The sequence below is a fragment of the Rattus norvegicus genome, chromosome 2 (genome assembly GCF_036323735.1).
Source record: "Rattus norvegicus strain BN/NHsdMcwi chromosome 2, GRCr8, whole genome shotgun sequence".
Classification (NCBI taxonomy): domain Eukaryota; kingdom Metazoa; phylum Chordata; class Mammalia; order Rodentia; family Muridae; genus Rattus; species Rattus norvegicus.
Genome location: NC_086020.1, coordinates 86734279 through 86806367, shown reverse-complemented (window position 1 = coordinate 86806367; position 72089 = coordinate 86734279). Strand labels below are relative to the sequence as shown.

Here is a 72089-nt window from a genome sequence, read left to right as displayed (position 1 = left end):
TCAGGATGATATTTTCCAGTTCCAACCATTTGCCTACGAATTTCATAAACTCGTTGTTTTTGATAGCTGAGTAATATTCCATTGTGTAGATGTACCACATTTTCTGTATCCATTCCTCTGTTGAAGGGCATCTGGGTTCTTTCCAGTTTCTGGCTATTATAAATAAGGCTGCGATGAACATAGTGGAGCACGTGTCTCATTTGTATGTTGAGGAATCTTTTGGGTATATGCCCATGAGAGGTATAGCTGGATCCTCAGGCAGTTCAATGTCCAATTTTCTGAGGAACCTACAGACTGATTTCCAGAATTGTTTTACCAGTCTGCAATCCCACCAACAATGGAGGAGTGTTCCTCTTTCTGCACATCCTCGCCAGCATCTGCTGTCACCTGAGTCTTTGATCTTAGCCATTCTCATTGGTGTGAGGTGAAATCTCAGGGTTGTTTTGATTTGCATTTCCCTTATGACTAAAGATGTTGAACATTTCTTTAGGTGTTTCTCAGCCATTCGGCATTCCTCAGCTGTGAATTCTTTGTTTAGCTCTGAACCCCATTTTTTAATAGGGTTATTTGTTTCCCTGCAGTCTAACTTTTTGAGTTCTTTGTATATTTTGGATATAAGGCCTCTATCTGTTGTAGGATTGGTAAAGATCTTTTCCCAATCTGTTGGTTGCCGTTTTGTCCTAACCACAGTGTGCTTTGCCTTACAGAAGCTTTGCAGTTTTATGAGATCCCATTTGTCGATTCTTGATCTTAGAGCATAAGCCATTGATGTTTTGTTCAGGAAATTTTTTCCAGTGCCCATGTGTTCCAGATGCTTCCCTAGTTTTTCTTCTATTAGTTTGAGTGTGTCTGCTTTGATGTGGAGGTCCTTGATCCACTTGGACTTAAGCTTTGTACAGGGTGATAAGCATGGATCGATCTGCATTCTTCTACATGGTGACCTCCAGTTGAACCAGCACCATTTGCTGAAAATGCTATCTTTTTTCCATTGGATGGTTTTGGCTCCTTTGTCAAAAATCAAGTGACCATAGGTGTGTGGGTTCATTTCTGGGTCTTCAATTCTATTCCATTGGTCTATCTGTCCGTCTCTGTACCAATACCATGCAGTTTTTATCACTATTGCTCTGTAATACTGCTTGAGTTCAGGGATAGTGATTCCCCCTGAAGTCCTTTTATTGTTGAGGATAGCTTTAGCTATCCTGGGTTTTTTGTTATTCCAGATGAATTTGCAAATTGTTCTGTCTAACTCTTTGAAGAATTGGATTGGTATTTTGATGGGGATTGCATTGAATCTGTAGATTGCTTTTGGTAAAATGGCCATTTTTACTATATTAATCCTGCCAATCCATGAGCATGGGAGATCTTTCCATCTTCTGGGGTCTTCTTCAATTTCTTTCCTCAGTGTCTTGAAGTTCTTATTGTACAGATCTTTTACTTGCTTGGTTAAAGTCACTCCGAGGTACTTTATATTATTTGGGTCTATTATGAAGGGTGTCGTTTCCCTAATTTCTTTCTCGGCTTGTTTCTCTTTTGTATAGAGGAAGGCAACTGATTTATTTGAGTTAATTTTATACCCAGCCACTTTGCTGAAGTTGTTAATCAGCTTTAGTAGTTCTCTGGTGGAACTTTTGGGATCACTTAAATATACTATCATGTCATCTGCAAATAGTGATATTTTGACTTCTTCTTTTCCGATCTATATCCCCTTGATCTCCTTTTGTTGTCTGATTGCTCTGGCTAGAACTTCAAGAACTATATTGAATAAGTAGGGAGAGAGTGGGCAGCCTTGTCTAGTCCCTGATTTTAGTGGGATTGCATCAAGTTTCTCTCCATTTAGTTTAATGTTAGCAACTGGTTTGCTGTATATGGCTTTTAGTATGTTTAGGTATGGGCCTTGAATTCCTATTCTTTCCAGGACTTTTATCATGAAGGGGTGTTGAATTTTGTCAAATGCTTTCTCAGCATCTAATGAAATGATCATGTGGTTCTGTTCTTTCAGTTTGTTTATATAATGGATCACGTTGATGGTTTTCCGTATATTAAACCATCCCTGCATGCCTGGGATGAAGCCTACTTAATCATGGTGGATGACTGTTTTGATGTGCTCTTGGATTCGGTTTGCCAGAATTTTATTGAGTATTTTTGCGTCGATATTCATAAGGGAAATTGGTCTGAAGTTCTCTTTCTTTGTTGTGTCTTTGTGTGGTTTAGGTATAAGAGTAATTGTGGCTTCGTAGAAGGAATTCGGTAGTGCTCCATCTGTTTCAATTTTGTGGAATAGTTTGGATAATATTGGTATGAGGTCTTCTATGAAGGTTTGATAGAATTCTGCACTAAACCCGTCTGGACCTGGGCTCTTTTTGGTTGGGAGACCTTTAATGACTGCTTCTATTTCCTTAGGAGTTATGGGATTGTTTAACTGGTTTATCTGTTCCTGATTTAACTTCGATACCTGGTATCTGTCTAGGAAATTGTCCATTTCCTGAAGATTTTCAAGTTTTGTTGAATATAGGTTTTTATAGTAAGATCTGATGATTTTTTGAATTTCCTCTGAATCTGTAGTTATGTCACCCTTTTCATTTCTGATTTTGTTAATTTGGACGCACTCTCTGTGTCCTCTCGTTAGTCTGGCTAAGGGTTTATCTATCTTGTTGATTTTCTCAAAGAACCAACTTTTGGTTCTGTTGATTCTTTCTATAGTCCTTTTTGTTTCTACTTGGTTGATTTCAGCTCTGAGTTTGATTATTTCCTGCCTTCTACTCCTCCTGGGTGTATTTGCTTTTTTTTGTTCTAGAGCTTTTAGGTGTGCTGTCAAGCTGCTGACATATGCTCTTTCCTGTTTCTTTCTGCAGGCACTCAGCGCTATGAGTTTTCCTCTTAGCACAGCTTTCATTGTGTCCCATAAGTTTGGGTATGTTGTACCTTCATTTTAATTAAATTCTAAATGTTTTTAATTTCTTTCTTTATTTCTTCCTTGACCAGGTTATCATTGAGTAGAGCATTGTTCAATTTCCACGTATATGTGGGCATTCTTCCCTTATTGTTATTGAAGACCAGTTTTAGGCCGTGGTGGTCCGATAGCACGCATGGGATTATTTCTATCTTTCTGTACCTGTTGAGGCCCGTTTTCTGACCAATTATATGGTCAATTTTGGAGAAAGTACCATGAGGAGCTGAGAAGAAGGTATATCCTTTTGCTTTAGGATAGAATGTTCTATAAATATCCGTTAAGTCCATTTGGCTCATGACTTCTCTTAGTCTGTCGACATCACTGTTTAATTTCTGTTTCCATGATCTGTCCATTGATGAGAGTGGGGTGTTGAAATCTCCCACTATTATTGTGTGAGGTGCCATGTGTGTTTTGAGCTTTACTAAGGTTTCTTTTACGTATGTAGGTGCCCTTGTATTTGGGGCATAGATATTTAGGATTGAGAGTTCATCTTGGTGGATTTTTCCTTTGATGAATATGAAGTGTCCTTCCTTATCTTTTTTGATGACTTTTAGTTGGAAATTGATTTTATTTGATATTAGAATGGCTACTCCAGCTTGCTTCTTCTGACCATTTGCTTGGACAGTTGTTTTCCAGCCTTTCACTCTGAGGTAGTGTCTGTCTTTGTCTCTGAGGTGTGTTTCCTGTAGGCAGCAGAATGCAGGGTCCTCGTTGCGTATCCAGTTTGTTAATCTATGTCTTTTTATTGGGGAGTTGAGGCCATTGATATTGAGAGATATTAAGGAATAGTGATTATTGCTTCCCGTTATATTCATATTTGGATGTGAGGTTATGTTTGTGTGCTTTCATTCTCTTTGTTTTGTTGCCAAGACGATTAGTTTCTTGCTTCTTCTAGGGTATAGCTTGCCTCCTTATGTTGGGCTTTACCATTTTTATCCTTTGTAGTGCTGGATTTGTAGAAAGATATTGTGCAAATTTGGTTTTGTCATGGAATATCTTGGTTTCTCCATCAATGTTAATTGAGAGTTTTGCTGGATACAGTAACCTGGGCTGGCATTTGTGTTCTCTTAGGGTCTGTATGACATCAGTCCAGGATTTTCTGGCCTTCATAGTTTCTGGCGAGAAGTCTGGTGTGATTCTGATAGGTCTGCCTTTATATGTTACTTGACCTTTTTCCCTTACTGCTTTTAATATTCTTTCTTTATTTTGTGCGTTTGGTGTTTTGACAATTATGTGACGGGAGGTGTTTCTTTTCTGGTCCAATCTATTTGGAGTTCTGTAGGCTTGTTGTATGTCTATGGGTATCTCTTTTTTTAGGTTAGGGAAGTTTTCTTCTATGATTTTGTTGAAGATATTTACTGGTCCTTTGAGCTGGGAGTCTTCACTCTCTTCTATACCTATTATCCTTAGGTTTGATCTTCTCATTGAGTCCTGGATTTCCTGTATGTTTTGGACCAGTAGCTTTTTGCGCTTTACATTATCTTTGACAGTTGAGTCAATGATTTCTATGGAATCTTCTGCTCCTGAGATTCTCTCTTCCATCTCTTGTATTCTGTTGGTGAAGCTTGTATCTACAGCTCCTTGTCTCTTCTTTTGGTTTTCTATATCCAGGGTTGTTTCCATGTGTTCTTTCTTGATTGCTTCTATTTCCATTTTTGATTCCTTCAACTGTTTGATTGTGTTTTCCTGGAATTCTTTCAGGGATTTTTGTGTCTCCTCTCTATGGGCTTCTACTTGTTTATTTATGTTTTCCTGGAATTCTTTCAGGCATTTTTGCGATTCCTCTCTGTAGGCTTCTACTTGTTCTCTAAGGGAGTTCTTCACGTCTTTCTTGAAGTCCTCCAGCATCATGATCAAAAATGATTTCAAAACTAGATCTTGCTTTTCTGGTGTGTTTGGATATTCCATGTTTGTTTTGATGGGAGAATTGGGCTCTGATCGTGCCATGTAGTCTTGGTTTCTGTTGCTTGGGTTCCTGCGCTTGCCTCTCGCCATCAGATTATCTCTAGTGTTACTTTGTTCTGCTATTTCTGACAGTGGCTAGACTGTCCTATAAGCCTGTGTGTCAGGAGTGCTGTAGACCTGTTTTCCTCTCTTTCAGTCAGTTATGGGGACAGAGTGTTCTGCTTTCGGGCATGTAGTTTTTCCTCTCTACAGGTCTTCATCTGTTCCTGTGGGCCTGTGTCTTGAATTCACCAGGCAGCTTTCTTGCAGCAGAAAATTTGGTCTTACCTGTGGTCCCGAGGCTCAAGTTCGCTTGTGGGGTGCTGCCCACGGGCTCTCTGCAGCGGCAGCAACCAGGAAGACCTGTGCCGCCCCTTCCGGTAGCTTCAGTGCACCAGGGTTCCAGATGGTCTTTGGCTTTTTCCTCTGGCGTCCGAGATGTGTGTGCAGGGAGCAGTCTCCTCTGGTTTCCCAGGCTTGTCTGCCTCTCTGAAGGTTCAGCTCTCCCTCCCATGGGATTTGGGTGCAGAGAACTGTTTACCTGGTCTGTTTCCTTCAGGTTCCGGCGGTGTCTCAGGCAGGGGTCCTGCCGCTCCTGGGCCCTCCCCCACGGGAGCCCAGAGGCCTTATACAGTTTCCTCTTGGGCCAGGGATGTGGGCAGGGGTGAGCAGTGTTGGTGGTCTCTCCTGCTCTGCAGCCTCAGGAGTGCCCACCTGACCAGGCGGTTGGGTCTCTCTCTCACGGGGTCTCGGAGCAGAGAGCTGCTGCGGGCCGGGATCCGCGGGTGTGGGATGTCTTTGTTTTTAATAGCCGAATGGCTTTCCATTGTTGGACCACATTTTTATTATTCACTCTTTAGTTTAGGGACATCTAGGTTGTTTTCAGTTTCTGGCTATGATGACTAAAGCTTCTATGAACATAGGTGAGCAAGTACCTTTGTGAGATGTTGGAGCATCTTTTGAATATATGCCCAGAAGTGGTATAGCTTGATCATGTGGTAGAAGCATCCTCATATTTTTTGTTGTTTGTTTTAATATCCAAAGCACTTTTATTTATCATTATTATTCTATTATTATTTTTTTTAAATCCTGTCTTTATCCTCCTCCCAGTCTGCCTTCTGACTGTTCCTCATCCTACATCTCCCCCCCATCTTCAAGAGGATATCTCTGTCTCTCTTATCCCCAAGCCACTACATCTTCCCACATCCTGGGACCTCAAGTCTCTTGAGATAAAGTGAATCTACTCTCACTGAAGACAGAATAGGCAGTCTTCGGCTCTATATGTGTTGGGGGCCTCATGTCATACTGATTGGTTGGTGGCTTGTTGTCTGAGAGATCTTGAAGATTCCAGGTTAATTGAAACTGCTGGTTTTCCTGTGGAGTCACCCTCCTCAGATTCTTCCAGCTTTTTCCTAATTCAACCACAATGGTCCCAGGTTTCTGTCCACTGGTTGGGTGTAAATACCTGAATCTGATTCTTTAAGCTGCTTGTTGGGCCTCTCAGAGGGCAGTCATGTTAGCCACATGTCTGTAAGCACACCATAGTATCAGTAATAGAGTCAGATCTTTGAACCTCCCCTTGAACTGGATCCCAATTTGGGCTGGTCACTGGACTTACTTTCCCTCAGTCTCTTCTCCATTTATTGTCCCTGCAGTTCTTTTAGACAGGAACAATTCTGAGTCACTGTTTTTGACTGTGGAATGGCAACCCCATCCCTCCACTTTATGCCCATCTTACTACTGAAGGTGTCCTCTAAAAGTTCCCTCTCCCAACTGTAGAGCATTTCATCTGAGGTCCCTCCCTTTGAGTCCTTTGGATATCTTACCTCCCAGCTCTATCCTCAGATTTTTGAGAAACTGCCGAATTGATTTTCAAAGCAGTTGTACAAATTTGCACTCCTAGCAGCAATGAAAAGAAGTCTTCCTTTTGCTGAACAGCCTTGCCTTCATGTGCTATCATTTGAGATTTTGAACTTAATTATTCTGACTAGTATAAGATGGAACCTCAGAGTTGCTTTGATTTGCATTTCCTTGATGACTAAGGGCTCTAAACATTTTTAAAGTGCTTTTAAAACATTCGTGATTTCACTGTTGAGAATTCTCTGTTTAGCTCTATGCCAAATTTGTAAGTAGATTCTCTGGGTTGTTGGTGTTTGCCTTCATGAGTTTTTATAAATTTTGAATATTATCTGTGGTGATTTGAAAATGATTGACCCAGGGAGTGGCACTGTTAGGATATGTGACCTTATTGAAGTAAGTGTGACTTTGCTCAAGGAAGTATTTCTCTATGGGCACAGGCCTAGTGACCCTTGTCCTAGTTGCCTGGAAGTCAGTCTTCTCATAACTGCCTTTGTAACAAAAGGTCAAACTCCTTCACTCTCACCTCTGTCTGGATGTTGCCATGTTCCTGCCTTGAAGGATAGACTCTTGATTATAGACCGAACTTCTGAACCTGTAAGTCAACCCCAATTTACTGTTTCCTTTATAAGAGTTGCCTAATCCATAGGTCCTATTGACAATGTCCTTTCAGCTAATGAAGCTTGCAATTTTATTATTTCCTATTTACCACCTGCTGGTCTTAGAGCCTAACCCATTAGTGCACTATTCAGGAAATTTTCTCCTGCACCAATGCATCCAAGGGTATCTACCATTTTCTCTTATAGGAGACTTAGTGTATCTTGTTTTACATTGAGGTACTTGATCAAGTTTGACTTGTGTTTTGCAAAGAATGATAAATATAGATCCATTTTCATTCTTCTACAAGTAGAGCTCCTTTTAGACCAGTAGCATTTTTGAAGATTTTTTTTATTTCCTATTGTATGGCTTTGGCTTCATTATCAAAAATTTAGTGTCAATAGGTACATGGATTTATTTAAAGGTCTTCAATTTGATTACATTTGTCAATGTGTCTGTTTCCTTAACATTGAGTTTTTATAACTATTATCATATAATACTGCTTTAACTTAGGGATGGTGATACTTTTATTGTTTAGGATTCTTTTGGCTATGCTGTATTTTTATTTTTGAATATGAGGTTGAAAATTGCTTCTTCAGGTCTATAAAAGTTGTGTTGGAATTTTGGTGAACATTACATTGAATTTGTAGATTTCTCTTGATCAGATGTCCATTTTCACTATCCTGCCTATCCATGAGCATGGGAGATCTTTCCATTTTCTTAGTTTATTTTGTTTTTGTTTTTGGTTTTGTTTTATTTTGTTTTTTGTTTTTTGGGGGTTTTTTTGTTTTTTTGTTTTTTGTTTAGGGACTGGAAGTTCTTGTCATACATATCTTTCACTTGTTTTGTGAAAGTAATACTAAATTATTTTATATTATTAAGGGCTATTTTAAAGAGTATTGTCTCCCTAATTTCTTTCTCATCTCATATATCATTTGGATGAAGGAGGGCAATGTTTTACTTTGAGTTAATTTCGTATCCAGCCACATTGGTGAAGCTGTTTATCAGCTGTAGAATTTCTTTGGTAGAATTTCTAAGTTTTCTCATGTATAGTATCATGTCATCTGCAAATAGCAATACCTTGGCTCCCTCCCCCCATTTTCATTCACTTGATCTACTTCAATTTTTTGTTGCTCTGGCTATAACCTTAAGTACTATATTGCATAAATATATTGTCCCTGATTTTAGTTGGAAATGCTTTAAGTTTCTCTCAATTTAGCTTGATATTGTCTTGCTGTATATTCTTTTGTTTTTTGAATTATTTTTCTTTGATATTTTATGTATTTACATTTTAAATGTTATCCCCTTCCTTCCCTCTCCCCTATCCTTCCCTCTGCTTCTGTGAGGGTGCTCTCACTCCCATGCACTCACTTCAACCTAAACACCCTAGCATTGCTGTACATTGGGAATCAAACCTTCACAGGACCAAGCACTTTTCCTCCTATTGATCCTAGACAATGCCATCCTCTGCTACATATGTGGCTGGAGTCATGGGTCCCTATTGCTTTCATTATGTTTAGGTATGTGCCTTGTATCTCTGATCTCTCAAATACTTTAAAACATGTGTTTTTGGATTTTGTCAAAGGCTTTTTCAGCTTATAATGAGGTGGTCATATGATTTTTTTCTTTCAGTTTTTATATATGGTGTATTTTGATGTTTTAAAGCATCTCTGCATCTCTGGGATGAGACCTACTTGATCATGATGTGTTCCTGGATCTGGTTTGTGAGTGTTTTATTCAGTACTTTTTAACATCAATGTTCACACATCATCTCAGTCTGATGATCTCTTTCATTGTTGTGTCTTAAGAGTGACTGTGACTTCATAGAATGAGTTTAGCAGGGATCCATCTGTTTCTATTTTGTGGAATAATTTGAGTAGTACTGGTATTATATCCTCTTTGAAAGTCTAGTAGGATTCTGGACAAAAGACCTAATGTTGCCTTGAATTTCTTCAGTGTCTGTTGTTATATCTCACTTTTCCCCCAATCTTTTCTTATTTGGATACTTCTCTCTATCTTGTTGATTAATGTGTGGGGCTCCATGTGCAATTTAAGCTAAACAATGTTTCTTTTAAAAATATGCATTCCCTTATGTTTAGAACAAACTTGTTCAGAATTGAAACATTATCTTGGTAGATATTTGCTTTCTTGGTTGTGAACTATCCTTCCCTGTGTCTTTTGGTTAATTTTTGTTGAAACTTTTTTATCAGATATAGAATTTCTACACGAGCTTGTTTCTTGAATTCATTTACTCAGTAAACTTTTTCCCACCCCTTTATTCTGAGTTATTGTCTATCTCTTTGCTTCTTTTTATTGGGGGATTGAGTCTATTGACTTAATCTGTCACTTTGGTGTTGGTGATTGTGTGTGTGTGTGTGTGTGTGTGTGTGTGTGTCTGTGTGTGTGTGATCTGTGTGTGATTTCCTTGTTTTTGCTGGTATGGCAGTGCATATTTTCTGTGTTTTCTTTAATGTATTTATTGTCCTTTAGTTTGGATTTTCCTTCTAGTATTTTTTGGAGGGCTGGATTTGTAGATAGATACTGTTTGAATTTTTATTCCTCTTGAAATATCTTATTTTCTTAATCTATGGTGATAGGGAGGTTTTCTGGGTATAGTGGTCTATGTTGGCACCTGTGATTTTCCTTTTTGCCGTTGCAAGATACCCAGACAAGCCCTTGTAGCTTTCAGAGTATCTGTTGAGAAGTTAGTGCAATTTTTATAGTTCTGTCTTTGTATGTTTTCAGGACTTTTTTTTCTACCCTTAGTATTGATTTTGTTGTGTATATTCTATGTTTGATAATATAGTGGGAGAATTTTCTTTTTTGGCTCAATCTAATTGGTGTTACATTAGCTTCTTTTATGTTTACAGGCATCTCTTCAAGTTGTGAAAGTTTTCTTGCATGATTTTGTTGAAAATATTTTCTGGTCTTTGTAGATCAGACTCTACATATTCTTCTATTTCCATTATTTTTAGGTTAATTCTTTTCATGGTGTCCCAGATTTCCTGGATGTTTTGTGTCAGGAATTTTTTAGATTTAACCTCTTTGGCTGATGTCTTGATTTCTTCTATCTTATCTGTGCCTGAGATTCTCTCTTTCATAACTTGTATTCTGATGCTTATATCAGTTTTTCCTGTTCTCTTCCCTAGGTTTTCCATATCCAGAATTTTTCAGTTTGTGTTTTCTTTATTGTTTTCATTTCTATTTTCACTCCTCCTTCCCACTTTCATCAGACCTGCTGAGCCTGAACCATATAGGTAAAGCCTGACACTATTATTGATGCTAAGGTGAACTTACAGACAGGAGCCTAGCATGGCTGCCCTCCCAAGAGGCCCAGTGAGCAGCTGAAAGAGTCAGCCCTTGGACCCACCACTTCAGCTGGATTCTAGTTTGTGCCAGTCATTGGACCTCCTTTCCCTCAGACTCTTCTCCATTTTTATCCCTGCAGTTCTTTTAGACAGGGCCAATTCTTGATTGGAGATTTCAACTATGGGATGGTAACCCCATCCTTCCACTTATGCTCTCATTTTCTACTTTCAGGGTTTGCATAGTTTTATTTATTTTTTCACATGTTTATTTATATTTTCCTGTGTATCTTTAAGGTATTTATTTGTTTCCTATTTATAAATCTCTATCTGATTGTATCTTCCTGTATCTCTTTAAGAGTTTTATTCATCTCCTCATTAAAGGCTCCCATTATCTTTATAAGATTGAATTTAGGTCGTTTTCTTGTGCTTCACTTTTTAAAATATCCAGGCCTTTCTGTAAAAGGATAGCTGTGCTGTGAAGATGTCATATTTCCCTAACCTTTGCTGATTATGTTCTTTCTTTCATGGACATTTAGCTATCTAGATGGCTTTCATTTCTAAATATTTCTGTTGTAGTAGGTATTGGGAGGAATTTAACCTTGATGGTCTGTTGGATATCCTTTTTGATGGTTTCAGATCTGCATGTCTGCATTATTCAGGAGGGGCAGATATGAACACAAGCAGAAAGGTTAACGTACGTATACCGGAGGCCCACTTTGGTTAGCAGGCTGTCCTTGGCAGCTTGGCATATCAAGAAGGAAACCTGAGTGGGAGAAAGGAAGTTAATCTGCGTAATTCAGAATCTAGAAGTCTGATGAATGTTGAGGGTGAAGAAGGTTGCAGGAGAATGAAGGTCATCACTAGATAGCAAGTTGTTCAAAGTAGTTAGGCTTGGTATAAAGGACACTAATTCCAACTGAATTAACACAGTCACATAAACACAATGATACCATCATAAAAGAAATGCCACAGAAGATGAAAAACAAGCAGATACTGGATGAACAATCACAATTCCCAACATAAAAGGAATCAATCAGAATCATGTCAAGTTCCCAGTGTCTACATCATTCATTTTTCCCATATATGCTACATCCCTCTGTTAAGTGGCTCAAATGAACAAAACTGTGATCAGATATATGTTGAGCTTGAGAAAGTAACAATATTTAATCACAAACTTGAGAAACCTGAGGGTATTTATCAGGATGAAGACGAACTGATGTATCCTGTAGGAGCACCTATGAAGGAGATGAAGCTAATTCAACATGAGAAATCAGTTTCTATCTCTGCAGGAAAGTCAGCCACTATGATCTCGCTCTTCCTGCTCCCTGTGGCAGCAGTGGTTTGAGGTTACAGAATTTTGTCAACACATAATATATAGTTTTCCTGTCAGCATATAATATATAGAATTACAAATATTTGAGAATGCAAAATAGAGACAACCTAGACTTTTCCATACTCATTAGTAAAGTCACACCTGGTGATTCTGGAAGTTACTACTGGGTGAAGTTCCAAAGAGACAAAGCAGACACTGACAAGAAATTCAGTCTGTGGTAGGCAACAAGTTTAATGTACATGGTAAGTACTTCATTGTCCTTCTTATCTTTTATATCTCCTTCAGTTCAAAACAGTTTATAAGATTCTGTATGCATCCCGGCCCGCAGCAGCTCTCTGCTCCCAAACCCTGTAAGAGAGAGACCCAACCGCCTGGTCAGGTGGGCACTCCTGAGGCTGCAGAGCGGAAGAGACCACCAACACTGCTCACCCCTGCCCACATCCCTGGCCCAAGAGGAAACTGTATAAGGCCTCTGGGCTCCCGTGGGGGAGGGCCCAGGAGCGGCAGGACCCCTGCCTGAGACACCACCAGAATCTGAAGGAAACAGAGCAGGTAAACAGTTCTCTGCACCCCAATCCCGTGGGAGGGAGAGCTGAACCTTCAGAGAGGCAGACAAGCCTGGGAAACCAGAAGAGACTGCTCTCTGCACACACATCTCGGACGCCAGAGGAAAAAGCCAAAGACCATCTGGAACCCTGGTGCACTGAAGCTCCCGGAAGGGGCGGCACAGGTCTTCCTGGTTGCTGCCGCTGCAGAGAGCCCGTGGGCAGCACGCCATGAGCGAACTTGAGCCCCGGGACCACAGGTAAGACCAACTTTTCTGCTGCAAGAAAGCTGCCTGGTGAACTCAAGACACAGGCCCACAGGAACAGCTGAAGACCTGTAGAGAGGAAAAACTACACGCCGGAAAGCAGAACACTCTGTACCCATAACTGACTGAAAGAGAGGAAAACAGGTCTACAGCACTCCTGACACACAGGCTTATAGGACAGTCTAGCCACTGTCAGAAATAGCAGAACAAAGTAACACTAGAGATAATCTGATGGCGAGAGGCAAGCGCAGGAACCCAAGCAACAGAAACCAAGACTACAGGGCAACATCGGAGCCCAATTCTCCCATCAAAACAAACATGGAATATCCAAACACACCAGAAAATCAAGATCTAGTTTCAAAATCATATTTGATCATAATGCTGGAGGACTTCAAGAAAGACGTGAAGAACTCGATTAGAGAACAAGTAGAAGCCTACAGAGAGGAATCGCAAAAATGCCTGAAAGAATCGCAAAAATGCCTGAAAGAATTCCAGGAAAACATAAATAAACAAGTAGAAGCCCATAGAGAGGAGACACAAAAATCCCTGAAAGAATTCCAGGAAAACACAATCAAACAGTTGAAGGAATTAAAAATGGAAATAGAAGCAATCAAGAAAGAACACATGGAAACAACCCTGGATATAGAAAACCAAAAGAAGAGACAAGGAGCTGTAGATACAAGCTTCACCAACAGAATACAAGAGATGGAAGAGAGAATCTCAGGAGCAGAAGATTCCATAGAAATCATTGACTCAACTGTCAAAGATAATGTAAAGCGGAAAAAGCTACTGGTCCAAAACATACAGGAAATCCAGGACTCAATGAGAAGATCAAACCTAAGGACAATACGTATAGAATAGAGTGAAGACTCCCAGCTCAAAGGACCAGTAAATATCTTCAACAAAATCATAGAAGAAAACTTCCCTAACCTAAAAAAAGAGATACCCATAGGCATACAAGAAGCCTACAGAACAACAAATAGATTGGACCAGAAAAGAAACACCTACCGTCACATGATAGTCAAAACACCAAATGCACAAAATAAAGAAAGAATATTAAAAGCAGTAAGGGAAAAAGGTCAAGTAACATATAAAGGCAGACCTATCAGAATCACACCAGACTTCTCGCCAGAAACTATGAAGGCCAGAAGATCCTGGACTGATGTCATACAGAGCCTAAGAAAACACAAATGCCAGCCCAGGTTATTATATCCTGCAAAACTCTCAATTAACATAGATGGAGAAACCAAGATATTCCATGACAAAACCAAATTTACACAATATCTTTCTACAAATCCAGCACTACAAAGGATAATAAATGGTAAAGCCCAACATAAGGAGGAAAACTATACCCTAGAAGAAGCAAGAAACTAATCGTCTTGGCAACAAAACAAAGAGAAGAAAAGCACACAAACATAACCTCACATCCAAATATGAATATAACGGGAAGCAATAATCACTATTCCTTAATATCTCTCAATACCAATGGCCTCAACTCCCCAATAAAAAGAAATAGATTAACAAACTGGATACGCAATGAGGACCCTGCATTCTGCTGCCTACAGGAAACACACCTCAGAGACAAAGACAGACACTACCTCACAGTGAAAGGCTGGAAAACAACTGTCCAAGAAAATGGTCAGAAGAAGCAAGCTGGAGTAGCCATTCTAATATCAAATAAAATCAATTTCCAACTAAAAGTCATCAAAAAAGATAAGGAAGGACACTTCATATTCATCAAAGGAAAAATCCACCAAGTTGAACTCTCAATCCTAAATATCTATGCCCCAAATACAAGGGCATCTACATACGTAAAAGAAACCTTACTAAAGCTCAAAACACACATTGCACCTCACACAATAATAGTGGGAGATTTCAACACCCCACTCTCATCAATGGACAGATCATGGAAACAGAAATTAAACAGTGATGTCGACAGACTAAGAGAAGTCATGAGCCAAATGGACTTAACGGATATTTATAGAACATTCTATCCTAAAGCAAAAGGATATACCTTCTTCTCAGCTCCTCATGGTACTTTCTCCAAAATTCACCATATAATTGGTCAAAAAACGGGCCTCAACAGGTACAGAAAGATAGAAATAATCCTGGTCTTCAATAACAATAAGGGAAGAATGCCCACATATACGTGGAAATTGAACAATGCTCTACTCAATGATAACCTGGTCAAGGAATAAATAAAGAAAGAAATTAAAAACTTTTTAGAATTTAATGAAAATGAAGATACAACATACCCAAACTTATGGGACACAATGAAAGCTGTGCTAAGAGGAAAACTCATAGCGCTGAGTGCCTGCAGAAAGAAACAGGAAAGAGCATATGTAAGCAGCTTGACAGCACACCTAAAAGCTCTAGAACAAAAAGAAGCAAATACACCCAGGAGGAGTAGAAGGCAGGAAATAATCAAACTCAGAGCTGAAATCAACCAAGTAGAAACAAAAAGGACCATAGAAAGAATCAACAGAACCAAAAGTTGGTTCTTTGAGAAAATCAACAAGATAGATAAACCCTTAGCCAGACTAACAAGAGGAAACAGAGAGTGCGTCCAAATAAACAAAATCAGAAATGAAAAGGGAGACATAACTACAGATTCAGAGGAAATTCAAAAAATCATCAGATCTTACTATAAAAACCTATATTCAACAAAACTTGAAAATCTTCAGGAAATGGACAATTTCTAGACAGATACCAGGTATCGAAGTTAAATCAGGAACAGATAAACCAGTTAAACAACCCCATAACTCCTAAGGAAATAGAAGCAGTCATTAAAGGTCTCCCAACCAAAAAGAGCCCAGGTCCAGACGGGTTTAGTGCAGAATTCTATCAAACCTTCATAGAAGACCTCATACCAATATTATCCAAACTATTCCACAAAATTGAAACAGATGGAGCACTACCGAATTCCTTCTACGAAGCCACAATTACTCTTATACCTAAACCACACAAAGACACAACAAAGAAAGAGAACTTCAGACCAATTTCCCTTATGAATATCGACGCAAAAATACTCAATAAAATTCTGGCAAACCGAATCCAAGAGCACATCAAAACAATCATCCACCATGATCAAGTAGGCTTCATCCCAGGCATGCATGGATGGTTTGATATACCGAAAACCATCAACGTGATCCATCATATAAACAAACTGAAAGAACAGAACCACATGATCATTTCATTAGATGCTGAGAAAGCATTTGACAAAATTCAACAACCCTTCATGATAAAAGTCCTGGAAAGAATAGGAATTCAAGGCCCATACCTAAACATACTAAAAGCCATATACAGCAAACCAGTTGCTAACATTAAACTAAATGGAGAGAAACTTGAAGCAATCCCACTAAAATCAGGGACTAGACAAGGCTGCCCACTCTCTCCCTACTTATTCAATATAGTTCTTGAAGTTCTAGCCAGAGCAATCAGACAACAAAAGGAGATCAAGGGGATACAGATCGGAAAAGAAGAAGTCAAAATATCACTATTTGCAGATGACATGATAGTATATTTAAGTGATCCCAAAAGTTCCACCAGAGAACTACTAAAGCTGATAAACAACTTCAGCAAAGTGGCTGGGTATAAAATTAACTCAAATAAATCAGTTGCCTTCCTCTATACAAAAGAGAAACAAGCTGAGAAAGAAATTAGGGAAACGACACCCTTCATAATAGACCCAAATAATATAAAGTACCTCGGTGTGACTTTAACCAAGCAAGTAAAAGATCTGTGCAATAAGAACTTCAAGACACTGAGGAAAGAAATTGAAGAAGACCTCAGAAGATGGAAAGATCTCCCATGCTCATGGATTGGCAGGATTAATATAGTAAAAATGGCCATTTTACCAAAAGCAATCTACAGATTCAATGCAATCCCCATCAAAATACCAATCCAGTTCTTCAAAGAATTAGACAGAACAATTTGCAAATTCATCTGGAATAACAAAAAACCCAGGATAGCTAAAGCTATCCTCAACAATAAAAGGACTTCAGGGGGAATCACTATCCCTGAACTCAAGCAGTATTACAGAGCAATAGTGATAAAAACTGCATGGTATTGGTACAGAGACAGACAGATAGACCAATGGAATAGAATTGAAGACCCAGAAATGAACCCACACACCTATGGTCACTTGATTTTTGACAAAGGAGCCAAAACCATCCAATGGAAAAAAGATAGCATTTTCAGCAAATGGTGCTGGTTCAACTGGAGGGCAACATGTAGAAGAATGCAGATCGATCCATGCTTATCACCCTGTACAAAGCTTAAGTCCAAGTGGATCAAGGACCTCCACATCAAAGCAGACACACTCAAACTAATAGAAGAAAAACTAGGGAAGCATCTGGAACACATGGGCACTGGAAAAAATTTCCTGAACAAAACATCAATGGCTTATGCTCTAAGATCAAGAATCGACAAATGGGATCTCATAAAACTGCAAAGCTTCTGTAAGGCAAAGGACACTGTGGTTAGGACAAAACGGCAACCAACAGATTGGAAAAGATCTTTACCAATCCTACAACAGATAGAGGCCTTATATCCAAAATATACAAAGAACTCAAGAAGTTAGACCGCAGGGAAACAAATAACCCTATTAAAAAATGGGGTTCAGAGCTAAACAAAGAATTCACAGCTGAGGAATGCCGAATGGCTGAGAAACACCTAAAGAAATGTTCAACATCTTTAGTCATAAGGGAAATGCAAATCAAAACAACCCTGAGATTTCACCTCACACCAGTGAGAATGGCTAAGATCAAAAACTCAGGTGACAGCAGATGCTGGCGAGGATGTGCAGAAAGAGGAACACTCCTCCATTGTTGGTGGGATTGCAGACTGGTAAAACCATTCTGGAAATCAGTCTAGCGGTTCCTCAGAAAATTGGACATTGAACTGCCTGAGGATCCAGCTATACCTCTCTTGGGCATATACCCAAAAGATGCCTCAACATATAAAAGAGACACGTGCTCCACTATGTTCATCGCAGCCTTATTTATAATAGCCAGAAGCTGGAAAGAACCCAGATGCCCTTCAAGAGAGGAATAGATACAGAAAATGTGGTACATCTACACAATGGAATATTACTCAGCTATCAAAAACAACGAGTTTATGAAATTCGTAGGCAAATGGTTGGAACTGGAAAATATCATCCTGAGTGAGCTAACCCAATCACAGAAAGACATACATGGTATGCACTCATTGATAAGTGGCTATTAGCCCAAATGCTTGAATTACCCTAGATCCCTAGAACAAACGAAACTCAAGACGGATGATCAAAACGTGAATGCTTCACTCCTTCTTTAAATGAGGAAAAAGAATACCCTTGGCAGGGAAGGGAGAGGCAAAGATTAAAACAGAGACTGAAGGAACACCCATTCAGAGCCTGCCCCACATGTGGCCCATACATATACAGCCACCCAATTAGACAAGATGGATGAAGCAAAGAAGTGCAGACCGACAGGAGCCGGATGTAGATCGCTCCTGAGAGACACAGCCAGAATACTGCAAATACAGAGGCGAATGCCAGCAGCAAACCACTGAACTGAGAATAAGTCCCCCGTTGAAGGAATCAGAGAAAGAACTGGAAGAGCTTGAAGGGGCTCGAGACCCCAAAAGTACTACAATGTCAAGCAACCAGAGCTTCCAGGGACTAAGCCACTACCTAAATACTATACATGGACTGACCCTGGACTCTGACCCCATAGGTAGCAATGAATATCCTAGTAAGAGCACCAGTGGAAGGGGAAGCCCTGGGTCCTGCTAAGTCTGAACCCCCAGTGAACTAGACTATGGGGGGAGGGCGGCAATGGGGGGAGGGTTTGGAGGGGAACACCCATAAGGAAGGGGAGGGGGGAGGGGGATGTTTGCCCGGAAACCGGGAAAGGGAATAACACTTGAAATGTATATAAGAAATACTCAAGTTAATAAAAAAAAACTACTAGAAAAACATAAAAAAAAAATTCTGTATGCAACAAGTAAGAATCAAATGTCAAAGTTACCTTCATGTTCATAGGTTAGTTTAATCCCAACTTTGAATCATGGAAGCTCAGAACAGTGGAGGAGATTCTATTTACTAGAAGTGACATATGTGATTCCAGGCTAGCTTCTTGCTGTCCTCATAAGAAACACCATATCCACTTAGGAACCTGATGCATAAAAGATGCTGACTTACAATTTCTTGAACTCAACTAGCTTTCCATTCACCATCAACTCCCCATGGTTTCAAGACATCCTCACATTCAGATGCTTATATGCAGTAGTAGTGGGAAAGCTATCCCAGTGCTAGTTATATTCTCACTTGATATTAGAAGTCAAGATCTGTTTGCATGTGGGGGAAAAGTACAATATAGTCCAGAAAGTAGAGATATATTACTTCAGATTTCAAGTCAAGAATGTTTCATTTTAGTATCACACTAAATAACCTCATAAAGCCACAGTTCTGACTTTAAGGCACATGCACTCTGGATGATGCATGCTACATTTGAGGGTGAGGTGGTTTATAAATATGTTATTATTTTCCTAATAGAAGTAAGTGTTCTTTCAATATCTGAAATAGCAACAAAGGGAATGACTTCATCTTACTCTATAGTTGTCATCAATAAATATATAGATGTTCTTAGGTAATACAGTCTATAAGCAACTCCAATCAGCAAGTGGCTCAGTTAAGATGCATTCCATAGAATCCCACTGATATGCGACAACATATGGCATATAATTTGATGTAAAAGTCTCTTGATGGCAAAATATGTGGAAGGAGGAGAGTAAAATAGCAGTGTGTTATGTGTAATATTTCTGTGTCATTTTTATCCTACAATGATGCTATAGAGGAGTGGTCATTTCTTCCCTGAAGTTCATAGTGGATACCTGACAATGGAGCAGGATAGAAAGAAGTAAGTATTGACTACAACACCCTGCCTCATAGACTGACACAGCATACATGCTATTCTTCCTTTGCATAGACCAACAACATACTCTCTACAGTTATGTGGAACAGAAATATGTCCTAAAATGCTTCACGATAGCTTCTTAGAGATGAAGAGGAAGAATGAATGGCAGGATTAGAGAAGAACTAACAGTTGTATTTTTGTGTTATATGAAAGCAAGGGCACCAGAAAAGACCTCTGAAAGAAAGTGGGGAAGAGGAGACAGAGTCTTTTTTCCACCTCAACAATTCTCATCTGTGGTTTGGGGTGATGATCATACATCCTCTATATGGAAAGCCTGGCCCCTCTCTAGATTACTTGACACATCGGCATTTCCAACAAGTGATGAATCATGGTTACAAAACTTTAGATAACCCACTGAGCCTGACCTTCAGGTTTCCCTTCTGTAGACTAAGTATTCCTGCATCTGCTTCTCTAAGGTACTATGACCACCCAGAGAATTGTTGAGAATGGAATTAGGAATCGATGGGTGAGAAAATTTGGTTATCAATTTCCATTTGTGTGATGATGACAGCCCTATTCTCTGATGATTTTATGGACACATCTAGATTGCAACGTCATGGTCATCACGTGGCATTAGTAGTTCTGTGGTCTACAGGAGAGAATGGTGAGACAAAGTGTCTGGTTATCCATCCTGGCACTGCTACTCTCTGACAGGTTCCTGGGACAGTTATACACATAGGGTCTTCACATGATACCCTTTCTCTACTACTATAGACTGGCTATACTGTAAAGATTAAATTTATTTAAACACTTAGCAAAACTTCTGACTTGTAGGAAAATTTTCATCACTATGTTACTCAGAGTCCATGTGATCTTGGACTTCTCACTTTCCTTTTCCAGGGTTTAGTTGTCAGTGAATTTCACTAGGGGACAGGTTGGTGGCTCTCCTCCTAGCTGCTTTATTTATTTATTTATTTTTTGCGTTGGCATACCCTGGGGAACTGAGTAAACTCCTGTATCATTTAATTGGTTTGATATGGATTTTAACATCTGAAATTCCTAATAACTACAGACTTTTCCAATATACAGCTTGTGTTTATCTCAGATACATTTTGTGAAGCAACAGTAAATATTTGTGATTTATCCACTGATAGAGTTATTATCTGACAACAAGTTTGCTGTGTTATACAACCCCTTGTACTTTAGAATAATGTGGCTCAGACTGCTACACACAAACCCCTAATCACTAAGTAATGTGCCAGGAACACCCTTAAGGGACGAAATCCTAGGTCCCTAAGGGTCCATGAAGACAGCCAGATAAACTTCATTTTCGGGGCTCAACTTTTTTATATTGCACATGGCTGCATTAGAAAAATTTCTAGGAACAGCGATTTATTTTTCCACTGAGAACTCTACCTCATTGATTCAATGTGACCTTCTATCTTTTCAGTTCTCCATAATTGGCCGCTATGTAGTAAGGGCATGTGGTCCTGAGTGTACTGTAAAAGCTCCTGGATAATTTAATGAGAGGATCTATAAGAAAGGGAAGGATGAGAATGTATGGGGGCTTCTATTCTATAGGTACCTTTTACATGTTAAGGGTAGGAACAATCAGGGAGACACCATACTGTTAATGTATAGCTTTACTGCATCCAATAATGGCAAAGCTATCAAGTGCATGATCTCAAATCTACTCAACTGCAGTAATAAGTGGGGTTTCTAAGCACTTGTAGTTCATGAGATTATATCATCATTTTCATCTTTCTATATTAGGGGTTTTGCTCAAGACTTATGGAAAAGGCATATTAATGTCATTAGCCAAAGATTTAAATTAATTACCTGCTGAGAGTAAGAAGAGTTTTACTCTTTAGCCTGTGCATCTTGTTCACCCACATGTAATCTGATCTCAATCCCAACAAAGGTCACTAGAACCTGTGAATTGAAAACTGCCTGGACCACTATTCCCATTACTTTCATGAGTAGGCCTGGAGGGCCCCAGGGGCATCCACCTTCAGCACATCTCTATATATCCCCTAATTTCCAGGTAAACCTGGGGTATAACCAGCAAAAATAAGCAACATTCTACTCCCTGAGATCCATTGCCCTCCACCACCAGGAGTCCTACTGACATTAGAAAAACACAGCCAACACCAGGGACAACCAGATGGTTAGAAGACAGCTTAAGAATACAATCAACAAGAGCCATGTCAATATGATATGACCAGAATAGAGCTATTCTGTCACAGCAAGTCTTGGAAATACTAACTCATCCATAGAACAAGAAAATAACCCTATTCAATCATTTGAAGATTCTAGAGAACTTCAAGAGTAAACAAATAATTCCGTTAAAGAAATAAAAGAAACACAATCAGACATATAAAGAAAATGAATGTGACTGATTAAGGCCTGGTAATGGAAATAGAAGTAATAAAGAAAACACGAACTGAGGAAATCCTAGAGATGGAGGACCTAAGAAAGTACCACAAATAAAATACAACAGGGAAGAGAGAATCTCAGGCATAGAATACATAATTGAAGAAATAAATACATCATTCTAAGAAAAATATGAAGTCTAAAAATTGATGACAAAAATGCAAGAAAACTTGGGTACTATGTAAAGGCCAAAACTAAGACTAGAAATAGACAAAGGAGGAGATTCCCAGCTACAAGGACCAGAAATTATTTTAAACAAAATCATAAAGAAAAATTTCCCAACCTAAAGGATGATATGGTTGTATACATAGAAAAAGCTTAGAACACCAAATAGATAGAAAGAAAATCCTGTCACATAATAACCAAAACAGTAAATGTAGAGAACCAACAAAAATATTAAAAGATACAAGAGGAAAATGTCAATAAAATATAAAGACACTCAGCGGCTGGTAGAGTCTCTCAGAGAACAGCCAAGCTAGGTTCCTCTCTGTAAGCACAACATAATGTCACTAATAGTGTGAGGATTTGGTGCCTGTCCATGGAGTGGATACGAGGTTGAATTGGTCCCTCCATTTTTGTTCCTGCATTTCTATTGCACAGGAACAAATTTGAGTCAGTTTTTTGAAAGTAAGTTGGTTTCTCCATCCCTCCACTGAGTTCCCTAACTCCAGGAGGTGGCTCCATCTCCCCACTCTTGGGCATTTGGCTAAGGTCATCCCCATTGAGTCCTGGGATCCTCCCACATACCAGATCTCTGGGATGTTTCTAGAGGTTCTCCCCTGCCCCTTACCTTCATAACTACATATTTCCATTCATTCTCCTGGCTCTCTGGGCTTCTCTCTTGTCTCCCACACACCTGATCCTGACTCCCCAAACACACACACACACACACACTTCACTCCTTATCTTCTCTCCTACCCCAGTCTCTCCCTCTGTTTTAGGATTGTTTTCTTTCCAGTTGTAAGTGGGACTGAAGCATCCTTTCATAGGCCTTCCTTCATGTTTAACATCTTAGCATCTATGTGGTATATCATATGTATATCCTACTTTTTGGCTAATATCCATTTATCAGTGAGTATGTACTATGCATATCTTTCTGGGTTTGGTTACCTCCCTTGGGTTATTTTCCAGTTCCATCCATTTTCTTCCAAAATACATGATTTCCTTGTTTTTAATACCTTAATAGTATTCCATTGTATAAATAAGCCATATTTTCTTTATCCATTCTTCAGTTGATGTACATCATTATTTCCTCCTTTGGGCCATTAAAAATAAGGCTCCAATGAATTAGAAGAGGATGTGTCCTTATGGAATGTATGGTGGAGCACCTTTTGGGTATATGCCCAGGAGTGGAAGAGCTATTTCTGATTTTCTGAGGAAACACTAGTTGCATTTTCAGAATAGTTGTACCAGTTTTCAATTCACAATAAGTAGAGTTTAACCCTTTCACTACATCTTAGCCAGTATACACTGCAAATTGAGTTTTTGATCTTATCCATTCTTAATTACATAGTTTGGAATCTAAGATTTGTTTTGAGCTGCATTTACTTGATGACTAAGGATATTGAATATTTCAAATGATTCTTGGCCATTCAAGATTACTTTTTTGACAGTTCTCTGTTTAGTTCTGTACCATATTTTATCAGGGCCAAGGGCTACTCCTCCCATTGATGCCAGATAAGGCCATCCTCTGCAATATATGGAGCAAGGATCACCTGATGTGTGGTCTTCGGTTGGTGGTTTAGTCCCTGGGAGCTCTGAGAGTTCTGGTTGGTTGATATTGTTGTTCTTCCTATGGGGTTGCAAACATCTTCAGTTCCTTCAGTCATTTTCTTTACCTAATTCTTCTTTTGGGGTACACGAGCCAAGTCCAATGGTTTGTTGTGAGCATCAGCCTCTGCGTTTGTCAGGCTATGGCAGAGCCTCTAAAGAGACTGTTATATCAAGCTCCTGTCAGCAAGCACTTATTGGTATAAGCAATAGTGTCTATGTTTGGTGTCTGTATATGGGATGGATGCCCAGCCTGAGCAGTCTCTAGACGGCTTTTCCTTCATTCTCTGCTCCATATTTTGTCCTTGTATGTCCTATAGACAAGAGCAATTCTGGGTTAAAAATTTGGAGATAGTGTGTGGCCCCAATCCTCAACAAGAGGCCTTGTCTAACCTCTGGATATGATCTCTAGAATTTCTATCTCCCCTTTGTGGGGTATTTCAGCTAATGTCATCCCCATTGGTTCCTGGGAGACTCTCACTTTCTTGGTGTCTATAACTTTCTGGTAACTACCCACAGGTCCCCTCACCCATTGTTCTACACCACTATTCAGTTTTCTCACCCTCTGTATATCATCTCAATTTTCTCCCAAACCTGATCCAGTTTCCTTTTTCCCTCCTGCCCCACTATTCCTTGCAAGTCCCTTGCACCCTCATTCTCCTATGAGTAATTATTTTCTCCCTTCTAAGAAGGACTGAAGCATGCATACTTTGGTCTTCTTTCTTCTTGAGCTTCATATAGTCTGTGAGTTGTAACATGGGAATTTGGAGTTTTTTGCCTAATATCTACTTATGAGTGAGTATATACCATGTGTGTTCTTTTGTGAATGGGCTATATCACTAAGGATGGTATTTTTCTAGTTCCTTACATTTGCCTAAGAATTTCATGAAGTCACTGTTTTTTTATAGCTGAGTCATAATCTATTGTGTAAATGTAACACATTTTCTGAATTAATTCCTCAGTTGAGGGACATCTGGCTTGTTTGCAGAATCTGGCTATTATAAATAAGGCTGCTATGAACATAGGGAAGCTGGTGTCCTTGTTATATGTTGGAACAACTTTTGGGTATATGCCCAGGAGTAGTATAGTTGGGTCCTCAGGTAGTACTATATCAAATATTCTGAGGAACCTCCAGACTGATTTCCAGAGTGGTTGTCCCAGCTTGCAATACCACCACAAATAGAAGAATGTTCCTATTTCTCGACATCCTTGACAACATCTGATATCACCTGAGTTTTTTTATCTTAATCAATCTGATTGGTTGGACGTTGAATCTCAAGGTCATGATAATTTGCATTTCCCTGATAACTAAGGATGTTGAACATTTCTTTAAGTGCTTCTCAGCCATGTGAGATTTCTCACTTAAGAATTCTTTGTTTAGCTCTGTACTCCATTTAAAATAGATTTGGTTCTCTGGAGTATAACTTCTTGAGTTCTTTGTACATAAGGAATATGAGTCATTGCTTGGACTTAGGGTTGATGAAGGTCTTTCCCCAATTTCTTGGTTGCCATTTTATCAGTTGACTGTGTCCTTTGCCTTACATAAGTTTTGCAGTTTTATAAGGTCCCATTTGTTGATTGTTGATCTTAGTGTAAAACCCAGTGGTATTCTATTCATGAAATTTTCCCATGTGCCTTTCTGTTCAAGGCTCTTCCCCAGTTTTACTTCTATTAGACTGATTGTAACTGGTTATATGTGGAGGGTCTTGATCCACTTGGACTGAGTTTTGTAAAAGGAGGTATGTGTGGATTGATTTGTGGTCTTCTACACACTGCCCTCCAGTTGAACCAGCAACAAATGTCAAAAATGCTATCGTTTTTCAACTGGATGGTTTTAACTTCTTTGTCAAAGATCAAGTGACCATAGGTGTGTGGGTTAATTTGTGGGTCCTAATTCTATTCCCCTGATATTTCTACCTGTCTCTGTACCAATACCATTCAGTATTTATCACTATTGCTCTGTAATTCAGACTGAGGTCAGGAATGGCACTTCCCCCAGTTCTTTTATTGTTGAGAATAGTAGTCCCATCTTGTGTTTTTGGTTTTCCAAATGAATTCACAAATTGCTCTTCCTAACTCTTTCATATGTTTTAATATATTATTTTTAATTTTATGTATATATTAGTCATGGTTTTCTAGAGTCACAATACTTATATATTAAAGGGATTTATTGTGATGAATTACAGTCTATAGTCCAACTAGACCAACAATGAGCAATCTAGTAGTTGATCAGTTCCAAGCGCCTAGTTCTTTAAGCTGGTATTTTGTAGAAATAGGTACCAATAGATGTGCTGGCAATTAAGTGCAAGCAGTCAAAGAATGAGTCTTTCTTTTTCCAATGTCCTACATACGACTACAGAAGAAGGTGTGACCTAGTTTAATGGTGTTTACCACCACTCCTAGATCTGGAACTTGCTTTGTCCCAGGTTGACCTTGATTTGAGAGATACTTTTTTCTCAATTTCCTGGAACTAAGGGCCTATGCTACCATGACTGGGCCATAAACTTTTCATGACCCCTATTCCTCATTATCTCCATGTCAAGATCTAGGGAAGAAACTTAGGTCTTCCAGCCTAAAGTTCTGGATCACAGTTGTGTCCTCCAAATCTAGATTTGGATTGTAGATCACTCCAGATACAGTAAAGTTGAAAACTGGGAATAGCCATTAAAATTCACCCTTTGTAAACTTGACATAAATCATTTCTCATGTCTAAACAAAACAATGACTAAGTGATAAATACACTAACATTGTATAACTGTTCCTCCTATAATCACAAATGCTTATGCTAGTTTAGAATAGGTAATGTCACTTTGAAACAATCTTTTAGCATCTCAATTTAAGTACTTATTGACGTGAACAAATGGAAGAAAGCACAAATATCTATACAAACATATTCTTAACAAAATATAATATAAAAAAATCCTCTTTTCTGCAACTAGTCATGTGGCCTTAGATAGTATTTATATCTTCCATCCTCTACCACCTTTTTTGTATTTCCTAAACTCTCTGTAAGCACCTCAGAAGGTCTTGGCTTTTTCCTTTGGCTATTTTGTCATGATGTGTCTGGGCCCTTTGTCATCCTGCTTGAATTTAGGCTGTCGTAGCTTTTCATTGACATTAGTCACAGAACATGGTAGTAAGAAGAGGTGCCCTAAAAAATCCCCTGCACTCCAGACATAATGTTTCTTACCTCCATTGTGGAGAGGCAATCCAATTTCTCCATGGTAATAAGAATCTATCGTCCCCCCCCCAACACTGTTATTCCTTTCTTAGCCTGTTGATTTAAGGGCATTAGGAGCCCAAAATTACCAAAAAGAAGTCTTAGCTTCTAATTCAATGGAATGTTTGTTGTGGTTCCTGATAGGAGCACTCCCCATTCTGGAACCATAACTTCTATGCCAGCAGAACTTAGAATTGTGGGAACAGGAAGCAAAGCTTTTCTATAGGGTCACTAATACTGATAATGAGTGGAACTATTTCCTTTTCTACACCGTGATTACTGAACCTGTGGATCCTGGCTATAGAAGAAATTATACTTGATGCTGATTCAAAGCATATATGTTCTTCTGAAGAACTCTGCCCTAGTTCTCCATGCTGGTCCCACCTCATTGGCACTGTAACTGTGTCTACAAGAGGCTATTCCATCTTTCTGTCAGATTAGCTGCTTCATAATGATGGGGAATATGGTAGGGAAGACCAGTGGTTTCCATTATTGTCGGCCCACTTTCACACTTCTCTGGCTGTGAAATGAGTTCATTGGTCAGAAACAATACTGTGTAGAATAACGTGATGGTGGATAAGGCATTCTGTTCATACACTAATGGTGGTTTTGACAGACGTATTACATACAGGAACAATACCATAACCAGAACAAATATCTACTGCAGTAAGAAATAAAAAAGAAACATTGTCCTTTCCATGGAGGAAGTGGTCCAATGTAGTCAAACTGCCACCAGGATTGATGGCATATCTGGGATACAGTGTTGGTCTCTGCTGTTGGCAATCTGGAATTCAGCAGTAGCTGTAGACAAGTCAGCCTTGGTGAGTGGTAGTTTATGTTGTTGAGCCCAAGCATAATCCCCATCTCAGCCACCATAGCCACTTGGTTCTTGTGTCCATTGTGCAATAACAGGGATGGCTGGGGAAAGAGGCTCAGTTTCCACAGAACAGGACATCTTATTCACTTGATTATTGAACTTCTCAGCTGAAGTCACCTTTTAGAGAACATTTATATGGGACACAAAGATCTTCATATCTTTTGCCCATTTGGAGAGATCTCACCATATACTTCCTTTGCAGACATCTTTTCACCAATTTTCCAATCATGATCTTTCTAAGACCCTGGCCTTCCAGTCAATCCATTGACTGGAAGCCCATGAGTCATTGACCAATTGTACATCTAGACATTTCTTTTTCCAAAAAAAGTTTATTACCATTTGTATTGCCTGGAGTTCTGCCCACTGTGAATATTTCTCTCCACCCATATCTTTCAGGGTTGTCCCAGAAATGAGTTATAATGCTGGAACTGTTCACTTCTGGGTGGTACCTGCATAATGTGTAGAACAGTCAATAAACCAGGTTCTAAGATTCTCATCCACAGTCAGCCAATCATAGGGAACACCTCATGACACTATAGGTGCATACTAGACAGTAGATGGCACTGTAACAGGACTAGAAACTATAGAGATTTGAAGAACATCTTCATGTAACTTGTTTTTGCCATCAGAACCTGCTCAGTTTGGTCACATATATACCACTTCCATTAGATAATAGACTACCAGTGTTCACATCCTAGCTTATAACTTTAAAGGACTGATAATGCCCTGTTCATGAATGTCAGATCAGGTCACATGGTAATTTGTGTTCTGTTGTCAAATGTGCAGTTTCCACTAAGGCCCAATAGCATACAAAGAGCTGTTTTTCAAAGGGAAAATAAGTGTCTGCAGATGATGGTAGAACTTTGTTCCAAAATCCCTAAGGTGTCTTCTGTGATTCACCTACAGGAGCTTGCCAGAGGCTGCAAACAGCAGCTCTCTCCACCACTGATACCTCAAGTACCATCGAGTGTGCTTTATCATATGGTCCAAGTTGTAGAGCACCATGAATCTATTGCTGTGCTTTCTCCTATTCCTGGCCCTGCACAAAGATCACAACTTTCTGAGTCACTTAAGAGCCTGAGTGACACACTCAAATGAGGAGTGTGCTTTTTACAGAATCCAAATAGACCATGTTGTGCTTCTTTCTTAGTGGTTGGAGGGACCAGGTGAAGTAACTCATCTTTAACCGTAGAAGCAATAACTCTGCATGTCTCACACATGTGGACTCCTAAGAATTTCACTAAGGTAGACAGTCCTTAAATTTTGGTTTGATTTATTTCCCAGCCTCTAACATATGTGTTTCCAGTGAGTCCAAAATGATTGCTACATCCAGCTCACTTGGTCCAATTAGTATTATGTCATAAATATAGTTCACCAATGTGAAAGTCTGTAAAAGAGACAATCTATCAGAATCCCTTCTAACTAAGTTATGACACAGTGGCAGGAAAGTTAATATTTCCTTGAGGGAAAACCGTAAACATATACTGCTGGCCTTGCTAAATGAAAGCAAATTGCTTCTTGGAGACCTTATGGACAGGCACTAAGAAAGAAGCCATTTGATAGGTTTTGGGCCTGTATACTGGAGGCTGTCCAAGATCTCTGGCCTAGCCAAGTAAAGAGGAGAGAACATAAACAGGGTGAAGGAATTGCCTCTTCACTGCCTCCACTGCTGAAGCTGCCTCAACATCCATCCCTTCTGCTGATGCTTCTGTTGCTCCAAGATGCTGCATAGGTCACTCTACACTGAGTTGGTCCAGGCTAAGCCAGAAGAGGCTGAGTAAGCCAGTGACGGGTGCAGGGGAGCTTCTGACAACATTTTCAGGAGAGCGGATCTCTTCCCCAAGCAGCAGTTTTACAGCACTTATGCCAGAAGCTCTCAGATGATGACAGAGTAATTCTCTCACACTTTGTTCCTTCTGGATATGATCCTTGTATGCAATTTTGGGGTGAATTAGGGTATGACAGTAGTAGTTTCATATTGGCTTGGTCTGAGAGCATGGGGATATCTTATGTACATGCAGGAGGGCTTGGGGTGCTGCCCCTACATGACTGATAGCCACAAACCTCTTTACAGGATATGTGTTGGTCTGTAACTACATGACAGGGCCCTGGTTTCAGGAGCAGGCAAGGCAGGAGACCCTTCAGAGTCTCTGAGGCTTCAAACCTTAGCTCAACTTTACCAGGCTTCCTCTCACAGCTCACTGCCCCACAGTAGATTGAAAACTACATACCAGGTATCAGGAGATATGTTAATTCGCTCAAGTAACAAAACTAGATTTGGTACAGAAGCTGCAGTCACTGTTACTACCTGATTTCTGTTTCAAAATTCAACTGTCATTATCCATGATCTTCTCAATGTTTTCTGCATTGGCCAGATAGGAGAGTTAAAAGGAAATGTGGTGGGAACCACCACCCCTTCTTCTTTTAAGCCCTTGATGGTGGAAGTAACTTCTGAAATTCTCCCATGAATAAGATACTGTTTTTGATTCACTAATTTATTTGTCACAAGCAACCATAAATGCTTCCATTTAGCCCTTACAACCATAATAGCCCACACTCCACAGGCCAGGAAACAAATATGTGGATTCTGCCAAATTCTAAGTACATCTATCCCAATTATACATTCTATAACTGGGGAAATGTCCACAGGATATGTTCAAAGACTTATTGGACCTACTGTGAGTCAGACATCACCCAAAACTCCACTAATTACCATGCCTCCATGTACCCTACTTTACCTAAAAGGCATCAATGTTTCTTGGTATTTACTAGGACTGGGGTAAATTCAGAGCCAGTATCCAATAGACCCTGGGACATCTGATTATTTCCTTTCACCAAAGGTAGAGTTACCCTTGTAAAAGTCCATAAGTCTCTCTTGTGAAGAACAGCAGAATGGCTAACAGCAAAACTTTTAGGTGTCTCATTAAGATCCTTTATCAGGGGAACCTGGACACACATTCACTGAAGAGTTTCTCGGTCTGCAAACTGACTCATATCTAAAAACCGATTCACCAAGATTACCTTCTGCCATGATTCAATGAAGCCTTTCTTTCATTTGTTTGAGAGGTTTTTTATTATACAAATCAAACAAATATGCAGTAGGCTTCCTATATATTTCATGCCTGGAAATACCATGATTAATTAGCCAGTACCAAAGGTGCATTTGAGTTGTGCTGTTAGAAAATTTACCTTTGTTATGCTGACAATCCTGGGCTAGGTCATTATGAACATTGCTTTGTCTACACTGTCCATTATAATAACTATGATCACCTTGTCTCTGGTGATTCATTGTTGTTACTTGTCCCTTGCTTCCCCAGGGTCTAATTAAACACATTGAATTTAATTCATCCTATGCAGCAGTATCTACAACTCTAAGGTCTGACAAAAGGAAAAGCATAAGAACAAATTCTTCAAATGTCCTCATGTCCCTCTCACCAGTTTGTGTCTTACAAGATTCATGAAGATTCTTCTGGACCTTACCATTGTGGAGGATTAGGTTTTACATAACATACCCACTCTAGCTTTACAATTTCCCTGACCCTTAGAATCCCCCTCATCAACATTCAGCCAAAGAATATCAAATATCTCTAACTCCTTTTCCATAGATATGCCCTCCAATTCTGGATTGTAGTTCATTCCAGGTACAGTCAAATTGATAACCACGAATAGACATTACCATGTACACATTTAAATTCTTTTAATAATGAAAATAAAAGTATCTAGAATACAACTCAATATGCACAGCACTAAAGCTGGGGGACAATGATACATATGCAGAGGAACAACCAGAAATTTTGAATTCAAGTTGTCCTAATTGTGTCTTTATGAGCAGTCTTCAGTGGCTTCTCATCAAGATCTATTTCCATGCTGATTCTCTGCAAGAAAAGGGATGGCAGATATTTAGGCTCCAATGTGGTGGAGGATAAAAGAGAAAACTGTGGAGAATCAATTCTGGCTGGTTACTTCTTTCATTATTTACAACTTATCTTATTGTTATAGTGTCCTGGATTCAGCTCTTCTAGCACTCCTTCCCTGAGTGAATAAGATGCCCATGTCAAGAAAATGACATGTAGCATTTCAGTCTAGCTCCTAAATCATGCAGTCTTCTGAGTCTATTCTCCATGATCACAGACAGGTCAAAGCAGAAACAGTCATTTTTACCTGCCATCTGAATTGTCTAAACTTTGGTATATAATCTAGATTGATGATTCCCAAACACACCTTGTCTTTTACTGAAATCACCTGAAATAGGAACTTTGAGGCCAATGCACAATATTCTCCCCCTGGGGCAAGAATCATCACATCTTCTAGGATACACTGGGCATCTCTACAGATCCTGAACTGAACAATTCTGTTGTTCAGAATTTCTGGGATGTTAGGATGCCTCAAAGTGTATCATGAGATTCTTGAGGAGGTTCTATGTCTTAACATTGTGTGATGAATGTCATGGCCATCTTACTGATTTTGTCCTTCCTATGTAGTCCACAGACTAACATTTATCTGGTGTTTCAAATACAAAACTTTCCATATATACTAGGTAGGATGTTGATCCTTATTCCCAGGTGGCAATGCTCTTTGGAAGATTTAGGTGGTACACTATTGCTACAGGAAGTACATCACAGATACTGAACTTTGAGAGTAAATATTTTTACCCTTCCAATTTGTTCAATCTAGTCATGCTTTCTGCAGAGTTTGAGCACTCTGCTGTCTCTTTTGCTTGCCACTACTCTCCAGCATGATGTACTCATAAGATACTGGAATAATGAGGGGCAAAATAAACCCTTTCATCTACAAACTATTTTTGTCATGGACTTTTGTCACAGTAACCAAAATATGACTAATATATCTTTATCCCCCCTAACTTACATTCAGGAATTTTGCATCTGTGCTTATGAATGAGAGTGACAGCAATTACCAGCATTAGTTTGTATCCAAGAAGTGCAGCTGCAAGGATTTTAGCAATGCCTGATGTTTTTGGTTCTGAAAATCAAAGAGTCAAGCAACCATTAAAAAATCACATTAGTGGTCTTTTCTTGGCGCATTGGTTAACTTCTAAGCCTAGCAAAGCTATAAGGAGTGTGAGTCTGTTTTCTTTCCCCATGAAATTCACAAGTTTCACTTAGAAAACATGAGAAAGAGGGTGTCTACATTTAGAAGTATGAAAATATGTGTATATTTATCAACTTGCATAAACCCCAAGTCCAAGTGGAACAAAAAAAAAATAAGACTGGGTCCAATAAGTCTCATAGAAAAGAAACTGGGAAATACCCTTAAACACATAGGTATTGAAAATAATTTCCTAAACAGAATATCAGTGGCTCAGGCTCTAAGAACAACAATTAATAAATGGGACTTCATGAAACTATGAACTTCTGTAAGGAAAGTGATAGTGTCAATAGGACAAAACAGCAGCCTAAATACTGTGAAAGGATCTTCAACAAACCTTTATCTAACAGAAAGGTAATATTCAAAATTTACAAAGAACTCAAGGAGGTAGTCACCAAGAAACCAAATAACCCAATTCCCTGCAACAGAAGAATAGATACAGAAAATGTGGTACATCAACACAATGGAATATTACTCACCTATCAAAAAATAACTTTATGAAATTCATAGGCAAATGGATGGAACTGGAAAATATCTTCATGTGTGAGGTAACCCAATCACAGAAAAACACACATGTATCCACTCATTGATAAGTAGATATTAACCCAAATGCTTGAATTACCCTAGATGCACAGAACACATGAAACTCAAGAAGGATGATCAAAATGTGAATGCTTCACTCCTTCTTTAAAAAGGGAACAAGAATACACTTGGCAGGGAACAGGGAGGCAAACTTTAGAACAGAGGCAGAAGGAATACCCATTCAGAGCCTGGACCACATGTGGCCCATACACATGCAGCCACCCAATTAGATAAGATGGATGAAGCAAAGAAGTGCAGGCCGACAGGAAATGGATGTAGATCTCTCCTGAGAGACACAGACAGAATACAGCAAATACATAGTCGAATGCCAGCAGCAAACCTCTGAACCGAGAATGGAATCCCCGCTGAAGGAGTCAGAGAAAGGACTGGAAGAACCTGAATGGGCTCAAGACCCCATATGAACAACAATGCCAACCAACCAGAGCTTCCAGGGACTAAGCCACTACCCAAAGACTATAATACATGGACAAACCCTGGGCTCCAACCTCATAGATAGCAATGAATAGCCTAGTAAGAGCAGCAGTGGAAGGGGAAGCCCTTGGTCCTGCCAAGGCTGAACCCCCAGTGAACGTGATTGTAGGCGGGAGGGCGGTAATTGGAGAATGATGGGGAGGGGAAACCCACAGAGAAGGGGAGGGGGAGGGGATAGGGGAATGTTGGCCCAGAAACCAGGAAGGGAATAACACTCGAAATGTAAATAAGAGATACTCAAGTTAATAAAGATGGAAAAAAATGTTTGTAGAGTTAAACAGAATTCTCAACCTAGGACTCTGGAATGGTCAAGTCATTAAAGTAGTGTTCAAAATCATTAGTCAGGAGGGAAGAATAAATCCAAAAAACAAAAAAAAACTCCTAGGTTCCATTTTTCAACCATCAGAATAGCTAAGAAAAATCTCAAGAGATAGCACATGCTGGCAAGAATGGGGAGCAACAAGAACACTTTTTAATTGCTAGTGTGAATGCACATTTGTGTAACTACTTTCAAAATCAATTTGGTAGTTTTTCAGAAAACTGGAAATAATTCTATCTCGAGACCCAGCTATATCACTCTTGAGAAAATACCCAAAAGATGCTCCAACATACCACAAAGACACCTGATTAACTATGTTCATAGAAACTTTATTCATAATAGCCTAAAACTGGAAACAATGTAGATATCCCTTAACTGTAGAATCAATTTTACAAAAACAAGGTAAATCTAAACAATGGATTACTATTAAGCTATGAGAAACAATGACATCATGGATTTTGCAGGCAAATGGATGGAACTTGAGAATGTCATCTGGAGTGAGGAAATGTAGTCCCAAAAAGACAGGAGTGGTATGTACTCACTTATAAATGGATATTAGTTATAAAATATAGGCACCATGCTATATACCACAGTCACAAAGATGCTAAAGAAGAAAAAAATGCACTTTAAAGGAAGTGGGAATTTCACTTAGAATGGTGAGTAAAAAAGGCATGAGAAAAATGAGGGGAGGGATTTGGGAAGGTAGGATTTGGGGAGAGGTATAAGGGCTTCAGAATCAGGTGTGGAAAGGATTAGAGAGATGGGTAGTTGGCCATGAAAATTATTTGAAATCTGCAATTGATAAGCGTGAGCACATAGAAAGGTCTGTAGGATGAGACAGAGACCTTGTATAAGGGAGGCATTCAAGAATCAATAGAGTTGATCTTACTTGGGACTTACTATATTGGGGATGTGGGACCTGAAGAGGCCATCATCTGTAGCCACACAGAGCCAAACAGTAACCCCAGAGGAGCGATAGAGCCACCAACCCACACACAAACTTCCAATACAAAATATTTCATGTCTCTGAGAGATACAGGAATGGGGAAATTGAACAAAGACTGAGGGAATGGCCATCCAATAAGTGGTCCAGGTTGAGACACATCCCATGAACAAGCACCAATCCTTAAACCTACTAATGATAGTAATGTTTATAGACAGGAGCATATGGTCCTCTGAGAGACTCCACTTAGCCACTAACTGAGACAGATACAGACACCCACAGATGAACAGTGGCTGAAGTATTAGGATTCTTATAGAAGAATAGTAGGAAAGATTGTGGGTCCGACAGGGTTGGAAATGCCACAGGAAAACAACAGTCAACTAACCTGGACCTTTGGGGTTCTCAGGGTTTGAACCACTAATCAAAGGACATACAGTGATGGATTTAGGTTTCCCTGTACATAAATAGCAGATGTGCAGCTTGGCCTTCATGTGGGTCCCTTACTACTGAAACAGGGACTATGCCAAAATCTTTTGCCTGAACATGGGATGTGTTCTTCTAGCCTCACTGGCTTGTCTGGACAGTGGGAGAGGAACAGCTTAGCATTACATGGACTCAATGTGCCTTGTTGGTGGAGGATTACCAGAGGGACCCCACTTGTTTAGAGGAGAAGAGGAGGGGTGTGGGGAAAGGATTGTCAGAGAAGGTGTCTCAGAGGGGGCAGCAAGTGGTATGTAAAGTGAATAAGTAAAAAAAGAAAAAAGTAAAAGAAAGAAAAATAGGTATCTATTTCTCCATTGTCCCAATGTCAGGTCTCCAACTTATAGCACTATAGTTTATCAACAACATTTTACATAAAATAGATGAAACTTTGATCTGAACTTTTTACAAGGGGGATTGTATCTTTGGAATGTGAATGAGTTCTGGCATATTGCAGATACAAAGCAAATTTTTCTGGATCATATTTGCCCCTCATAAGAAGCATATATTATCTTCCTTTGTCCCTGACCAAACAGCTTTGTGAAAATTTAGGTGAATCATCTGGAGTGTACATGCAGACAAAAAGTTTTCTTGTGGAATGTATTAACTTTTAACCAGATTATTAGCAGATTATTAGTTTTAACCAACCTAAATTTTGGGTTTCATCTGTTAGCATCTGAAATCTCAACTAGGTTTCTCTGCTATTTGGTAACCCACCCCTTCCATGTTTTCACCAATTAATTTTTAAAAAGAGTCTTGATTTATGACTTTCTTCTATTTCTACAAAAAAAAGTTACAAACTGCTTCCACAGACGGCTGCCAGGTCACCCAAATCTGTGTTTCTGTGACATGATAACTGATAGTTGGATTCAGAATGAAATATTTACTGTCCTCTTTGAGGAGAGAATTGTAGTTCTATCTCAACTGTCAAATGCTTGTTTTTAGAGTCCCGTGGGTCAGGGGATTCAGTTTCCACAATTCTGGGATAACTGATCCCTAGGGAGGGTTACAGAGTTACTGCGATTCAGAGATGCTCCTAATTGGTGGTACTTTGGATGATACTTTGCCCAAGATGGTTTAAGTCTTTCAAGTAGTCAGGAATAGCAGTGAACTGGATATACACATGAAAGAGATGATAAATGGAAAGGAAGAGAGTTGATAGCTGCCTTGTATAGATATAAGCATCTTGGAAAATTCAAGAGCTGCCAACCATATCCTAAGTTCATGTTAATAAGTCAAAAGCCAACAGAGGGAAAATGGAATGTCCAAGATCACATGACCCAATAGTAGCATAGTTACAGTGATGAAACATTTCCTAACAGTCAGCAGTTTCTCTAAGTATGTTGTATGACTTTACTCCTTCATTAGAACAAGTCTATCCTCTGTTTTCAATTGGAGAAAATACCCCATTTTGAACATCTTGTCCTGGATACATGCCAAAGAGTAGCAGTGCTGGGATGCATATCTTCTCATTTAGATTCAATCTTCTTTTGTGAAGACCACAGTAATCCGATACTCCTAATGATCCTGACTCTAACAGCCAACAATATGTGATTTTTTTTCTTTTCTCAAGGAACACCTACCATTGACCATGACTCTAATCATCACAACAGAGAAAACTGAGCATTGTACAGAGAGTAAGATTTCGCACCCCTTGACCTTCTGATGCCAGACACTCATTGTTTCTCTAGGTAGTCTTAACTCTCTCAAAATGGGTCTAAGTATCTTCATTCTACAGAAGGAAAACTAAGGGTCAGAGTCAATGAGTTGTCCAAGGTTTCACAACCATGATATACCTACCACCTTTGCTTTGGCATGCTGTTGTATTGGGTGATATACAGAGGCCCAGGCTTTCCTTTTGAAGAATCTGTGACCATCACCACATTACAGATGATGATTCCAAGGCTGAAACAAAAACTGTCTTTCATTCTTTACTGTGTCACAGAGGTCATTTTCTGTAACTTCACATTCATTTCCTAAAAGAAAGCTGCTGTTCTACACTGAAGCCAACTAACTTACATTGCTCTGTTTCTACTCTAAGAATCCAATGTGAGGAATTCTATGCTAGATCCCTGTTCCAGGTAACACTGGGTAGAAAGATGCTTTTGCTTCAGGGGACCTAGATTCGTGTACATACCGATTTATTTCTTCTTCACATTTCCAATACTGGAAACAATTGGAAACTTTGTTCTACAGTTACTGCTCAGAGAATAAGTTATTTGGGAAGAAAAGCATCTATGCCATGTTATACTATGAGGTAGAAGTTGCAGTCAACATTTAGTTCTTCATTACCTATTCACATATCAGGTCCCTCTGTCAATTTCAGGATCTTCTCTAAAGGGAAAAATTGTCCTCACTTTTATAGAATTTTATAGAGAAAATGGCATAAAAGAGGTGTAGCATATAGCAATTGCTACTTGTTGCCCTTCCATCTGCTAACATCATCATTAAGAGAGAACATCCTTATAACAAATGACATGACAGATAGAAATCTATTATTACTGGAAGCTATGGACTACATCTTACCTCAGTCACTTTGATTGGGCTTTCCTATATTTTATATTGGCTAAAATTTCAGTGTTGTGGTTGAAGATTGAATATGTATGAATTCATGGTAAACCCATTCTCCTTGACTACCTTCACTGCAGGGTTGTGGATAAATGATAACTTCCTTATAAACTTTTCATTCTCAAATGCCGCAGCCCTCCTATAGAGAGGACATGTTTCTTTATGTCCAGGGTGGGTGAATATAAGAGTAGGTTCACTCTGGCCCTATGTAGCTCCTAACGACTAATGATTAACTACTGCTTAAGTAGTCAAAAATAAGAACAATAGCAATAGAATTTTTATTCAATTCCCCACTGCTATGCAAAAGGTATTAATCACCTAAGCCTGTGATTTTTAAACACAGAATAAACAAGAAAGTTTTGAGGATGTTTTAGAAGTTATAAGTAACAATCCAGTATAGTTAGAGAGAAAGAAGGCAAGAGACATGTAGGGCAGTCATGTATTTCATGGACTTGTTATAACCACTAATGTGAGATAATTTGAGAAATATAAGTTTGGTGGAGCAGGCAGACAAATGTATGAATTTACATCCATTTCCCAGAAGGGGAAACCTCTAATACATAGCATGTCCTCTCTTCTCCTCAGTGTTCTTGGTCCAGAGATGGAGTAACGTGAACCTATGTATATTGGGGTCTCTTCTACACATTTTTTGTTATTGTTGTTGTTCATCGAGTATTGAACACTACTTCAACATATAAGAGAAATCAAAGGTGAAAAAGAAAGTGTAGTACTTACCAAATACTAACAACTCAGTGCCACCTCCAGACTGAATCTCAATGTCAGTCTCTAATAATTCTTTCTGGAACTTCACACAGTAGTAGGTACCTGCATCAGCCGGCATAACATTACTGATGCGAATGGAAAAGTCCAGGTTGTTTCTCTTTGAAGAATCTGAAACATTTGTTACTCTGGGGAAATATCCTCCTGTGAAATTAAATATCAGGTGCCTACTGTGTTGTGCACCCCTGAACCACTTAATGGGCCCCATAGGGATGATAGATGTCACTGTGCAATTCAGAGTGACTGATTCTCCAGCATCAACAGAAATTAACTTTTCAGGCTGGACCACCTTCAGCTTTTTCATATCTGCTCCTGCCAAAAAAAAAAAAATCAGTTAGTGCTCATCCTGGTGGAAAGCCACAGGCTCCTCAAGTGTATGAGAAAATTAAACCTTACTCACTAGAATGCAGCATGAGCATTAGCATAGTTCTTCTAATATGGGCTTTTTATTATAAGAATACAGTACAGAAGAGGAAGTTGAGTAACAGAAACTTGAAACTTCATAGGACTTTGATTGAAGTCCTAGTTTTGTTTGGAATTATTATGCTTCATCAAAATCTGATCCTAATTCTGATTCATTTTCTGTGAAAGGAGCCTATGGAAATTCTGCTATAATGATGTTGGATGTGACTCATTTCACTCTTTTACACCAATGAGAAATGAATATAAGTGCGAAAGCATAATGAGGTATACATTTGATTACAAGATGTCTATGATGATATGCATATATATACATATATATATACATATATATATATATATACATATGTGTGTTAGAGAGAGAGAGAGAGAGAGAGAGAGAGAGAGAGAGAGAGAGAGATTGAGATCTTGTAGAGTGACCATGTCATAGATCGGTCCTAATATCATGTATCCTAATTGAGAATTAAAACCTCCAGCCAGAAGAGGTAAGAGCCTCATCTGCTCTATTAACCTTTACATTCCCACTTCCTTGATTTAGAGCCCAAAGGCACAAGCTTATCACACCCAACACAAATCAACAATTCCCAACCCACTTCACTGTCCCTCCCCCTAACCCCAGTTTCACTACTCAGGTGAACATTCACTGTTCAAATGCTGGCCATACCATTCACAAATGGCAAGAGTCCTACCTAGAGTCTTCCCATCTCACTTTCTTGGTTTGAAAGCAATTATCCAAGCCCCTCACACCTTCCCCTGCACACTGCCCCTCTCTCGTCCCATATACATTTCCCTATTTGGGCAGAGATCCGCTGCCTATGTGCAGGCCACACAATCCCTAAGAGATAAGTTCCCCGTATGCAATCTAAAACCTTTTACTCCCTCCTTTAAGAACTAAGTGACTAAAACTTCTAACATGTTGGATGGTTTTCCTTGAGGAGCTCTGTCCTATCCATCCATCGAAAAGTGGATATCTGTTCACCTATATGTATGTGTGTAGATATATTTATGTATGTAAGCATGCATAGATGCTTATGGAGCTGATTGTAGCAGAGAGTGTGGTCCAACCAGAGTATGGGTGTATGTATGTGTGGTTTTGTGTATGTGTGTGTGTGTGTGTGTGCGTGCGTGCACGTGTATGTGTGTGTGTCCATATTTGCATGTATAAAACATTTTAATTCAATTTTTTCTTCCTCTCTGGCTCACAAAGAGTTAACAAGCTTTATCAGAGGGACTTCTGACTGCCTGGACACAGTTTCAACCTATAGGAGAAATCAAGGATGAAAAGGAAAATGTAGTACTTACCATACACAAACAACTCAGTGCCACCTCCAGACTGAATCTCAATGTCAGGCTCTACTGTTCCTTTCTGGAACTTCACACAGTAGTAGGTACCCGCATCAGCAAGCATAATATTACTGATGCGGATGGAAAAGTCCGTGTTGTTTCTCTTTGTAACATCTGCAATATTTGTTATTCTGGGGAAATAGTCTCCTCTGAAACTATATATCAGTTGTCTATTTTGTCCTTCACCCTTGAACCACCTCGTGGGCCCCACAGGGGTGAGAGATGTCACTGTGCAATTCAGAATAACTGACCCTCCATCATAAACAGAAACTAATTTCTGAGGCTGGATCACCTTTAGCTCTTTCATATCTGCTCCTGCAAAAAAAAAAAATCAGTAAGTGGTCATCCTGAATAAAAGCCACAGGTTCCTCCAGTATATGAGAAAGTAAAAAATAAATAATAAAAAATAAAAAACCTTACTCACTAGAACTTGTTGGGAGCAATGCCCTTAAAACCCTCCATTACTAATGTCAATATTATAGTTAGAGTTAAGTATGACTGGATTCATGGAAAATTCCCAGCCAGCTGCAGAACACTAAGACAAATCTGGTGGTCAGGAAGACTAATGGTATGGCAAACTTGTGACCTTTCTGAAAAATATGTCTGGTGGCAGGATGACTAGTGATATGATAAACTTGTGACCTCTCTGAGAAATACATCTGATGTCATGATGCCCAGTGATATGACAAATTTGTGACCTTTCTGAGAAACCTATATCCTACTGACTAATCATATGACAAATTTGTGACCTTTCTAGGAAACCAATATCCTGTTGACATCAGGTGACCACAAGAGTACTGTGTCCTTGGCCTGCATAAATTTTTCCCTCCCTCTTTTACCCTTGCTATGGTATGAATTCAGCCTTGGGAAAAAATAAAATTGTCGCTTTGATAAGACTCTTGTTTTGGTGTCCTTCTTTGCATCTCTTATCCCCCATTCTCTTCCAGGTACCCTCTGGAACCTTGCTGACTGTGCTGCAGGCTGGGACAAGATCTCAGCATGAGCATTACCATAGTTCTTCTAACGTGAGCTTTTTAATACAAGAATATAATACAGAGGGCACTCCTGAGGCTGCAGAGCAGAAGAGACCACCAACACTGCTCACCCCTGCCCACATCCCTGGCCCAAGAGGAAACTGTATAAGGCCTCTGGGCTCCCGTGGGGGAGGGCCCAGGAGCGGCAGGACCCCTGTGCCTGAGACACCACCAGAACCAGAAGGAAACAGACCGGATAAACAGTTCTCTGCACCCAAATCCCGTGGGAGGGAGAGCTGAACCTTCAGAGAGGCAGACAAGCCTGAGAAACCAGAAGAGACTGCTCTCTGCACACACATCTCGGACGCCAGAGGAAAAAGCCAAAGACCATCTGGAACCCTGGTGCACTGAAGCTCCCGGAAGGGGCGGCACAGGTCTTCCTTGTTGCTGCCGCTGCAGAGAGCCCGTGGGCAGCACCCCACGAGCGAACTTGAGCCCCGGGACCACAGGTAAGACCAACTTTTCTGCTGCAAGAAAGCTGCCTGGTGAGCTTGGGACACACGGAAGCAGAATTCCTGTAGGACCGGGCACGTTCTGTGTTTACCGGAAGTCCCACACCCGCAGATCCCGGCCCGCAGCAGCTCTCTGCCCCCAGACCCTGTGAGAGAGAGACCCAACCGCCTGGTCAGGTGGGCACCCCTGAGGCTGCAGAGCAAAAGAGACCACCAACACTGCTCACCACTGCCCACATCCCTGGCCCAAGAGGAAACTGTATAAGGCCTCTGGGCTCCCGTGGGGGAGGGCCCAGGAGCGGCAGGACCCCTGTGCCTGAGACACCACCAGAACCTGAAGGAAACAGACCGGATAAACAGTTCTCTGCACCCAAATCCCATGGGAGGGAGAGCTGAAACTTCAGAGAGGCAGACAAGCCTGGGAAACCAGAAGAGACTGCTCTCTGCACACACATCTCAGACGCCAGAGGAAAAAGCCAAAGACCATCTGGAACCCTGGTGCACTGAAGCTCCCGGAAACGGCGGCACAAGTCTTCCTGGTTGCTGCCGCTGCAGAGAGCCCGTGGGTAGCACCCCACGAGCGAACTTGAGCCTCGGGACCACAGGTAAGACCAAAATTTCTGCTGCAAGAAAGCTGCCTGGTGAACTCAAGACACAGGCCCACAGGAACAGCTGAAGACCTGTAGAGAGGAAAAACTACACGCCGGAAAGCAGAACACTCTGTCCCCATAACTGACTGAAAGAGAGGAAAACAGGTCTACAGCACTCCTGACACACAGGCTTATAGGACAGTCTAGCCACTGTCAGAAATAGCAGAACAAAGTAACACTAGAGATAATCTGATGGCGAGAGGCAAGCGCAGGAACCCAAGCAACAGAAACCAAGACTACATGGCACCGTCGGAGCCTAATTCTCCCATCAAAACAAACATGGAATATCCAAACACGCCAGAAAAGCAAGATCTAGTTTCAAAATCATTTTTGATAATGATGCTGGAGGACTTCAAGAAAGACGTGAAGAACTCCCTTAGAGAACATGTAGAAGCCTACAGAGAGGATTCGCAAAAATGCCTGAAAGAATCGCAAAAATCCCTGAAAGAATTCCAGGAAAACATAAATAAACAAGTAGAAGCCCATAGAGAGGAGACACAAAAATCCCTGAAAGAATTCCAGGAAAACATAAATAAACAAGTAGAAGCCCATAGAGAGGAGACACAAAAATCCCTGAAAGAATTCCAGGAAAACACAATCAAACAGTTGAAGGAATTAAAATGGAAATAGAAGCAATCAAGAAAGAACACATGGAAACAACCCTGGATATAGAAAACCAAAAGAAGAGACAAAGAGCTGTAGATACAAGCTTCACCAACAGAATACAAGAGATGGAAGAGAGAATCTCAGGAGCAGAAGATTCCATAGAAATCATTGACTCAACTGTCAAAGATAATGTAAAGTGGAAAAAGCTACTGGTCCAAAACATACAGGAAATCCAGGACTCAATGAGAAGATCAAACCTAAGGATAATAGGTATAGAAGAGAGTGAAGACTCCCAGCTCAAAGGACCAGTAAATATCTTCAACAAAATCATAGAAGAAAACTTCCCTAACCTAAAAAAGAGATACCCATAGGCATACAAGAAGCCTACAGAACTCCAAATAGATTGGACCAGAAAAGAAACACCTCCCGTCACATAATTGTCAAAACACCAAACGCACAAAATAAAGAAAGAATATTAAAAGCAGTAAGGGAAAAAGGTCAAGTAACATATAAAGGGAGACCTATCAGAATCACACCAGACTTCTCGCCAGAAACTATGAAGGCCAGAAGATCCTGGACTGATGTCATACAGACCCTAAGAGAACACAAATGCCAGCCCAGGTTACTGTGTCCTGCAAAACTCTCAATTAACATTGATGGAGAAACCAAGATATTCCATGACAAAACCAAATTTACACAATATCTTTCTACAAATCCAGCACTACAAAGGATAATAAATGGTAAAGCCCAACATAAGGAGGCAAGCTATACCCTAGAAGAAGCAAGAAACTAATCGTCTTGGCAACAAAACAAAGAGAATGAAAGCACACAAACATAACCTCACATACAAATATGAATATAACGGGAAGCAAGAATCACTATTCCTTAATATCTCTCAATATCAATGGCCTCAACTCCCCAATAAAAAGACATAGATTAACAAACTGGATACAAAATGAGGACCCTGCATTCTGCTGCCTACAGGAAACACACCTCAGAGACAAAGACAGACACTACCTCAGAGTGAAAGGCTGGAAAACAACTGTCCAAGCAAATGGTCAGAAGAAGCAAGCTGGAGTAGCCATTCTAATATCAAATAAAATCAATTTCCAACTAAAAGTCATCAAAAAAGATAAGGAAGGACACTTCATATTCATCAAAGGAAAAATCCACCAAGATGAACTCTCAATCCTAAATATCTATGCCCCAAATACAAGGGCACCTACATACGTAAAAGAAACCTTACTAAAGCTCAAAACACACATTGCACCTCACACAATAATAGTGGGAGATTTCAACACCCCACTCTCATCAATGGACAGATCATGGAAACAGAAATTAAACAGTGATGTCGACAGACTAAGAGAAGTCATGAGCCAAATGGACTTAACGGATATTTATAGAACATTCTATCCTAAAGCAAAAGGATATAACTTCTTCTCAGATCCTCATGGTACTTTCTCCAAAATTCATATAATTGGTCAAAAAACGGGCCTTAACAGGTACAGAAAGATAGAAATAATCCCATGCGTGCTATCAGACCACCACGGCCTAAAACTGGTCTTCAATAACAATAAGGGAAGAATGCCCACATATACGTGGAAATTGAACAATGCTCTACTCAATGATAACCTGGTCAAGGAAGAAATAAAGAAAGAAATTAAAAACTTTTTAGAATTTAATGAAAATGAAGATACAACATACCCAAACTTATGGGACACAATGAAAGCTGTGCTAAGAGGAAAACTCATAGCGCTGAGTGCCTGCAGAAAGAAACAGGAAAGAGCATATGTCAGCAGCTTGACAGCACACCTAAAAGCTCTAGTACAAAAGGAAACAAATACACCCAGGAGGAGTAGAAGGCAGGAAATAATCAAACTCAGCTGAAATCAACCAAGTAGAAACAAAAAGGACCATAGAAAGAATCAACAGAACCAAAAGTTGGTTCTTTGAGAAAATCAACAAGATAGATAAACCCTTAGCCAGACTAACGAGAGGACACAGAGAGTGCGTCCAAATTAACAAAATCAGAAATGAAAAGGGAGACATAACTACAGATTCAGAGGAAATTCAAAAAATCATCAGATCTTACTATAAAAACCTATATTCAACAAAACTTGAAAATCTTCAGGAAATGGACAATTTCTAGACAGATACCAGGTATCGAAGTTAAATCAGGAACAGATAAACCAGTTAAACAACCCCATAACCCCTAAGAAAATAGAAGCAGTCATTGAAGGTCTCCCAACCAAAAAGAGCCCAGGTCCAGACGGGTTTAGTGCAGAATTCTATCAAACCTTCATAGAAGACCTCATACCAATATTATCCAAACTATTCCACAAAATTGAAACAGATGGAACACTACCGAATTCCTTCTACGAAGCCACAATTACTCTTATACTTAAACCACACAAAGACACAACATAGAAAGAGAACTTCAGACCAATTTCCCTTATGAATATCGACGCAAAAATACTCAATAAAATTCTGGCAAACCGAATCCAAGAGCACATCAAAACAATCATCCACCATGATCAAGTAGGCTTCATCCCAGGCATGCAGGGATGGTTTAATATACGGAAAACCATCAACGTGATCCATCATATAAACAAACTGAAAGAACAGAACCACATGATCATTTCATTAGGTGCTGAGAAAGCATTTGACAAAATTCAACACCCCTTCATGATAAAAGTCCTGGAAAGAATAGGAATTCAAGGCCCATACCTAAACATACTAAAAGCCATATACAGCAAACCAGTTGCTAACATTAAACTAAATGGAGAGAAACTTGAAGCAATCCCACTAAAATCAGAGACTAGACAAGGCTGCCCATTCTCTCCCTACTTATTCTATATAGTTCTTGAAGTTGTAGCCAGAGCAATCAGACAGCAAAAGGAGATCAAGGGGATACAGATCGGAAAAGAAGAGGTCAAAATATCACTATTTGCAGATGACATGATAGTATATTTAAGTGATCCCAAAAGTTCCACCAGAGAACTACTAAAGCTGATAAACAACTTCAGCAAAGTGGCTGGGTATAAAATTAACTCAAATAAATCAGTTGCCTTCCTCTATACAAAAGAGAAACAAGCCGGGAAAGAAATTAGGGAAATGACACCCTTCATAATAGACCCAAATAATATAAAGTACCTCGGTGTGACTTTAACCAAGCAAGTAAAAGATCTGTGCAATAAGAACTTCAAGACACTGAGGAAAGAAATTGAAGAAGACCTCAGAACATGGAAAGATCTCCCATGCTCATGGATTGGCAGGATTAATTTAGTAAAAATGGCCATTTTACCAAAAGCAATCTACAGATTCAATGCAATCCCCATCAAAATACCAATCCAATTCTTCAAAGAGTTAGACAGAACAATTTTCAAATTCATCTGGAATAACAAAAAACCCAGGATAGCTAAAGCTATCCGCAACAATAAAAGGACTTCAGGGGGAATCACTATCCCTGAACTCAAGCAGTATTACAGAGCAATAGTGATAAAAACTGCATGGTATTGGTACAGAGACAGACAGATAGACCAATGGAATAGAATTGAAGACCCAGAAATGAACCCACACACCTATGGTCACTTGATTTTTGACAAAGGAGCCAAAACCATCCAATGGAAAAAAGATAGCATTTTCAGCATATGGTGCTGGTTCAACTGGAGGGCAACATGTAGAAGAATGCAGATCGATCCATCCTTATCACCCTGTACAAAGCTTAAGTCCAAGTGGATCAAGGACCTCCACATCAAACCAGACACACTCAAACTAATAGAAGAAAAACTAGGGAAGCATCTGGAACACATGGACACTGGAAAAAATTTCCTGAACAAAATATCAATGGCTTATGCTCTAAGATCAAGAATCGACAAATGGGATCTCATAAAACTGCAAAGCTTCTGTAAGGCAAAGGACACTGTGGTTAGGACAAAACGGCAACCAACAGATTGGGAAAAGATCTTTACCAATCCTACAACAGATAGAGGCCTTATATCCAAAATATACAAAGAACTCAAGAAGTTAGACCGCAGGGAAACAAATAACCCTATTAAAAAATGGGGTTCAGAGCTAAACAAAGAATTCACAGCTGAGGAATGCCGAATGGCTGAGATACACCTAAAGAAATGTTCAACATCTTTAGTCATAAGGGAAATGCAAATCAAAACAACCCTGAGATTTCACCTCACACCAGTGAGAATGGCTAAGATCAAAAACTCAGGTGACAGCAGATGCTGGCGAGGATGTGCAGAAAGAGGAACACTCCTCCATTGTTGCTGGGATTGCAGACTGGTAAAACCATTCTGGAAATCAGTCTGGAGGTTCCTCAGAAAATTGGACATTGAACTGCCTGAGGATCCAGCTATACCTCTCTTGGGCATATACCCAAAAGATGCCTCAACATATAAAAGAGACACGTGCTCCACTATGTTCATCGCAGCCTTATTTATAATAGCCAGAAGCTGGAAAGAACCCAGATGCCCTTCAGCAGAGGAATGGATACAGAAAATGTGGTACATCTACACAATGGAATATTACTCAGCTATCAAAAACAACGAGTTTATGAAATTCGTAGGCAAATGTTTGGAACTGGAAAATATCATCCTGAGTGAGCTAACCCAATCACAGAAAGACATACATGGTATGCACTCATTGATAAGTGGCTAGTAGCCCAAATGCTTGAATTACCCTAGATCCCTAGAACAAACAAGACTCAAGACGGATGATCAAAATGTGAATGCTTCACTCCTTCTTTAAATGAGGAAAAAGAATACCCTTGGCAGGGAAGGGAGAGGCAAAGATTAAAACAGAGACTGAAGGAACACCCATTCAGAGCCTGCCCCACAAGTGGCCCATACATATACAGCCACCAATTAGACAAGATGGATGAAGCAAAGAAGTGCAGACTGACAGGAGCCGGATGTAGATCGCTCCTGAGACACACAGCCAGAATACACAAATACAGAGGCGAATGCCAGCAGCAAACCACTGAACTGAGAATAGGTCCCCCATTGAAGGAATCAGAGAAAGAACTGGAAGAGCTTGAAGGGGTTCGAGACCCCAAAAGTACAACAATGTCAAGCAACCAGAGCTTCCAGGGACTAAGCCACTACCTAAATACTATACATGGACTGACCCCATAGGTAGCAATGAATATCCTAGTAAGAGCACCAGTGGAAGGGGAAGCCCTGGGTCCTGCTAAGACTGAACCCCCAGTGAACTAGACTATGGGGGGAGGGCGGCAATGGGGGGAGGGTTGGGAGGGGAACACCCATAAGGAAGGGGAGGGTGGAGGGGGATGTTTGCCCGGAAACCGGGAAAGGGAATAACACTTGAAATGTATATAATGTATATAAGAAATACTCAAGTTAATAAAAAAAATGTAAAAAAAAAAAGAATATAATACAGAAAAGAAAATTGGAACTTGGCAATAGTCTGATTGAACCCCTAATTTTGTATGGTATTATCATGCTTCATCCAATATCTGCCTCTGTTTCATTTTCTGTGAAAGTGGCCTAGGGAAATTCTGTCATAATAGAGTTTGTTTTGGTTATGTAACTCTTTTACACCAATGACCCATGTATATAAGTGCATAAGTATAATGAGGTATACATTTGAATACAAAATCTTTATGATGGTTTTAGTTTGATCAGGTAGAGTGATCATGCCATAAAAAGGCCTATGCATCCTAATTAAGAAATAAAACCTCCATCCAGAAAAGGTAAGGGTCTTATCAATTGTCTGAAAACTTCCATACTCATTTCCTTGATATAGAGCCCAAAGAAACAATCTCCTCACACTGAACACAAATCTCTCTCTTTCTTCCCACTTTACTTTCCTCCCAGTTCCACTACTCAGGTGAACAATCACTATTCAGGTGCTGGCCATACCATTAAAAAATGGCAGTCTGAACTTCCTACTTCATTGGTTTATAAGTCATTACACAAGCCCCTGATACGTTCCACTACACACTGTCCCTACCTAATTCAATGTACTTTCCCCTATTTGGGCAGAGATTTATTGCTCATGTGCAGAGCACACAATCCCAAACAGGTAAGATTTCCATTTGTAATTGAAAACCTTCTATTCCCTCTTTTCAGAATTAAATGACTGAAACTTCTAATATGCTGTTGGATGGTATGCATTGAAGAGTTGTGCCCTATCCTTTCATCCATCCATTCAAATGTTTATATTTCTTTGTCTATATGCACATGTGAAGGTGTAGTTATGCATGTAAATATTTGGGAATGCTTGTAGAGGTGATTGTGCTTGTATAAAGCATTTTAATTTATTTTCTTTCTTTCCTATCTGTCTCACAAAGTGTTAACAAGTCTCACCACAGAGGCTTCTGGTTACCTGGACAGAATAGAGAACAATAGCAATAACATTTTCACTCAATTCTCTGCAGTTGCACAACAGGTATTAATCTCCAAAGTTAGGAATTTTTAAACACAGAATAAGCAAGAAAGGTTTCTAGAAATTTTTTAGAAGTTATAAGCAATAATTCCGTATAGTTAGAGAAATTGAAAGCCAGAGACCATAAGTATTCAAAGCTACCTCTATGTCCAATGAGGTGTCTCATTTCAAAGCATTCCAAAGTGAGCTGGCTCCTGGAACCAACACATACCTATACTTCCACACCACCACATAGTCCCACAATCCTGTTATTCATGTAGATACCATGAAAGCCAGAAGAGATCCATACCTTCTCTATTAAACCTCTATACCCTCAGTTTGCAAGTCATGACACAAGCCACTGACACCTCCTGCTGTCCATTGGCCCTTTCTATACACCTTCCCCTAATAGGACAGACAATGATTGTCTAAGTGCAGGTCACAGAAGGAAGACAAGATATGATCCCATCTGCTATCTGAACACACCAACAAATTCCGTTCAGGGTAATGAGACCCAAGTTTCTGATACATCATCTACTACCTGCTGCCTGTTGCGATAACCCACCCATTCATAGATCAATAATGTAAATGCCGCTAGCCTAAAGAAAGAGATGCCCATAAACATACAAGAAGCCTATAGAACTCCAAATAGATAGAACCATAAAAGAAATTCCTCCCATCACAAAATAGTCAAAACACCAAATGCACAAAACAAAACAAAAAAAGAATGTTAAAAACAGTAAGGGGAAAAGGTCAAGTAACATGTAAAGGCAGACCTATCAGAATTATACCAGCTTTCTCACCAGAGACTATGTAAGCTAAAAGATCCTTGACAGACGTCATACAGACACTAAGAGAAAAAAATTCCAGCCTAGGCTCTAATATCCAGCAAAACTATCAATCAATGTAGATGGAGAAACCAAGATATTCAAGAACAAAACCAAATTTACACAATATCTCTCCAAAAATTCAGCCCTACAAAAGATAATACATAAAAACAATCTAACACAAGGAGGGAAACTATACATGACAAAAAGCAAGAAAGTACTCTCCTTGCAACAAAACCAAGAGAAGAGAGCCACACAAACATAATTTCACCTCTAACAACAAAAATAACAGGAAACAACAATCATTATTCCTTAATATCTCTTAACATCAATGGACTCAATTTCCTAATATAAATATATAGACTAACAGATGGATACAAAAAGAGGACCCAGTATTTTGTTGCATAAAAGAACATACTTTAGTGACAAAGACAGATACTGCATCAGATTCAAAGCCTGAAAAACAAATTTCTGGGCAAATGGTCACAAGAAACAAGCTGGAGTAGCCATTCTACCATTGAATAAAATTGACTTTCAACCACAAGTTTTCTAAAATATAAGGAAGGACACTTCATATTCATCAAAGAAAATAATCCAGCAAGATGACCTCTTAATCCGGGATATCTATGCTTCAAATGCATGGGTACCTACGTTCATAAAAGAAACCATACTAAAATTCAAAGCACACATTGCATCTCACAAGTAATGGGAGATTTCAACACCCCACTCTCATCAATGGACAGATCACAGAAATAGAAACTAAACAGAGACACACTGAAACTAAGAGAAGTTGTGATCCAAATGGATTTAACACACACACACACACACACACACACACACACACACACACACACGAACATTTCATCCTAAAAAAAGATAATGTGCCTTATGATCAGCACCACATACTACCTTTTCCAAAATTGACCATACAATCAGTCACAAAACAGGCCTCAACAGATACAGGAAGATTGAAATAATCATTTGCATCCTATCAGATGACCACAGAGTAAGGCTGGTCTTCAATAACAACACAAACAAGAGTAAGCCCATATACACACAGAAGTTGAACAATTATTCTACTCAATAATGACTTGGTCTAGGAAGAAATAAAAAAGAAATAAAAAGTGTTTTAAAATTTTATGAAAATGAGGAACAGCATACCCAAATTTATGGGAAACAATGAAAGCAGTGCTAAGAGGAAAACTCAGCTCTGATTGCCTCAAAAAAGGAATTGGAGAGCTTGCAGCTTGACACTAGCAGCTTGGTGGCACACCTAAAAGCTCCAGAACAAAAAGAAACAAATACCCCCAAAAGGAGTAGACAGCAGGAAATAATCAAACTTGGCTGAAGTCAACCAACATGAAACAAATAGAATTATACAAAGAATCAACAAAACCATGAGCTGGTTCTTTGAGAAAAACAGTAACATAGATAAACCCTCACTCAGAATCACCAGATGGTAAGAGAGTGTATCCAAATTTTAAAAAGTTAAAAATGAAAAGGGAGCTATAACAACAGAATCTGAGGAAATTTTAAAAAATCATTAGATCTGTTTATATTCAACAAAACTGGAAAATTTGAATGCAATAAACAAATTTCTAGACAGATACTATACAACAACTTTAAATCAGGATCAGAGATAGCACCCAAACAGTCCCATAACTTTTAAAATAACAGAAGCATTTATTAAAATTCTCCCAACCAATAAGAGTCCAGGACCAGATTGGCTTAGTAGAGATTTCTATCAGATCTTCATAGAAGACATAATACCAATACCGTCCAAACTACTGCACAAATTAGAAACCCAGGATATAGTACCACATTCCTTCTATGAAGCCACAATTTAGTTTATATTTAAACCACACAAAGACCCAACAAAGAAAGAGAACTTCAGACAAATTTCGCTTAAGTATATCGACGCAAAAATACACAATAAAATTCTCACAAACTGAATCCAAGAACTCATCAAAATGATCATCTAACATGATCAAGTAGGCTTCATCACAGGGATACAGGGATGGTTTAACATACAGAAACCCATAGTCTAATCTGCTGTATAAAAAAATCACACAGAAAAAAAAAATGACCATCTCATTAGATGTGAGAGGGTATTTGACAAAAATCAGTATCACTTCATGTTAAAAGTCTTGGAATGATTAGGAATTCAAGGCCCATACCTAAACACAGTAAAAGCAATATACAGCAAACCAGTAGCCAACATTAAACTAAATGGTGATAAATTTGAAGCAATCCCACGAAAATCAGACACTAGACAAGGCTGCTCAGTCTCTTCCTACTTAATCAATATAGTACTTGAAGTCCCCTCCATAACAACCAGAGAACAAAAGGAGGTCAAAAGGATACAAATTGGAAAAGAAAATGTCAAAATATCACTATTTGCAGATGATGTGATAATACAATTAAGTGTCCCCGTAAATTTCACCAGAGAATTTCTTAACCTGACAATCAAGTTCAACAAAGTGACTGATTCTAAAACTAACTAAAACAAATCAGGAACTATTCTCTACTTAAAGGATAAACAGGCTGAGACAGAAATTAGGAAAATGACATCCTTCAGAATAGTCACAAATAACATAAAATACCTCAATATGAATTGAGCCAAGCAAGTGAAATATCTGTATAACAATGACTTCAAGTCTCTGTAGAAAGACTTTGAAGAAGATCTCAGAAGACAGAAAGATCTTCCATGATCATGGATTGGCAGGATTAATATAGTACAATATTATATGGGCCATTTTTCCCATAGAAATCTGCAGAAACAAAGAAATCTTCATAAAAGTTCCAATGCAATTTTTCATAGAGTTAGAAAGATCAATTTGTAAATTCATTTGGAATAACAAAACAATAAAGAGGAAATTGAAATCTATCCTCAAAAATAAAAGAGTTTCTGGAGAAAATCACTATCTCTGACCTGAAGATATATCACAAAGCAATAGTAATAAAAATTGGTATGGTATTGGTATACAGACTCACAGATAGATAAATGGAATACAATTGAGGACTCAGAAATGAACTCACATACCTATGGTCACTTGATCTTTAACAAAGGAGCTAAAACCATCCATTGGAAAAAGGATATAATTTTCAGCAAATAGTGCTGGTTCAACTGGAAATCGTCATGTAGAAGAATGCACATCAATCCATTCTCATCACCCTATACAAAGCTCAAGCCCAAATGGTTCTAGGACCACAACATAAAACCAGATACATTCAAAGTAACAGAAGGAAAATTGTGGAAGATCATGGGCACTGGGGGGAAATTTCCTGAAAAGAACACCAGTGCCTTATGCTCTACAATCAAGAATCAACAAATGGACTTCATAAAATTGCAAAACTTCATTAAGGAAGAAGACACTGTCATCAGGACAAAGGGGCAACCAACAAGTAGTAAAAGATCTTCAACAAGTCTAGATCTGATAGAGGGTTAATATCTAATACATACAAGAACTCAAGAAGTTAGGCTCCGAAGAGTCAAAGAACCATATTAAAAAGTGGAGTACATTCTTGTCCTTATGGGTTGCAAGCCCCTTCAGCTCTTTCAATCCTTCCAGTAATTCCCCCAAAGATGGTCCTGTTCTCAGTTCAGTGGTTTGTTGCTAGCATTCACATCTATATTTGACATTCTCTGGATGTGTCTCTCAGAAGAGATCTATATCCGGTCTCTTTCAGCATTCACCTTTTAGCTTCATCAATCTTATCTAATTTTGGTGGCAATATACATAAGGGCCACTTGTGGAGCAGGCTCTGAATGGTCATTCCTTCAGTCTCTGCTCTAGACTTTGCCTCCATATTCCCACCTATGTATATTTTTGATCCCCCTGTAAAGAAGTGGGAACATCCACATTTTGGTCATCCTTCTTCTTGAGCTTCCTGTGGTCTGTGGATTGCATCTTGTGTAATTCGAGTTTTGGGGCAAATATATGAACAACAATGCTAACCAATCAGAGCTTCCAGGAATTAAGCCACTACCCAAAGACTATACATGAACTGACCCAGGACTCCAACTGCATATGTAGCAGAGAATAGCCTTGTTAGGGCACCAGTGGAAGGGGAAGCCCTTAGTCCTGCCAAAGTTGGACCCAGTGCAGGTGATAGATGGGGAGAAAAGGGGGGTAGATGGAGGGGAACACCTGTATGGGGGACAGGGAGGGGATAGGGGGCTTATGAGCAGGAAATCAGGAAGGGAATAACATTTGAAATTTAAATATATATATATATACATATATATAATAAAAATGATGTAAAAATAAAAAATTAAAAAATAAAATGTTCCAAAAATAATATTATATATTATTAAAAGAGAAAGTCTAGACCCAGAACTGCAGGCAATACTGAGACTGCAAGGCAGGACAGACTGCCACTTCTGTCCACCTTTGCCCACATCCCTTGGCCCAAGAGGAAACTGCATAGTGCCTTTGTGTAGAGGGCCGTAATAACATTCGCCACCACAAGATGGCGCTGGCTTCCACTGCACCCCACGTGGAAAGCCAGAATAGCTTTCGCCATTACAAGATGGCGCTGGCCTCCGCCGCGCCAGCCAACTTCCTTTCAGGAAGTTAACTGTGTGCGCATGTGCAAGAGTGCCTTCGTGCCAGGTCTTTGCCCACTCTGGGGCGTGCCTAATGAGATCATGGGTAAGCAACCAATCAGGTGTGGATGCGCCGCGCTAGGGTGTATATAAGCCACGCCATGCTGGCGCCCCGCCGCCCTCTTTTTAATAAAGAATAAGCATTTTGGCTACAGAAGGATTCGTGTGTTCCCACGTATTCTTGCTGGCGAGAGACAGCGCGGGACATCTGGCGCCGAGAACCCAGGACGCCACGCCATCGCCAGGCGCAGAGAGGGGGTCTTCGGTCTGTGGAAGGAATCCAGAACTGTACTGTTTAAAAGGTAGCCCCTGAGAGACATGCTAAGTCTTGATCTGTTCCACTTCACTCCCCTGCTAGATGCGGCGGAAGTTTTTGTTATCGTTTTAGCAGCCTTCATGCTTTCTCTATTGGCCTTTGAGTTTCTGGCTGCTGCCAGACAGCGTCAGAGGTCGCATGGGAGCCACCCAGCTGTGGTAGAAAGGCGGAGAGCGCTGGGGGAGGTGCAGGATGGCATGTCAGAAACAGGGTGGGGTAAAAAATTAAAGATCTCAAGGAAAAAAGATAAAAATAAGCAGACAGTCCCTTCCAAAGACTTCAGATCTGCGGAGATGAGAGATTGGGGAAAAAACGCCCCGGGAGAGATGAAACAGAGAAAGGAGAAAAAAGTCTTGAAAAGGAGAAGTCTTTATCCGGTAAAGAAATTAAAGGCTTCAGAGCTTGATAGCTCAGAGACAGACGAGCTTAGCTCCTCTGAGGAAGAGGATTTAGAAGATGAGGCAGCTCGCTATGAAGAAGAGCTTCACAGAGTCATACTGATCAGATTTGATAGAGGTAGACTGCCTGAAAATTTATTCAGGAGAATCAAACAAAAGGACATCTCAACGCCCATGCACAGCTTGATAGAGTTAATGTAATTGGGTTATGAGTGGAAATATTCAGGACTGTGTTTCACTTCCATACCATTTGTGAATGTCAGTCGTGCTGCTCAGATATCCCGTAATATATCTCAGTATCTTACAGGAATTTGGTTTCAACACGTTGATGGACTAGTCCAGGAATTGAGACAATCCATCATCCAGATCAACTCCACTCGAGTGGATGGTCACCGTGGAAGTGGTGGGAAAGGGGAAATCCTACCTCTCTGCTGACACCATCTAGTTTTTCCTCTTTGTCTATTGTCTGTCCTTGATACACCAAGCTGTCCCTGTATGTCAGTTTATGTCTGTGGTTTTTGTTTCTTGTTGCTTAAATGTTTTATGTTTCATGTTCAAAAGAAAAAATGGTAAAAACTTTATCTGTCAATCGTTCACATCTTGATTTGGTTTTAACTCGTTTCAAAAAGGAACAAATGAATAAAAAGCAGTTTCAATCAGTCCTTGGAGCCCTGTATCTGTAGCCAGGAGTCTAGGTCAGCTGCAGAAGCTGCCTGGGGATGAGCGTCTGCATGAGCTGATTATTAGACTTAGCAGGTGACAAGGTGCTTCTCTTAAAATCGCAGCTAGAAAAGTCATAATGGTGTTTGGTCTAAATATTAAAGATATGTGTAGCCACTTCAATTTTGTTTCTCATTGGTTTTAAATGTATAAATATGCTCTACATGCCTTGGTTATGGACTATTGGCTTTTAAGTTATTGGATATGGTTAAAAAAGGTATAATATTGGTAACAGAAAGTTGACATAAAGCTGGTAATTTGGATGAAGTCATTCTAGACAACATGTGGCATGAGCCAACCTGGGGAAACAGGTCTAAATTGAGATAATATTTTTATGGAACTCTTATTCTAGAAACCAGGTATCTAAAAGAATTTAGGACAGTGTCTCTTTGTTGAGGTACTGGAGACTACACCATCGTGCGTTCATATATAGAAATTGACAGTCAAACTTTGTAACATGAAAGATAGACTGGAGACTGGATTTTGGAGACTAGATTGTTGGAGGTTGAGTTTTGCTTTCCAAAGTTGTGGTTTTCCCTGAAGTTACTGTATTTTGATGCTGATTCCACTGCCCCAAGAACAGCTGCCTAGTCAGTACTCAGCACTCAGGTGACTTTCCAAAATTGTGGCTGTGCTCTGGTGTTACAAGGAGAACTGAAAGATTGTGATTAAGGATTGCCAGTGTTACATTGACTAACTCAAACTTATTTTTAATTAAGAAAAAATCAAACAGGTAGAGATTGTTACAGGATTTACAAAGGATTGATGAGGTTTTAGAACTTGTGAGAGCACTACAGCCAGTTTGCTTACTCCAACTGCCATTTCAAGATAGATTTAGAGGATTGATTTTGAGTTTTCACTTCGTGAGCTTGCTTATAATTTTAGAGAGCCCATAAAGTGATATCATTAAGAATGGCTAACAGCCTTATATTATGTAATTTTGTTGCTTCTTCAATGTAAGAAGTTAGAACTTCAAATCTTTCAGTGTATATGGAAATTTTTACTACAAATCTTTGGAGAGTAGCTGTTACACTACTCCAGAAAAGAATATTTGAAACTAATTTTAAGCTTCTAAGGATATGTTAATTGGCTAAGTACCTCACCTTACCAGAGGACTTAGGTCTTTGTTATCCACATTGGATATAAAGCTTCAGTTGTGTTAATACAGAATTGTAGGCTAGAATCATGGAAATATTTTAAAAAAAGAAACCTGGTAAAACATACCTTATTCCAAACAACAATTAAATTGGTTATTACAAAATACTGATATTTGGCCTATTACTTAAACAAATTTTTCAGACAAAGTTGATAATTTTACTCTTTACATGCTTTTGTATTTAGTGTAAATTTGTACATGCTACCCATAAAAAATGTGCTTACTCCACTACCTAAAGACTATACATGGACTGACCCTGGACTCTGACCCCATAGGTAGCAATGAATATCCTAGTAAGAGCACCAGTGGAAGGGGAAGCCCTGGGTCCTGCTAAGACTGAACCCCCAGTGAACTAGACTATGGGGGGAGGGCGGCAATGGGGGGAGGGTTGGGAGGGGAACACCCACAAGGAAGGGGAGGGGGTAGGGGGATGTTTGCCCGGAAACCGGGAAAGGGAATAACACTTGAAATGTATATAAGAAATACTCAAGTTAATAAAAAAAAATGTGCTTACTGTATTTATAGGTGGTTCATCACTTTTTTATTCTCTTGAGTTTCTGTTGCTTCAACAGATTATTAAATTCCGTGGTTTAGCCACTGTTTTTAAATCAAGCTTTCAATTCACATGCTGATAGCCAATGTGTGGCTTGTGGTTTACAATTGATTTCAATTACTTAGTGATTTATTAGAGACAGGTTTTCTACTTGAAATTAGTGAGTGATGATTTCAGTGTGAATTGTCTGACAACTCACTGTCCTTTCTGTGCTCTGGCTCAGACAACTAAACAAAACCATAGACCCAGCTCTTTAAAATGGAGTTTTTTAATAGGGTTGATATGAAAAGAGGAAGACTCCATTTGCTTACTTTCAATTCCCAGCCTCACCCTGCCAGCTCAGAGATTTCTAGTACAACTGAATCTAGACAATATTTACAGGTTTTGACATTTCTAATTAATGCTTATGTTTAGGTAAATAAAGCTGGTGAGGGACTGGAGAGATGGCTTAGTGGTTAAAGAGCACTAAGTACTGTTACTTTATAGGACATTAAGAACTCAAACTGGATTGCCTAGACTCCTTAACAAAGGAGGACAATGATACCAGACAGATTATAGGCCTTACATAAGAACAATTAGTCGTTCTTGCACCAGGCCCTCCTGGACACTGCCATGCTCCCGTCTTGATGATAATAGACTGAACCTCTGAACTTACCCGGTGAGAGAGAGACCCAACCGCCTGGTCAGGTGGGCACTCCTGAGGCTGCAGAGCGGAAGAGACCACCAACACTGCTCACCCCTGCCCACATCCCTGGCCCAAGAGGAAACTGTATAAGGCCTCTGGGCTCCCGTGGGGGAGGGCCCAGGAGCGGCAGGACCCCTGCGCCTGAGACACTGCCGGAACCTGAAAGAAACAGACCGGATAAACAGTTCTCTGCACCCAAATCCCATGGGAGGGAGAGCTAAACCTTCAGAGAGGCAGACAAGCCTGGGAAACCAGAAGAGACTGCTCCCTGCACACACATCTCGAACGCCAGAGGAAAAAGCCAAAGACCATCTGGAACCCTGGTGCACTGAAGCTCCCGGAAGGGGCGGCACAGGTCTTCCTGGTTGCTGCCGCTGCAGAGAGCCCGTGGGCAGCACCCCATGAGCGAACTTGAGCCTCGGGACCACAGGTAAGACCAAAATTTCTGCTGCAAGAAAGCTGCCTGGTGAACTCAAGACACAGGCCCACAGGAACAGCTGAAGACCTGTAGAGAGGAAAAACTACACGCCCGAAAGCAGAACACTCTGTCCCCATAACTGACTAAAAGAGAGGAAAACAGGTCTACAGCACTCCTGACACACAGGCTTATAGGACAGTCTAGCCACTGTCAGAAATAGCAGAACAAAGTAACACTAGAGATAATCTGATGGCGAGAGGCAAGCACAGGAACACAAGCAACAGAAACCAAGACTACATGGCATCATCGGAGCCCAATTCTCCCACCAAAGCAAACACGGAATATCCAAACACACCAGAAAAGCAAGATCTAGTTTCAAAATCATATGTGATCATGATGCTGGAGGACTTCAAGAAAGACATGAAGAACTCCCTTAGAGAACAAGTAGAAGCCTACAGAGAGGAATCGCAAAAATGCCTGAAAGAATTCCAGGAAAACATAAATAAACAAGTAGAAGCCCATAGAGAGAAGACACAAAAATCCATGAAAGAATTCCAGGAAAACACAATCAAACAGTTGAAGGAATTAAAAATGGAAATAGAAGCAATCAAGAAAGAACACATGGAAACAACCCTGGATATAGAAAACCAAAAGAAGAGACAAGGAGCTGTAGATACAAGCTTCACCAACAGAATACAAGAGATGGAAGAGAGAATCTCAGGAGCAGAAGATTCCATAGAAATCATTGACTCAACTGTCAAAGATAATGTAAAGCGGAAAAAGCTACTGGTCCAAAACATACAGGAAATCCAGGACTCAATGAGAAGATCAAACCTAAGGATAATAGGTATAAAAGAGAGTGAAGACTCCCAGCTCAAAGGACCAGTAAATATCTTCAACAAAATCATAGAAGAAAACTTCCCTAACCTAAAAAAAGAGATACCCATAGACATACAAGAAGCCTACAGAACTCCAAATAGATTGGACCAGAAAAGAAACACCTCCCGTCACATAATTGTCAAAACACCAAACACACAAAATAAAGAAAGAATATTAAAAGCAGTAAGGGAAAAAGGTCAAGTAACATATAAAGGGAGACCTATCAGAATCACACCAGACTTCTCGCCAGAAACTATGAAGGCCAGAAGATCCTGGACTGATGTCATACAGACCCTAAGAGAACACAAATGCCAGCCCAGGTTACTGTATCCAGCAAAACTCTCAATTAACATTGATGGAGAAACCAAGATATTCCATGACAAAACCAAATTTACACAATATCTTTCTACAAATCCAGCACTACAAAGGATAATAAATGGTAAAACCCAACATAAGGAGGCAAGCTATACCCTAGAAGAAGCAAGAAACTAATCGTCTTGGCAACAAAACAAAGAGAATGAAAGCACACAAACATAACCTCACATCCAAATATGAATATAAAGGGAAACAATAATCACTATTCCTTAATATCTCTCAATGTCAATGGCCTCAACTCCCCAATAAAAAGACATAGATTAACAAACTGGATACGCAACGAGGACCCTGCAGTCTGCTGCCTACAGGAAACACACCTCAGAGACAAAGAGAGACACTACCTCAGAGGGAAAGGCTGGAAAACAACTTTCCAAGCAAATGGTCAGAAGAAGCAAGCTGGAGTAGCCATTCTAATATCAAATAAAATCAATTTCCAACTAAAAGTCATCAAAAAAGATAAGGAAGGACACTTCATATTCATCAAAGGAAAAATCCACCAAGATGAACTCTCAATCCTAAATATCTATGCCCCAAATACAAGGGCACCTACATACGTAAAAGAAACCTTACTAAAGCTCAAAACACACATTGCACCTCACACAATAATAGTGGGAGATTTCAACACCCCACTCTCATCAATGGACAGATCATGGAAACAGAAATTAAACAGTGATGTCGACAGACTAAGAGAAGTCATGAGCCAAATGGACTTAACGGATATTTATAGAACATTCTATCCTAAAGCAAAAGGATATACCTTCTTCTCAGCTCCTCATGGTACTTTCTCCAAAATTGACCATATAATTGGTCAAAAAACGGGCCTCAACAGGTACAGAAAGATAGAAATAATCCCATGCGTGCTATCAGACCACCACGGCCTAAAACTGGTCTTCAATAACAATAAGGGAAGAATGCCCACATATACGTGGAAATTGAACAATGCTCTACTCAATGATAACCTGGTCAAGGAAGAAATAAAGAAAGAAATTAAAAACTTTTTAGAATTTAATGAAAATGAAGATACAACATACTCAAACTTATGGGACACAATGAAAGCTGTGCTAAGAGGAAAACTCATAGCGCTGAGTGCCTGCAGAAAGAAACAGGAAAGAGCATATGTCAGCAGCTTGACAGCACACCTAAAAGCTCTAGAACAAAAAGAAGCAAATACACCCAGGAAGAGAAGAAGGCAGGAAATAATCAAACTCAGAGCTGAAATCAACCAAGTAGAAACAAAAAGGACCAGAAAAAGAATCAACAGAACCAAAAGTTGGTTCTTTGAGAAAATCAACAAGATAGATAAACCCTTAGCCAGACTAACGAGAGGACACAGAGAGTGCGTCCAAATTAACAAAATCAGAAATGAAAAGGGAGACATAACTACAGATTCAGAGGAAATTCAAAAAATCATCAGATCTTACTATAAAAACCTATATTCAACAAAATTTGAAAATCTTCAGGAAATGGACAATTTCCTAGACAGATACCAGGTATCGAAGTTAAATCAGGAACAGATAAACCTGTTAAACAACCCCATAACTCCTAAGGAAATAGAAGCAGTCATTAAAGGTCTCCCAACCAAAAAGAGCCCAGGTCCAACGGGTTTAGTGCAGAATTCTATCAAACCTTCATAGAAGACCTCATACCAATATTATCCAAACTATTCCACAAAATTGAAACAGATGGAGCCCTACCGAATTCCTTCTACGAAGCCACAATTACTCTTATACCTAAACCACACAAAGACCTAACAAAGAAAGAGAACTTCAGACCAATTTCCCTTATGAATATCGACGCAAAAATACTCAACAAAATTCTGGCAAACCGAATTCAAGAGCACATCAAAACAATCATCCACCATGATCAAGTAGGCTTCATCCCAGGCATGCAGGGATGGTTTAATATACGGAAAACCATCAACGTGATCCATTATATAAACAAACTGAAAGAACAGAACCACATGATCATTTCATTAGATGCTGAGAAAGCATTTGACAAAATTCAACACCCCTTCATGATAAAAGTCCTGGAAAGAATAGGAATTCAAGGCCCATACCTAAACATAGTAAAAGCCATATACAGCAAACCAGTTGCTAACATTAAACTAAATGGAGAGAAACTTGAAGCAATCCCACTAAAATCAGGGACTAGACAAGGCTGCCCACTCTCTCCCTACTTATTCAATATAGTTCTTGAAGTTCTAGCCAGAGCAATCAGACAACAAAAGGAGATCAAGGGGATACAGATTGGAAAAGAAGAGGTCAAAATATCACTATTTGCAGATGACATGATAGTATATTTAAGTGATCCCAAAAGTTCCACCAGAGAACTACTAAAGCTGATAAACAACTTCAGCAAAGTGGCTGGGTATAAAATTAACTCAAATAAATCAGTTGCCTTCCTCTATACAAAAGAGAAACAAGCCGAGAAAGAAATTAGGGAAACGACACCCTTCATAATAGACCCAAATAATATAAAGTACCTCGGTGTGACTTTAACCAAGCAAATAAAAGATCTGTACAATAAGAACTTCAAGACACTGAGGAAAGAAATTGAAGAAGACCTCAGAAGATGGAAAGATCTCCCATGCTCATGGATTGGCAGGATTAATATAGTAAAAATGGCCATTTTACCAAAAGCAATCTAAAGATTCAATGCAATCCCCATCAAAATACCAATCCAATTCTTCAAAGAGTTAGACAGAACAATTTGCAAATTCATCTGTAATAACAAAAAACCCAGGATAGCTAAAGCTATCCTCAACAATAAAAGGACTTCAGGGGGAATCACTATCCCTGAACTCAAGCAGTATTACAGAGCAATAGTGATAAAAACTGCATGGTATTGGTACAGAGACAGACAGATAGACCGATGGAATAGAATTGAAGACCCAGAAATGAACCCACACACCTATGGTCACTTGATTTTTGACAAAGGAGCCAAAACCATCCAATGGAAAAAAGATAGCATTTTCAGCAAATGGTGCTGGTTCAACTGGAGGGCAACATGTAGAAGAAAGCAGATCGATCCATGCTTATCACCCTGTACAAAGCTTAAGTCGAAATGGATCAAGGACCTCCACATCAAACCAGACACACTCAAACTAATAGAAGAAAAACTAGGGAAGCATCTGGAACACATGGGCACTGGAAAAAATTTCCTGAACAAAACACCAATGGCTTATGCTCTAAGATCAAGAATCGACAAATGGGATCTCATAAAACTGCAAAGCTTCTGTAAGGCAAAGGACACTGTGGTTAGGACAAAACGGCAACCAACAGATTGGAAAAGATCTTTACCAATCCTACAACAGATAGAGGCCTTATATCCAAAATATACAAAGAACTCAAGAAGTTAGACCGCAGGGAAACAAATAACCCTATTAAAAAATGGGGTTCAGAGCTAAACAAAGAATTCACAGCTGAGGAATGCCGAATGGCTGAGAAACACTTAAAGAAATGTTCAACATCTTTAGTCATAAGGGAAATGCAAATCAAAACAACCCTGAGATTTCACCTCACACCAGTGAGAATGGCTAAGATCAAAAACTCAGGTGACAGCAGATGCTGGCGAGAATGTGCAGAAAGAGGAACACTCCTCCATTGTTGCTGGGATTGCAGACTGGTAAAACCATTCTGGAAATCAGTCTGGAGGTTCCTCAGAAAATTGGACATTGAACTGCCTGAGGATCCAGCTATACCTCTCTTGGGCATATACCCAAAAGATGCCTCAACATATAAAAGAGACACGTGCTCCACTATGTTCATCGCAGCCTTATTTATAATAGCCAGAAGCTGGAAAGAACCCAGATGCCCTTCAACAGAGGAATGGATACAGAAAATGTGGTACATCTACACAATGGAATATTACTCAGCTATCAAAAACAATGCCTTTATGAAATTCATAGGCAAATGGTTGGAACTGGAAAATATCATCCTGAGTGAGCTAACCCAATCACAGAAAGACATACATGGTATGCACTCATTGATAAGTGGCTATTAGCCCAAATGCTTGAATTACCCTAGATCCCTAGAACAAACGAAACTCAAGACGGATGATCAAAATGTGAATGCTTCACTCCTTCTTTAAATGAGGAAAAAGAATACCCTTGGCAGGGAAGGGAGAGGCAAAGATTAAAACAGAGAGTGAAGGAACACCCATTCAGAGCCTGCCCCTCATGTGGCCCATACATATACAGCCACCCAATTAGACAAGATGGATGAAGCAAAGAAGTGCAGACCGACAGGAGCCGGATGTAGATCGCTCCTGAGAGACACAGCCAGAATACAGCAAATACAGAGGCGAATGCCAGCAGCAAACCACTGAACTGAGAATAGGTCCCCTATTGAAGGAATCAGAGAAAGAACTGGAAGAGCTTGAAGGGGCTCGAGACCCCAAAAGTACAACAATGCCAAGCAATCAGAGCTTCCAGGGACTAAGCCACTACCTAAAGACTATACATGGACTGACCCTGGACTCTGACCCTATAGGTAGCAATGAATATCCTAGTAAGAGCACCAGTGGAAGGGGAAGCCCTGGGTCCTGCTAAGACTGAACCACCAGTGAACTAGTCTATGGGGGGAGGGCGGCAATGGGGGGAGGGTTGGGAGGGGAACACCCATAAGGAAGGGGAGGGGGGAGGGGGATGTTTGCCCGGAAACCGGGAAAGGGAATAACACTCGAAATGTATATAAGAAATACTCAAGTTAATAAAAAAAAAAGTTTTTAACATATGTTTAAGCATGTATATTTTAACTTAAATAATTAAGGGAAATGCCAAAGTACATCATTATTCCCTTTTCTTAATTTCTTTTAATATATTACCTAAAAGGAGCATACTAGAATTCTTTTATTCTTTTATAATCATCCTGAGATAGATATTATATCATTAAAAACTCATTCTGTATCTCTGGCATTTGACATAGGTTACATTAATATTTAAAAGAAAATAGATAATAAGTTAGGGGAAATGTAATTGAAAATGTAAGTGACCCTTAGATGTATAGATAAATTTTTATCAATAAAGTGAATTTTTCAAGAAAAAAAAAAAGAACAATTAGTCAAAAAAATCTCATTCTTTATATATCCAAAACAATAATGCTAGAGACAATAATTTGGTATACAAGTCAATTTATAAATACAAGTGCTCAGTGTCCTCAATTTAATCCTCGAGGACTTACCTTAATAAATAATATCTTTACTATATCTTAATAAATAAAAAGGGGGAGTTATCCCTGTATGCTAAATAATGCTCCTTTTATTTCAATTTTAAAATTTGGGTGCCAAGGAAACCTTGAGTGTTTATGGCACCCTACAAATAGGCATACTTCTGCCTAGGTAAAATAGAAAGATCCACATATTGACATGATCCTGTCCAGATATTTTATATAGGGAAGAGGGAATGTTTGTGTTTTTTCTACAGGATGCTACAAGAGTGTGCCAGCTGCCTGAGTGGCTGGTGAGACTTGCTGATCCTGGTTGCATAAAGATTCAGCTCTCCTGGTTCGGGTCCCTGGAGTCATTCCTCTGCCCTGAGAGGAAGATGGAAGATTCCCCCTCATCTTTTGTCATCACAGAGATTTTGGCATTGCTGAGTATTCTTGCTGGCGAGAGACAGTGCGGGACACCTTTGGACACAGGAAAATAGGAGCAGTCAGCTGCAGGAGCCCCACAATCCAGATCTGTTCTTGGATCTGAACTTAACTGGTCCCTGCACCCAAATCCCAATGATGAGGAGAGCTAGACCCTCAGAGGTGCAGACACCCCTGAGAACTGAGAGAAGACTACTCTCTGCTAACATTCCCGACTCAAAAGGAAAATTACTAGCGCCATCTGTGCTAGAAGAGTGCAAATAAATCCATAATTATCTCCCTGTACAAAGCTTGAGTCCAAGTGTATCAAGAACCTCTGCATCAAACCAGACCACTCAAACTAATAGAAGAAAAAGTGAGGAAGAGTCTCAAACACGTGGGCACTGGAGAAATTTCCTGAACAGAACACCAATGGCTTGTGCTCTAAGATCAAGAATTGACAAATGGAATCTCATAAAGATGTGAAGCTTCTGTAAGGTAAAGAACACTGCCATTAGGACAAAATGGCAACCAATAGATTGGGAAAATATCTTTACCAATCCTACAACCGATAGAGGGCTAATATCAAATATATACAAAGAACTCATGAAGTTAGACTCCAGAGAGCCAAATAGCCCTATTAAAAATGGGGTACAGAGCTAAACAAAGAATTCACAGCAGAGAAATATTGAATGGCTGAGCAGCACCTAATGAAATGTCCAACCTCCTTAGTCATCAGGGAAATACAAACCAAAACAACACTGAGATTCCACCTCACACCAGTCAGAATGGCTATGATCAAAAACTCAGATGACAGCAGATGCTGGTGAGGATGTGGAGAAAGTGGAACACTCCTCCATTGTTAGTGGGATTTCAAACTGGTACAACCACTCTGGAAATCAGTCTGGAGGTTCCTCAGAAAATTGGACATTGCACTAACTGACCACACAGCTATACCTTCCCTGGGCATATACCAAAAAGATGCTCCAACATACATCAAAGACACATGCTCCACTATGTTCATAGCAGCCTTATTTATAATAGCCAGAAGCTGGAAAGAACCCGGATGTCCTTCAATAGAGGAATGGATACAGAAAATGTGGTACATCTACACAATCGAGTACTAATCTGCTATTAAAAGCCATAACTTCATGCAATTCATAGGCAAATGGATGGAAATGTGAAATATCATCCTTAGTGAGGTAACCAAATCACAGAAAAACACACATGGTATGCACTCACTCATAAGTGGATATTAGCCCAAAAGGTGAAATTACCCAAGAAGATACAATCAAAAAACTACATGAAGCTCAAGAAGAAAGACAACCAATTTGCAGATTCTTCAATCACTCTTAAAAGGGGGACAAAACATATTCATAGGAGGAGATATGCAGACAAAGTTTGGAGCAGAGACAAAAGGAATGCCATTCAGAACCTGGCACACCTGGGTATCCAGCCCATATACATAAAGCCAGCAACCCCAGAAAATATTGCTGATGCCAAGAATTATATGCTGACAGGAGACAGATATAGCTATCTCCTGAGAAGTTCTGCCAGCACATGACAAATACAGAGGCAAATGCCAGCAGCAAACCATTGAACTAAGCATTTGTCCCCATTGGAGTAGTTAAGGAAAGGATTGAAGGAGCCAAAGGGACTTGCAACCCCATTTGAACAATTATACCAACCAATCAGAGCTTCCCAGAACTAAACCAATACCCAAAGAGTACACATAGACAGACCCATGTCTCCAGCTGCCCATGTAGCAGACGATGGCTTTGTTGGGCACCATTGGGAGAAGCAGCCATTGGTTCTGCCAAGGCAGAACCACACATTGTAGGGGACTGTCAGGGTGAGGAGACTGTAAGGAGTGGGTAGTAGGGGAGAGGAAAAGCATCATAGAAGGAGGAGGAGGGTAAATGGGATAGGGAGTTTTTGGATGGGAACCCAGGAAAGGGAATAGCATTTGAAATACAAATAAACAATATCCAATAATTTTTTTCAAAAAAAGGAGAAAAATGATCATAGGCCCTAAGCAATCTGCTGTCCCTGGGGTACCTCCATTCTCCTTCTATCTCTCCCCCTACCTTCATGAGACATGCAGATCGTGAACTAGACAGGTAAGCTTCCATTCATTCTTCCATCTTTCCTGTTTGCTGAGCCCTCTGGTCCAAGCCAAGCTGTGCTAAGGAGCTGATATCTCAGTGGGACCTTACTCTACTGCTACCTCTACCTCTCCAACCCCCAACCCCCTCACTTTCTCCAGAGCTGTAGATCATGAACCATAGAGGTAATCTTCCCTTTCTCCACTAATCTTGTCTGCTCTATGAACCTCTTGGGCCACACCAAGTTACTCTGAGCAGCCTGTTGTCCCAAGGGACCTCCATTCTTCTGTCATCGCTCCTACCTTCACCAGACCGGAGACTTATGAACACACAGATTAGCTTCACTTCCCCCACCCATCTTCCCTGATTTCTGAGCCCTCTGGACCAAGCCAAATCCTCTAGGAGAAGCTGAAGGGGTTTGCAACCCCATAGGAAGAACATCAGTATCAACAAATGAATGTCCCATACCCAAGAGCTCCCAAAGACTTAACCACTCTCCAAAGAATACACATCGAGGGACCCATGGCTCCAGCTGCTTATTTTGCAGAGGACTGCCTTATCTGACATTTATGGGAAGGGAGCCCTTTGGTACTGCAGAGGCTTGATGCCACAGTGTAGGGGAATGCTAGTGTGATGAGGTGGGAGTGGGTGGGTGGTGAGTGAGGGAGCACCATCATAGAAACATAGGGATGGGGCTGGGATAGGGGTTTTTCAGAGGGGAAAGTGGGAAGGGGGATCACATTTAAAATGTAAATGAGTAAAATAAATTTTAAAAAAGGAAAAAGAAAAGAAAAACCTGATAACATACAGGAACCATGTAGAATATTACTAACACCATTTGACACAAACAGAAGAAACTAAAGCTCACTGGAGAGGGTCCAGAAGATCAGGGATGTGTGGTAAACTGTTATGGATGAATCATTTACACTCTATTTATCAAAGCTATAACTCCACATCCCATTTCAGGCAGTGCTCAGAATTCCAGATCTATTATGTGAGAGAATATTCTGACCTTCTCTGCTGTGACAGTTCAGGTAACTAACTGGAGTCCTTCATTTTCAATGGTAAGAATAGCTCAGAGACAGGGGGATGATTCTATTCTTGGGGCATGCTTACCTTTAAGTTCCAGAAGCAGGATCAAGAGCAGGGCACTGTGAAGTATGTGGGCCGAGGAATGTAGGAGAAGCATTGTTGGGGTTAAGGAACCTTTTGTGGTCAGAATCAGTTCTCATGAGGTCCCAGTTTCTTAAACGTAGAGAAAGGAAGTATTGTAACTTAGTATGCATAAGGGTCATGTCAGTGTTTCATGAAAACAGGAACTATACTGCATATTTTGAAATAGATATTCAATGTTCCATGCAGCTGCAAGAGAAGAGTTCATATTTATTAATTTTTTAGAGGGGCTCAGATGTGCGTAACATAATCCTTTCTCTTTCTCTTGAGTATGAACTGAAGCAATATTGTCTCAAGTATCTTGTCTTAGAATCCAGTACGAAAGAATGTTTCCCAAACACCTAAGATCCTAGATGTTGTTGATTTGTGTGAAATTCTTTCCAAGTGTCACGTGAAAGTTGTCAGTTGGGCCCATAAAACAGTAAACCAGCTGTTCTCTTGGAATGATCCCTTGTATATTGTTTCCTAATATCAGGGTAAATGTAGTCCTATTGAAACTTAGGAGACTTTTTGCCTACACAAGCAAGTGAAACATGTTATGATTAGTATTAATTGCAAACTTCTCACAGATAAAAGAAGCTACAAGGAACATCTGTGAGAAATTGTTAAAGTGTGACTACATCTTAGCCCAACTGCAAGGGATTGTCTTTAGTTAACTGTTTTGGGAAAACTCATCTTAATTTTATGCAAAATATTGTCCTACAGAGTACATTGAATTAGAAAATGGAGAGAGACAGTTGAATACTAGCATACTTGTATTAATTCACTGGTCTCAACTATTGACTATAGACATAATATGACACCCTGCCTCAGTATGTTACCACCTTGAAATTTTTGCAATGATGAATTGTAATTTGCATTGTAAACCCAATAAACCCATGATCACTTAAATTGCCTTTGCCAGGGTTTTCAGTCTTACCATTTTGATTTCTTCTAGAAAGCAAATGGGAAATCTTTACTAAGTATATGCGTAATAAAGTATGAAAGTGTATACTGCAACGGATATTGAATAGACTGCTTTTTGAGACAGGGAGGGCATATTGACACAACGAATTTATATTCTGCTTTAGATAGAAATAAGATTTCAAGTCTTACTACATGCAGACAGGAAGTAGGGAAAGAGAGGTATAATTACCTTCATCAATATCAAATATGTGTGTAGGAAAATGAGCAGGAGAGCTAAGCCTCAAGATCCTATTTCTTTCCTGAAATCCAGTTATAAGAACTATTTGCCAGATAAGGCAATCCTCTGCTACATATCCAACTGGAGCCATTTATCCCTCCCCATGTGTACCTTTTAGTTGATGGTTTAGTCCTTGCTTATCAGGCGTCAATTAGAGGGGTCCTGTGGTGGTTCAATGACCTAGCATAAGAGAATGGTAGGGCACTGAAGTGGGAGTGAGTGGGTGTGTGAGTGGGTAGGGGAACCCCTCATAGAGGCATGGGGAGGGAGGGTGGGCTAGAGATTTTGCAGAGGGGAAATTGAGTAGGGGGATAACATTTGAAATGTAAATAAATAAAATAATCAAATAAAAATAAATAAATAATAGCTCTTTGCTTTGATGTTTCAGTGTGTGTAAATGTTAATCTTGGCTTTGAAATCAACAGCTGAAAACAGGAACCTCAATTGAGCAATTTCTCACTCTATGCTGCTTCACAGGTGACACAGCCATGACTAGTAAAATGTGGCAAGAGCCATGAAGCCAGCACATCTGTTTGAAAAAGTCCAGCAAAGTTGAGCCAAATGCTTTTTTGGCCATTGTGATTTCTTTTGCCTTGGGATTCTGAACTTTGTTTCATTTTTCCTAAGGTAAAATATTCTAGTTGAGTATAATGTTGTTGTGCTGGAAACATATGAAAGCAGACACGTCAGAACTTATAAATCATTTAATTAGACAGCTTAGGAATTGTCCATGATTCTTGTCCAATGTCATAATGTCATAAACTAAGCAAATGAGGAATGGAAATGTATTTGCACGGTTGAATTTGGGACTCCTGTGCCTTTGGTATTTATACTGAGAAAAAAATACATCCAAATGGTAATAGGTTTACATTTTTAGTCATGCGTGTAACATAACCCCTGACAATCATGGCTCATAATAACTCAAGCAAAGACTAATGAACATTCTTTATG

The 72089-nt window shown here is 39.7% G+C and overlaps 1 protein-coding gene across 4 annotated transcripts; it reads right to left on the bottom strand.

The window, feature by feature from the left end:
* Window positions 1–31676: 31676 nt before the first annotated feature.
* On the bottom strand, window positions 31677–70055 carry LOC100909964 (tyrosine-protein phosphatase non-receptor type substrate 1-like). 4 transcript variants are annotated; one of them, XM_003751228.6, is made up of 5 exons: window positions 69899–70055; window positions 40989–41345; window positions 39222–39578; window positions 32863–32976; window positions 31677–31871 (listed from the first exon to the last, which is right to left on the bottom strand). In XM_003751228.6, coding segments are annotated over exons 1-5 (903 nt in total). In that variant the 5' UTR covers window positions 69972–70055; the 3' UTR covers window positions 31677–31869. The 4 variants fall into 4 exon arrangements, 3 of the variants coding, with proteins under 3 accessions (XP_003751276.1, XP_008767726.1, XP_038959506.1); XM_008769504.4 differs by having other exon boundaries at window positions 32912–32976; XR_005500773.2 differs by lacking the exon at window positions 31677–31871 and adding an exon at window positions 37570–37650.
* Between the last annotated feature and the right edge of the window lie 2034 nt (window positions 70056–72089).

Coding starts and splice junctions, on each gene's coding strand:
- LOC100909964 (XM_008769504.4), bottom strand. CDS start 69,971: ATGCTTCTCCTACATTCCTCGGCCCACATACTTCACAGTGCCCTGCTC. Junction 41,346..69,898: donor CCTGCTTCTGGAACTTAAAG/GTAAGCATGCCC, acceptor TTTTTTTTGCAG/GAGCAGATATGAAAGAGCTA. Junction 31,872..32,911: donor TTGGATACAAACTAATGCTG/GTAATTGCTGTC, acceptor CTTTTCTTGCAG/AGAATCAGCATGGAAATAGA.